This window comes from Papio anubis, chromosome 7 (assembly GCF_008728515.1).
Source record: "Papio anubis isolate 15944 chromosome 7, Panubis1.0, whole genome shotgun sequence".
In the NCBI taxonomy this organism is placed as follows: domain Eukaryota; kingdom Metazoa; phylum Chordata; class Mammalia; order Primates; family Cercopithecidae; genus Papio; species Papio anubis.
The window spans coordinates 109,399,234-109,471,322 of record NC_044982.1 but is presented as its reverse complement, the minus strand read 5'-3'; positions in this window follow the sequence as shown (position 1 = coordinate 109,471,322).

Below are 72,089 nucleotides of genomic sequence, written 5' to 3'. Positions count from 1 at the left end.
TCAACATCAAATGCAAAAAGCAAATTTGCAATATGAATGACCCAAAAAGCTTAATGTCAGAAACTAGGAGAATCCTAAGAAGTGAAGAGTAGCTTAAAGTAAGTCTCTTACGTAGATTCCATGGCAAAGGCTCATTTTCTGAGGAGACCAACTGGAAGAAACCTGCTGATCTAGTCACACGTGGCTTTAAAAGCTCTTTCACGAGGGACTGAAGGCTGAATGGCCTACCAACTGGGCAATACCATCTTTGGTTGGAGCTTATTTTTGGTCTGTGCAATTTCTTCTTAGGTGGTTTAATCAAAACAGCAAAAGTGGAAGGCTACCCTTCTCCCATGGGGCCTAGTGACTATTTTCTGAAACTTATTTTGGTGTACCTGTTTTGAGTTTAGTGGAACAAGGGGAAACATATTCAGACTTCACAGCTCATAGCAGGATGACCTATTTTCAGCTACAAAGTAAGGAAGAATGCCTCTCACCCTACACACATGTACATACCCATTTGCAGAAGTTACCCAAACAACCCCTGTCAAGTCAGTGGCAAGAGTAAGAACTGGTTTAGAACAAGACCACTAAAAGACCAGAGAGTAAATACTTTAAGCCTTGTGGGTCACTCAGTCCCTGCCACACCTACTCAGTTCCCCCACTGTAGCAAAAATGCAGTCATAGATAACACATAAATAAATGAGTGTTGCCATGTTCTAATGCAATCTTATTTATAGACAGTAAAATTTGAATTTTGGTGTCACTTTCAGGTACACCAATCAGACATAGATTTGGCCTTTTCACATAGTCCCATATTTCTTGGACACTTTGTTTGTTTCTTTTTACTCTTTTTTCTCTCAACTTCTCTTCTTGCTTCATTTCATTCATTTGATCTTCAATCACTGATACCCTTTCTTCCACTTGATCAAATCAGCTACTGAAGCTTGTGCATGCATCACGTAGTTCTCGTGCCATGGTTTTCAGCTACATCAGGTCATTTAAGGTCTTCTCTACACTGTTTACTCTAGTTAGCCATCCGTCTAATCTTTTTTCAAGGTTTTTAGCTTCTTTGCGATGGGTTTGAACATCCTCCTTTAGCTCGGAGAAGTTTGTTACTACCGATCGTCTGAAGCCTACCTCTGTCAACTCGTTAAAGTCATTCTTTGTCCAGCTTTGTTCTGTTGCTGGTGATCAAGTGGAAGAAAGGGTATCATCATAACCACCCTGGCAAGTCCTTAGAGACCTACAAAGAAACTGAGACTCCCACACAATAATAATGGGAGACTTTAAAACCCCACTGTCAACATTAGACAGATCAATGAGACAGAAAGTTAACAAGGATATCCAGGAATTGAACTCAGCTCTTCACCAAGCAGACCTAATAGACATCTACAGAACTCTGCACCCCAAATCAACAGAATATACATTCTTCTCAGCACCACATTGCACTTATTCCAAAATTGACCACAGAGTTGGAAGTAAAGCACTCCTCAGCAAATGTAAAAAAACAGAAATTATAACAAACTGTCTCTCAGACCACAATGCAATCACATTAGAACTCAAGATTAAGAAACTCACTCAAAACCACTCAACTACATGGAAACTGAACAACCCGCTCCTGAATGACTACTGGGTGCATAACGAAATGAAGGCAGAAATAAAGATGTTCTTTGAAACCAATGAGAACAAAGACACAACATACCAGAATCTCTGGGACACATTTAAAGCAGTGTGTAGAGGGAAATTTATAGCACTAAATGCCCACAAGAGAAAGTAGGAAAGATCTAAAATTGACACCCTAACATCACAATTAAAAGAACTAGAGAAGCAAGAGCAAACACATTCAAAAGCTAGCAGAAGGCAAGAAATAACTAAGATCAGAGCAGAACTGAAAGAGATAGAGGCACAAAAACCCTTCAAAAAATCAGTGAATCCAGGAGCTGGTTTTTTGAAAAGATCAACAAAATTGATAGACCACTAGCAAGACTAATAAAGAAGAAAAGAGAGAAGAATCAAATAGATGCAACAAAAAATGATAAAGGGGATATCACCACTGATCCCACAGAAATACAAACTACCATCAGAGAATACTATAAACACCTCCACACAAATAAACTAGAAAATCTGGAAGAAATGGATAAATTCCTGGACACATACACCCTCCCAAGACTAAACCAGGAAGAAGTTGAATCCCTGAATAGACCAGTAACAGGCTCTGAAATTGAGGCAATAATTAATAGCCTACTAACCAAAAAAAGTCCAGGACCAGACAGATTCACAGCCAAATTCTACCAGAGGTACAAAGAGGAGCTGGTACCATTCCTTCCAAAACTATTCCAATCAATAGAAAAAGAGGGAATCCTCCCTAATTCATTTTATGAGGCCAGCATCATCTTGATACCAAAGCCTGGCAGAGACACAACAAAAAAAGAGAATTTTAGACCAATATCCCTGATGAACATCGATGCAGACATCCTCAATAAAATACTGGCAAACCGAATCCAGCAGCACATCAAAAAGCTTACCCACCATGATCAAGTGGGCTTCATCCCTGGGATGCAAAGCTGGTTCAACATATGCAATCAATAAACGTAATCCAGCATATAAACAGAACCAAAGACAAAAACCACATGATTATCTCAACAGATGCAGAAAAGGCCTTTGACAAAATTCAACAGCCCTTCATGCTAAAAACTCTCAATAAATTCGGTATTGATGGGAGGTATCTCAAAATAATAAGAGCTGTTCCATACTGAATGGGCAAAAACTGGAAGCATTCCCTTTGAAAATTGGCGCAAAACAAGGATGCCCTCTCTCACCACTCCTATTCAAAATAGTGTTAGAAGTTCTGGCCAGGGCAATCAGGCAGGAGAAAGAAATAAAGGGTATTCAATTAGGAAAAGAGGAAGTCAAATTGTCCCTGTTTGCAGATGACATGATTGTATATTTAGAAAACCCCATCGTCTCAGCCCCAAATCTTCTTAAGCTGATAAGCAACTTCAGCAAGTCTCAGGATACAAAATCAAAATGCAAAAATCACAAGCATTCCTACACACCAATAACAGACAGAGAGCCAAATCATGAGTGAACTCCCATTCACAATTGCTTCAAAGAGAATAAAATACCTAGGAATCCAACTTACAAGGGATGTGAAGACCTCTTCAAGGAGAACTACAAACCACTGCTCAATGAAATAAAAGAGGACACAAACAAATGGAAGAGCATTCCATGCTCATGGATAGGAAGAATCAATATCATGAAAATGGCCATACTGCCCAAGGTAATTTACAGATTCAATGCCATCCCCATCAAGCTACCAATGACTTTCTTCACAGAATTGGAAAAAACTACTTTAAAGTTCATATGGAACCAAAAAAGAGACCGCATTGCCAAGACAATCCTAAGCCAAAAGAACAAAGCTGGAGGCAACACGCTACTGGACTTCAAACTGTGCTACAAGGCTACAGTAACCAAAACAGCACGTTACTGGTACCAAAACAGAGATATAGTCTAATGGAACAGAACAGAACCTTCAGAAATAATACCACACATCTGCAACCATCTGATCTTTGACAAACCTGACAAAAACAAGAAATAGGGAAAGGATTCCCTATTTAATAAATGGTGCTGGGAAAACTGGCTAGCCGTATGTAGAAAGCTGAAACTGGATCCCTTCCTTACACCTTATACAAAAATTAATTCAAGATGGATTAAGGACTTAAATATTAGACCTAAAACCATAAAAACCCTAGAAGAAAACCTAGGCAATACCATTCAGAACCTAGGCATGGGCAACAACTTCATGACTATAACACCAAAAGCAATGGAAACAAAAGCCAAAATTGACAAATGGAATCTAATTAAACTAAAGAGCTTCTGCACAGCAAAAGAAACTACCATCAGAGTGAACAGGCAACCTACAGAATGGGAGAAAATTTTTACAATCTACCTATCTGACAAAGGGCTAATATCCAGAATCAATAAAGAACTTAAAAAAATTTACAAGAAAAAATCAAACAACCCCATCAAAAAAGTGGGCAAAGGATATGAACAGACACTTCTCAAAAGAAGACATTTATGCAGCCAATAGACACGTGAAAAAATGCTCATCATCACTGGCCGTCAAAGAAATGCAAATCAAAACCACAATGAGATACCATCTAACACCAGTTAGAATAGCAATCATTAAAAAGTCAGGAAACAACAGGTGCTGGAGAGGATGTGGAGAAATAGGAACATTTTTACACTGTTGGTGGGACTGTAAACTCGTTCAATCATTGTGGAAGACAGTGTGGCGATTCCTCAAGGATCTGAACTAGAAATACCATCTGACCCAGCCATCCCATTACTGGGTATATACCCAAAGGATTATAAATCATGCTGCTATAAAGACACATGAACACGTATGTTTATTGAGGCACTATTCACAATAGCAAAGACTTGGAACCAACCCAAATGTCTATCAATGATAGACTGGATTAAGAAAATGTGGCACATATACACCATGGAATACTATGCAGCCCTAAAAAAGAATGAGCTCATGTCCTTTGTAGGGACATGGATGAAGCTGGAAACTATCATTCTGAGCAAACTATCGCAAGGACAGAAAACCAAACACCGCGTGTTCTCACTCATAGGTGGGAATTGAACAATGAGAACACTTGGACACAGGGCGGGAAACATCACACACCGGGGCCTGTCGTGGGGAGGGAGGAGCGGGGAGGGATAGCATTAGGAGATATACCTAATGTAAATGACGAGCTAATGGGTGCATCACACCAACATGGCACATGTATACGTATGTAACAAACCTGCACATTGTGCACATGTACCCTAGAACCAAAGTATGATAATAACAATAATAAAGAAATGTTGAAATAATGGACACAAACTATTTAACCCAAGAAGCAAGAAAAAGAACAAATAAAAGAAGCAGGAAGTAAATATCAAAGATAAGTGCAATTAGGGAACTAGAAAATAATAGAGATAATTAATTATTCAATCAAGCTACTGAATTGAAAGACTTCTGGTGAGACTATAGACAGAGGGAAAGAGAAAGGATGAAGTAAACAGAGCAAGAAGAAGAAGGGAGAAATAATTACACACACAAGTATTTAATATAAGATGAGTTAAATAAATTTGAAAACCAAGATGAAATTAAAAATTTCTGAAAAATTACAAAAATACCAAAACGGACACAAGAAGAAATAGAATGCTAGTAGACCAATAAATACAAATGGATTTTAAATGCAATTAAAGACTTCATCTGCTGGCAACATGTGGCTTAAACATAGAGTCCTCCCAATCCTTTCACAAAAACAAAAAAGAAAAACCATACACAATGCCTTAAATAAAACTAGCCAATAAAATATTCCCAGGAACCTCAGAACATGGACTGCAAACAACAGCAGCAAGATTCTCACAGCTGTATGGATGCAACCAGAGGGCATACAATTGGACTCCTGGACGCTAAGAGCGAAGAAGTCTGGAAATCACCTGCAAGCACTCACCCCCTCAAAGGAAGGGATCCCTCAGACCAGAGGACCCAACTGTCGAATATGACAACAACAGTCAAAACGGAAGGGGGTTTTTCAAGTTCTAATTTGTAGGTAAGTTACCCAAGATTATGATAGAAGGTTTGAAGGGATGGGACCAGTCAGAAATCTCAGGGAAAGCATAGAGCCCTGTACTAAGGAGAAACTGCTAGGAATAGAACACAAATTGGTCAGGACGGAAATGCTTGGAGTAAAAGGAGGAAAAGGGTCAGATATTACCAGGGAAGACAGATCTCAGTTTGATATTAGGAAACCCATCAATATAATTCATCACAGGGCTAATAAGAAAAATCATATCTCCATAGATACTGAAAAGAAAAATCAAAACAGTCATATAAAATTGAGGAATATTTCCCAAGCATGAGAGAATACACACAATATAGCTCCAACCTGGCATCTTATTTAATGGGAAATCACTAGCAAATATTCTTAGTCAGGTTTATTAATCTATATATTAAATAGGTTAAAAAAATACTATTTTGTTTTCACTAAGCTCTTAGCTTTTCCTTCAATTATGAATAAACCACAGCGGTAGTAGAATTACCTATGGCTTTGCCACTAATAAAAGCCATAGACATTTTCATAACACATTATAGTTGTTTCAGGTACTTCCAAATATTATTTAGGCCTCTCATTGCTTTGAAGTTTCTAGTATTTATTAGACCTGCCACAATATCTTGTTATTTAATGCAATAATAATACTTCAATAACTATTTCAGTACTTGATTTATTTCTTTTATAATCCTATATGTTTTATTTAAAATCTCAATTTATAAAAGGGGTCCATGAACTTCACCAGATTCTCAGAAGGGTCCAGGGCACATACATAAAAAAAGGTTAAAACTCCTGCATTCATTACTTTCTCAATAAAATCAGGATAAACAAGGATGTCCGCTATCTCTACTGGTGAAAAGGATTCTCAGGCCAGAAGCCTAGCAAGTCCATAGTAATAATTGAGCACATTTTTACCCTGCCACACCTGATTATCCTCCACTTTACACACACAAACACATACATACACACAGACACACAGACACACACACACACACACACACTGAATTGTGGTTTCTTCCCAGGTGAGAGGCAAGAGAAAGAAAATGAAGAACTGGAAAGAAAAAAATTAATCTATAGCACACTGCAATCCTTCTGTCCCAACATTTTGCAAACCTCTAAGCCTCTCAACTAAAAGTACAGCTTCAACATTGCTGAGTTCCTACACTAATCCAGGCCAGGCCTAGCAAGAGGCAGCAGGTTGGCTCTAGGAGCAGGTGGGCCTTGGAGGAAGGGTCCTGCCATGGTCCAGTGCTCAGTGTGTCTTGAGGCCTAGCTGTGGGCCCACCAAAAAGACACCCATAGTCACCTCTCACTTTGTGGTTCCTCCCACCTATTCGTGATCCTCGACTTCCTGAACACACTCTGGTTCCACTGCAGATATCACAGCCCTGCCAGAACCCCGACTCATTTATCCAGAGTCCTGATTCCTTATCTTCCTTTTAACAAACTCTTTCCCTCAAGGAATGGGAAGAGAAGGGGCTGAGTTACCTGCCCCGTGCTTGCAGCAGCTCACTGGAACTGAAGGGGGCCATGATGTTGTGTTCAACTTGACAACAAAGACCACTCTTGCTTAATCAAGTGTTACAAACCCACACTATTCAGGAGATCAAGCAGCTATACACACATATTAGAGAGTTATTAGGACAGAAGCTGAGCTGGAACAAGCATCTTCAAAGAATATATAAAAGACCTTCAAAGAATATATAAAAATATATACACACCATAAAGTAAGCCAAACAAAGCAAGTCTACACATGTATTTGGCCCCAAGGGCCACCAGTTTGCAACCTCCAACAGTTCCTCTGCAAATTACTCAGTCTTGTGGGGAGAAGATGTACCCTAAATTAAGCCTATATACATGACATTTCTTTGTACTCCACAATCTGGACTATTTGTTCCACCCAACTCCTGGGGAAACATGTAGGCTGCCCACTGCCATCTGAGATTTTCTGTTTCTTATCCTCACCAGTTCAGTTACTGACCAGCCAGCATGCCTAGTGTCTGAGTAATGACCCAGGTCAACATACCCTCCTGTGAATCCTCAGAGCCTCTCTTCCTAAATGCATGCACAAAATTACTGCTATAATGAAATGGAATATTTGGTCAAAGAAAGTGGCATGGAGAATCTAAATATAGTTACTAGTCAGGTGCAATTTTGAACAGAGAATATATGAACTGAAATTTTTCTAATCCTTGGAGTAAAATATATGATTGTGGGCTTCATTCATGAACTAATTCTTTTACATAATACATGCTTATTTTAAAATATCCTTGTCATTTGACAGACTACAGAAAGGTAGGTCAACTAGAAAATTAGCATTAGCTCTGCCTACAAATTGCAGGTTTTAATAGCTCTAGTCACAGTCACAGAAATAACCAAAGAGAATCAAATTAAGGAACTGGAGCAATCCAAAAGGCTCAAAGGAAAGGAAGAAATGGTAATTTCTAACATTTATGCAGCGGTCTGCAGTTTATAAAGGGCTTTCATGTTTATTACCAACCGCAATCTCCATAAGCCATGTATAGGGGTGTTATTATCCCTGCTCCATAGATGAAGAAACTAAAGTCCAGAGTGCCAGAGACAGGATTTGAAGCCAAATGTGCTGGCTCCAACTCCACATTCCTCTACTACATAAATAAGCAAACTTTGTCTGTAAAAGATCATATTTTACAGATAGTAAATATTTTAGGTTTTACTGTGCATAGGTTCTTGGTTAGAACTATTCAACTGTGCCATTGTAGGACAAAAGCAGCCACAGACAAGATGTAAAGAAAAAGGCATAGCTGTGTTTCAATAAAACTTTATTTACAAAAACAGACAGAGGGACAGATTTGGCCCACACACTATAGATTGTTGGCCCCTGCTCCGTCACCTTCTACTGCCACTCTGCCACCGTTGCCTTATGAACTACCTCACAATTGAACTGGCATAGAAGAACGAAGGATGCTGAAAGAACAGAAGGTAAAGAGGTTAAGGGAAGTGCCATGATAAGAGAAGAGAGTCCCGAGAAAGGACATTATTGAAAAAGGGAATTTGGTCAAAGAGCCCTGGGTCTTTGGATGATAGGGAAGAGGTAAGACAAACTCCTCCCTATCTTCCTCATGAATTAAAGGGCACTATCAGCCACAAAAATTCTTGTGTTTCCTAAAAAACAAATGAGAAGAAATTTCAAGAGTATGAATCTGATAAGCAGTTGAGTAACAGGAATTTCATGATAAAATAAAACTAGAAACAAAATCCTAGACTACTTGGCCCATATCATTCCCCATTCACATCCATAGAAGACCTGTAGGCTCAGCCATGTCCTAGGTTGCAGGACCCAGCCTGCTCTAAGATTAAAGGAGCCCTAGGTGTGCTCTCCAATTACTGAGCACCATGCCCCCTTGCTCCAGATCTGCCTAGGGGCCCCCGTTCAGGCAGCTGAGCTTCTGCCTTGTCCCTTGGTCAACATGCTCATCTGGTGCACCACATGGAAGCTGGATCCCTCTCTTGGTTCTATAGATGCCTCCTACTCCATTCTGTGTATAACTTTCATTGGCCACGGTGTTACCAGTCTCCCCACCTTGGTGATTGTGTTGAATGAAGGTCAGGCTGTGCCCTCTTCCAGGCTCACATGTCCGAATGCAGTAAACTCTTCCATACCTGGACATGTCATACACATTCACAATCCCTCCTCCTTGTGGTCATGCCTTCCTCCTTCCCATAGGAAGACAAGCCACATATAGAATAAGCTCCATCTTTCATGTAATACGGGCTACCTGCTTCTACTCAAGGACCCAAGAACCATTTATTACAGACATCATTAACCTTATATAAGCAGATCTCCCTTTGCCAAACCTAGATTCCTTAATGGTCAGTGGCAGGCCCAAAAATAAAGGGTGCCCCCATCATCTCCCATAAGAGAGAAACCTGAGGGTCAAACCACAAGGAAGTGGGGGCTGGGATAATAAGGAGGAGCCACCACACCCAAGAGACAAAGAAGCAGTCCTAAGAAGGTGCAAACCCTCAATCACATATAGATTGGGGGACTGGGAGGTCTTGGGTGTGAGAGTCTGTGGGTGACAAAAAGATTGCTTTCAGTCTCCATGAAAAGTTCAGCCAGAGTTTAAGCCCTAAGCTCAGGGTGTGGGATGAGGAGGAGGCAGCCCTCAGCTACCTGCAATCCAGCTCTCCTCTTACTGCCATGATGGGGAGAGCAGCAGTCTTCCTGGCTTGCCATTAGGAACCTGGAGAACATTCAGGCTGGTGTGGGAAACAGTGCACAGGCACTCAGTCAATTCTGCCTATCCTGATGAGTGGGACCAAGTACAGATCTCAGATTCAGTGACAGCCATAGAACAGATCATTACAATGGAGTGTGATCAAGGAGGGCAGAAAGGAGAGGCCTAACCCAGGTAGGGTCAGGGACTTTCCCTGGGGATGGTGGCCAGGTTGTGAGCCAGTGGAGAGCAGGACTCCTGGATGACTTGCTTCTTTATGCCAGAGTCACAGACTGGCAGTACCTGACCCAGAGACCTTTGTTTTTTTCCCTGCTAACATTTTGAAGCCTGGAAATTCCACACAAAAAGCTGAACTTTTTATTTCTCTCTAAATAAAAAGTGCTACAACTCTAAGCCACATTTTTTTATATGTTACCAATCAGATAGATCCAAATGGCTAATGGACTCTTTCAAAAGGGTGTGTATTCCCCAGTGTGCCCCAGTCCCCATTCTTCCCTACAGTCTTTGCAACCCTGAAGCTAAGGGTCACATAAAATTTAGGATCTTATGCCCTGCCCACCCATTAATTTTACTGGCTGTCCCCACAAAGTGTATTTATTTCTGACTTCTGCATTAACCCTTTCATTTCTTGTCTCCTCCTTCCCCCTTCCATCAAGGTACCTGATCTATTATATACACTCAATGAGTGAATTTAATTGAAAATGACCACATGCCCTATTCTGCTATGGAGGCAGAGCAGCAGAAACATGGAGGAAAAAGCACAGGCCTAAAAACCAGGAGAACTTCCTTCTTCTAATTTACTTTGTGCCAATACATGTCTAAAACTAAATCTCCCTTTTGTCTAAAAGCAGTGGTTGGATTTGATGAACTATGAGGTCCCTTCCAGTTAGAAAATGTGCCCTTTTCACATTCCCCAATCAGCAGTATTGAAAGATTTGCCAACAATCACTATACTAAGTTCAAATTCCAAGTTCTGTAACCTCATGGCCCAGTCACAGTCCGCTTTCTATACCTGCTTCCCATTGGTGCCACTTAGTCATCCATTTTTCTCTCCGGTTAAATTAGCCTCCTTTGCTTTCTGCAGAAACCTCGTGTTGTCCCTCATGCAGCATCCCTGTTCTGCATACAACAGAAATCACTCTTAGTTACCTGCACAACAGGTATTTCTCCCTTTCCTGGACTTCAAACCAAGAATCCGAATTTTGTTTGCAGTGGCAGTGTCCCAGCCCTGTGAATGGTGATTTGGTCCAATCCCATCATTTCACTCCTATCCTATTTTGCCCAACACATGACTTCCCAGCATGCTTATAGGTTGGACTTGCCATGTCTCCCAGCTCTAGACAATGATACTTAAAGGGAATCTGCTAAAAGTACCTGGGGAAGCTTTGGTTTTTCTGATTAACTGGGCAGATGCAGCTGACACTATTCCTTTGTGTGTCTTCCCACCTTGAACATAGCCATGATGCCTGGAGCTATAGGAGCCATCTGGTACCCATAAGCAGACAAGCCACCATCCTAAAGACAGCAGGGTAACCAGACAGCAAGAACAGAAAGGGAGATCAAGTCCTAGTAGATCACTGAGTCGCTCGCTGCACTATCCTTCAACAACCTCTCTTTGAACTCCTTATGATATGGAAGAATTAAAAATCTTTATTGCCTAAGGTACTATTAGCAAATTTGCTGGGTTTTTCCCCTAAGAGAACTCCACCTTCCTCCTAACTTTTCTCTGGCTTTCCAAGTCTTTCTTGTTGTGTAAAAGAGAATTCATATATTACACCCAGAGTAACATCTGGCCCATAGTAGACTCTCTATAAGCCATTTCTATTGGTGCTTCTGCAGCTTAATATCCTTAAGATTCAAATCAAAGCTCTCTTCCACCTCCACAATTCCAGCCATATAATCCAGACCAATGACTTAGTAATGGACCATATAAAGTTGCCTAAAATGCATATTGAAATATCACTTTTTTTCTGGATGTCTTCTCTCCCTCACTGTAGTACAAAATCATGAGAAGGGGAAATATAGTTATTTCCCTACAATATTATATTTCATCAAATCTAAGATGCCATTAAATTTTAAGTGCACCATTATTTTTTGAACTACGAAGGAAAAAAATTGTCAACTAAATGATGACATGTTGAAGAATAAAAGATCATCAATTTCAGGTTAAATTGTTAAAATATGGGAGGTGGGAAACATGCCTTTTAGAATTGAGAGACTGTATATAGAAACAGACAGTGGCCAGATCATTTACCAAAGCAACTCTGATCTACAACTTGCAGCTACCAGACTGGGAAGCCAGACTTCAACCTCTGTAACAAGCAGCTCCAAATCATCAGGACTCATCAACAGTTGGCAGCTTCCCGATTTTTGTCCCCCATTTGCAACTTAGGGCCAATCAGGGAAGGCCAAATGTGCTCCCCTAACCCATAACATAAGATGCCCCATTCTGGTTAGCCTGCTTATAACTTCCCCACTTCCAACAGCCTCCAATCAGGGCACACCTGCAGTCTTTCTTTTGTCCTCTATAAAGTTTTCCACTTTGAGTCTCTGCCAAATGCAAGTGATACTGGTTGACTCCTTTGCTTGCTCAAAACAAATAGCCTTCACTTGTTCTCATTTGGGTCATCTTTGTTTATTTTTGCAGAACCGATGATTTCACATGGTAGTCTTTCACACAGTAATATTCAGCAGTTACCTTCTGGGTAGTAGAAATCGTATAGGATATCAGGTTGGGGGATATTTAATGGGAGGGGCTTTGTAAGGAAATCACTGATTGCAATAGCCTAGCAGCAAGACTCCTTGGACATGCACTGAGGGGATAGCGTGGAGAGATAAAGGAAGGATGGATTTGGGCACAGTCTAAAGAAAGAAATGGCAAATGTGAGGTGGAATCAATGCTGATGGAAAAGTCAATCAGGCTGAGGATGGAAAAGAACTCCCAGGGAGCCCAAGGTGTCAATCCTGTTTAGGTCAGGGATTCTGAGGAGACCAAACTATAACCATGAGAAGTCAGAACAAGAAGCAGGTTCTGGAGAGAAAGCCTGAGGCACAGATACTAAAAGAACGTCCTCCTCACCATGATGGGAGAGCTCAAGGTGAACAGAAGGACATAGTCAGTGACACTCTGTGTCAATGTGTCACCTTTAAAGGGACAAAGGAGAGATACAGAGGGCCACTGACTGATACAGATGAATGCAACCCTCCCTGGAAGGCTTCATCCACTTCTGGGCTGCATTTTGTTAACTATATCCCACAGGTATCACTAATGAGATATAACTGAATTAAGTTTAATTCAGAGGAGTTTGGAATATACCACCCCAAATATACCATTCTAGAGTATTGACTATTTTGATTTAAAAGTACTTAGAAAACAGCAAGTACAAAAAGAACACTCTAACCCTCCTTCTTCTTTAAAGCAAAAGATGAAATACCGATGTGAAAGATGTCCTCCCTATACCAGAAGGAAATTGTAAGGAGAGTTGAGGCTGAGGGATGTCTGTACAAACAAACCTTGTTGTCTTAGTCCTTTTGTGATGCTATAGAGGAGCACCTGAGGCTGGGTAATTTATAAAGAAAAGAGATTTATTTGGCTCACAGTTCTGCAAGCTGCATAAGAAGCATGGCATCAGTATCTGCTTCTGGTAAGGGCCTCAGGCTGCTTCCTCTCATGGAGGAAGGGTAAGGGGAACTGGTGTGTGCAGATCACATGGCGAGAGAGAAAGCAAGAGAGAGAGGAGGAGATGCCAGGCTCTTTTCAACAACCAGCTGTCATGGGAACTAACAGAGTAAGAACTTACTCATTAGCATGAAGACAGCACCAAGAAATTCATAAGGGATCGGCCACTATGACCCAAACACCTCCCATTAGGCTCTACTCCCAACATCAGAAATCAAATTTCAATGTGAAATGTACAGGGGTCAAACAAACCAAATTATAGCACTTGCAAAACTAACCCTTATCTTCCCGGTCACTTGTCCACTCAGTTAACTACCCTAGGTAGCCCCTTTGCCTCCCCACATTTTCACAACTTACTGATTTTTGTCTAATTCAGTATACAAGTGTTCAATTCTAAGTGCATCTTTGGGTCTTCATTTCCCTATGAAGCCTCCCTTGCTACATAAAACTTGCATTAAATAAATTTTTGTGTTTTTCTCTTGCTCGTTTGTCTTATGTCAATTTAATTCTCAGACCCAGCCAAAAAAATATAAGAGGGTATAGGTAAAATGTTGCTTCCCCTACGATACCAATCATATAATCACCTCATCCTATAGGCTGGGACCATGGAATAAAAAGTAGTCATTTGCCAGGCCTCTTTTCTTCCCAAACATCCCATCATCCCTCCCTTTGGCATTATTGATGTGTTGGAAATAATTGGGTGTGCCCCTGGGTGAGAAGCTCTTGACAAGTATGCAAAAGACTGGAGAATTTATTCATTCAGTCTTTCCCATTGAATTCACCCCTCAAAAATCCTCAGGGGGCCAAGCATAATTAAACAACATTAATTAAAACACTAAAGAACAGAAAAGGGCAACTGCAGGAGGGACAATGGAGCAGCATCAGAGAGACGGAAAATAACAAAAATAGCAGCAATCACTATGCATTAAAGCCCAGGAAGCTGACAGCTCAGCTGGAGTGTCTTTAGAGGAAAACTTCACGGACACCACCCTGAAGGGAAATGAGGAAACATGGCGGCAGGAAGGAAGAGTCCCAGTGGGTGCACAAAGGGTCTCCTTTCAGTCTCCACAGACATCTTAGAGGTTCATGGCCTTTGTAGACCATAATTGAACATTTTCGTATGATTGCCTTCAGAAATTTCCATTAATACGGAACAATACCACTGCTCTTGTGATTAATGTGCTGCTGCATGGTCTCAGTGTTTTGGTTTTTAATTAAAAAGAAAGAATTCTAGCATCTTGCTAAATTACAGAAGGATTCTTTTACACTTATTTCTCTAGCTCAACTTCCACTAGATTTAAAAATTAAGCACTTAAAGCCACCATTAGTGGTAATGTGGTTCCAGTTTAAGTGGCTGAGATACACTGGGGATGGATGACCCCCAAGATGGGAGTGTGGGGCCCTGTCAGATCACCAGAGTGATGACCAAGGTAACCTGACTCTGAGTTACTCTCCCCAGAGGTAACAAGTTGTTGTCAACTTGTTATAGTATATATCCTTCCAAAGATAATCTATGCACAGATATGCAAATATATGCACAAATATATTATTTTATATAAATAGGAATATATTATACACACCATCTGTACAACTTGGTTGCTTTTTTTCACTTAAAAATGTGTCTTGGAGACCTTTCCAGACCAATCACATTTTATCTCATAGATTCACTATAGTTTGTTTAGCCGATCCTCTAGTTAAGTTCCCACTCATTGTTATAATCAGTGCTGAAGTGAGCAACCTTGTATACCCTTGTACATGGGCCAGTTTCATATGTGCAAATATATTTATAGGTTAAATTCTCATAAATAGAATTGCTAGGTCAAAGAGCATGGAAAATGGAGATAAAAATAGCATCTATTTTCTTGAGTTGTTTTGGAGATTACATGAATGTTTGCATCTAAAATCACACCAAAAACCTCAATAAAATAGCTGCTGCTTTTGAAGGCACTGTGTCGGGCCTTGGAGGGAGAGGAACTGGGGGAGGGCAGAAATTCATAAACATAGGTCAACCCACAGTCCCTCCTTCAAACACTTAAAGTCCAGTAAGGGTAATTCTTGATCACAGGGCAAATTAGCAAATGCTATCTTGAGTATATACACAAAGTTCTAACAAACACAAGGAATAAATCAATAAATCTCAAGTGGAAAAGTTTTCACAAAAATATGGAGCTTATGAGTTTGGTTTGAGCATGGAAAGGATCTAAATAAGCAGTGAGAGGGCAAAGGCAACACATTAAATGAAGGAAATCAAGTGAGCAAAGACCAGAGGCAGCCAGGACTGACCATCTAAAGCATGTGGGGTCCTTGGAAATCAAGTTAGTCAGGAAAACCAATATCCATCAAATAAACCTCAAGCATGTGCTTCATTGATAAGCATTTTGACATTTTGCTAAAAACAGATAAGGACTGATAAGATGAGACTTAAGCATGGTAAATTTTGGTGCAGAACCTTGGTTGATTTCTCATCTTGGAAGGATGCTTTGAAGACTTAGGGACTCCAGGAGCTGAGAAGTTCTTAAAGTTTCAACATGGAACACACACTCCCCCACGCCATGTTCCCTAAAAAATTACAGCAGAGCTGAATCACCACAATCATTGGTTCTAGAATCAAAAGGAATAGTGATTACCAGCTGGCCTTTTAGAAGTCATCAATATTTCATCTAAATGTTGCAACCACCACATCTGTTTTTACTGATAACTGTTTCTTCCTGGGGAATAAAGACTGACAACTCACATTTCACAATTTGGCTTAAAAAACCTTATGGGTACCTACTGGCTTAGCTGGATCTCAATGGTGTCACTAGGAAAGTTTGCCAAGGAAACCCACACACCGTAAGTTTCTTTGAAATGTTCAGAAAGATTGCCATACCTGCCCTGATGTTCTGTGGATGTTTCCTAAAGCATCTCTCCTCATTGGGGCTGTGGGGTGGCACCTGGTACAAGACCACATTGTCCAGCTAGGCCATGCTCCCAGGCCTGGCATTGCTTCTGCAAGTTAGAAATCATAAGTCACCAAACAGTGAAACTTCATGAACGAGAATATGTGCAGACTTTATAAACCAGAAACTCATTCTCAATATGGTAATTTGGTTCATTTTATAAAATTCTTAGGTCAGTCCCAATGTCCTGCTATTCAAGCTGTAAATCTAAGAGCCATCTTTTGATTCCTTCCTCTCCAATCTCCTCCCAGTTCCTGCCGTATCAAATCAATTATCAAACCCAATCATTTCTACTTTACAATCTTGTATCTGTACGCCACCTATGTCTTTCTCTCTGGTCCTCATTCTCTTTTCCTTCCATCATCACAACAGCCTCTGAACAAGTTTGCCTTGCATCTGGTCTCACCCTGGCCTTATCTCTCCTCCATGTGGTCACCAGAGTCATCTTTCAAAAACACAGATCAGAAACACAGCTCTTATATCTGTGTTTGGATCTTACAACTGTGTGCTCTTACTTCTCTCTTTGGAGTGTGCTCCTGGCCTCCGGAATCAAACCTAAAGTCTTTGGTTTGGCATTCAGGACCTCTCCTAGCTTGGCCCCTCTATCTTTCCAGCTTCCTCTCCTTCTGCTTTCTCCCATTCCCCACATTGTCCAGCCACATGGAGATGACGTGGCATTCCTGGGATAGAGCATTAGCTTGTATAACTCATTCCTTCATCCACACAGTTACTTCTGGGATTCTCTTCCTTTCCCTCTGCTCTTCCCACTTTTCAATACCCAGCTCCTGCTGAAGCTTCCCAAGCAACCACCAAGCAGAGACAGTCACTTTCCTTTCCTTTCCATTCACACACACACCTGTGTCTTTCAGATGATCTCTCTCCAAGGAGACTATGTTTGAGAGAAAGCCAAACCTGGTCCATCTCTGGGAGCAAAATTCTAAAAGGCAGATTTAAAATGTCTTTGGAAATACATGAGGTATGAATTCACAGAGTTCTAGGATACTTTTTCCTACTTCTTAAAGTTATAATACTATGCACCGAATAGCCAAACTACCTCAGTTTGCTTTGCTGTGAAAAATCAGTCTGAATGAACAAAAAGTAATTTCTGATTCTCCTACATCCTGTGAAATTAAGGCATAACTCAAGATTTCTCTGAAGACTTACATCAGCTTGTGTTAAATACAAACCTTGCTTTTTTATATTTTAATTTTGCTATGTTCTATCATTAAAACCTTATTTGAGAGGTTTTTAAAAAAGAACAATGGAAGTATATTTTATATGAAAGACATACACTAGCTATAACATTCAAGTGATACCTAAGAGTAGAAAAAGGAAAATAAACAAACAAATATCTCCTCCAAATCCAACCCCCTCCCTATAAATCATCATTCCTCTTGGGGGACTATCACTGCAGACATTGCTTTTTGCATTTATACAGCAACTGGGACTATGTTTCTCAAGTTATTTAAATAAAAGATTTTTAATATTAATTGTATTTAACAGAAGAAAGAAGAATTGCCAAGAAACTGAAGAAATTGCTAAACTTCAGATAAATGTTTCTTCATCACAGAGATACTCATTTCTAAAAGTTCTGTCAAAACCAAGAAAACTTTAATTAAAAATGAAAGAGGTGGAAGTCATATTTTTTTAAATTCATATTTGAATTTTGGACAAACGCTGGAATTCATTCATTCACTATCTACCACATGCATGACTCTGCAAAGGCACTGGCAATTTAATAGTGCAATCAATAAATATGAAAATTTCAGATGGGTATGTGTGCTAGGAAGAGAAATAAAGCAGAGTAAAGTGTTAGAAGGGCCAATTAAGATCGGGTAGGCATAGAGAGCTTCTCTGGGGATAAGACAAGGAACCTGAATGAGAAGGAGAACTAAGACATGAATACATGTGGGGAAAGAGCATTCCAGAGAGAACTGCAAACACAGATGCCCTAAGTCTGGTGTCAGTCCATTTTTGTGTTGTTATAAAGGAATACTTGAGGCAGTGTTATTTACAAAGAAAAGAAGTTTATTTGGTTCAGGGTTCCGCAACCTGTACAAGAAGTATGACGCCAGCATCCGCTTCTGGTGAGGGCCTCAGGAAGTTTCCACTCATGGCAGAAAGTGAAGGGGAACTGGTGTGTGCAGATCACATGATGAGAGTAGAAGCAAGAGAGACAGAGGAGGTGCCAGGCTCTTTTCAACAATCAGTTCTGGAGGAACTAACAGAGTGAGAACTCACTTATTACCATGGGGGCTGCAACAAGCCATTCATGAGGGATCCACCCCCATGACCCAAACACCTCCCACCAGGCCCCACCTCCAAGATTGAGGATCAGGTTTCAACATGAGATTTTAGGAGGACAAATATCTAAACCACATCAGCTGGACCAGCTCAGCGTGTCACAGCAACAGCAAAAAAGTCAATGTGCTGAGACCTGAGTGAGCAAGGGATAGGAGATGAGAGGAGGCTGGAGGCCAGGATATGCAGAGCTCGATAAGCCTGGGTAAGACATTTAAGGTTTATTCTGTTTGTAATGAGAAGCCATTCGAAGCTCTTGAGCAAGGAAATGACATGATGTGGTTTACATTTTGAAAAGATGGCTTGAACTGAGCCATAGAAAATAGCTCTGGTGGACTAGGGCAAGAGTAGAAGCAGGGAGATAAATGGACAGGTTATTGCTATCTTTCCAAAGGCAGAGCCAAGAAGACCTGCTAGTGAGGGGAATATGGGACATACATTCGCTTCCTAGGGCTTCTGTACCCAAGTAAAACAAGCTGAGTGGCTTAAGACAATGGAAATGTATTGTCTCACAGTTCTGGAGGTTAGACGTCTGAAATCAAGGTGTTGGCAAGATCATGCTCCCTCTGAAACCTGCAGGGCAATAGTTCCTTGCCTCTTCCTAGCTTCTAGTGGTTTGCTGTCAGTCTTTGTCATTCCTTAGTGGGCAGCTGCTGTAAATTCAATCTTTGCTTTCATTGTCACACAGGGCATTTCCTGTACATCTTTGTCTTCACATAGCCATCTTCTTACAAGGACACCCATCATATTGGGCCAGGGGCCCACGCTATTCCAGTATGGCCTCATCTTGACTAATTACACCATTTCCAAATAAGGTCATATTGTGAGGTACTGGTTTCTAGGATTTCGATGTATCTTGTTTTTGTTTTGTTTTGGTGTTTGTTGTGGGGGGTTGGGGGCAATATTCAATCCATAACAGGGTGTGAAAGAAAGAGGAAAGTTGAGAAAGATGCCTTGGCTTTGGGCCTAAGCAATGGCATGAATGGTAGTGCCCTATATGGGAATGGGGAAGAATGAATGGGAGAGCAGTGATCAGATTTGTGGGAAGAAGTAAATAAAGAATTGCTTTGAACATGCTATGTTTGAGATACCTATGAGACAGTTGAGCTAGGAGAATAGAGAAGCCAGTTGTATTTCCAAATTTGGAGGCAGAATCAGGAAATGGGCTGGGTAAATTTGGAAATCATTAGTGTATTAGGGCTTTTGATGCCATGAAGCTAGATGAGATTGCCTAGGAAGCAAATGCAGGCAGAAGAAAATGATCTAAGAGTTGCACCTTGGGACATCCCAACATTTAGAGGTAGTGAATAAAAGGATTGAACTGAGAATAAGAAGACAGTGACAGAACTGGCAGTGGGGTAGGAGGAAAGGTAGAAGAGTACAGAGTCTCAGAAACCAAAAAAGAAAGTATTTCAAGAAAGACAGAGTAACTTAACACTTTAAATAAGCTGAAGGATCTACCAAGGTGAGCATTTGGAATTGACCACTAGACTTAACAGGGAAGTCATTGGTGACCTTGACAAAAGTTTCAGTTGAGTGGTGGTAATTAGATCTGCTTCAAGAACGTGGGACATGAAGAAGGTAAGTATAGAAAACACTTTAAAGATGGTTTTGCCTTTAGAGAAGATAAATAAGGCTATAATTGGAGGGATATGTGGATTCCAGGGATAGTTATTTTTTATATAGGAGATATTGGGGTATGTTTAATTGGTGACAGGAATGATTCAGCTAAAGGGAAAATTGTTCTTGAAGGAGAGAAATGATCATTAACAAAGCAAAGTATGAGTAGGACAAAGGGATTGGAATCCAAGGCACAAGAACAAAACTTGGCCTTGGGCAGAAGCAGGGAGAGTTTATCCTTTATGAGAGAAGGGAAGACAAAGGATGTAAGTACTGTAGATATAGGTAGGTATGCAGCCCTAGTTATGGAAAATAAGGAGGTTATATTCTGATTACTTCTGTTTTCTTATTTTTTTAAAAAAAAAAAAGCTAGATCGTTAGCTTAGACTGAAAAGGGGATGAGGGTGAGGTGGGAGGTTGGGAAGAAGGTTGAAGTGGTTATTCAGGAGAATGGACAAAGGAACTGACCAGAAAAATGGATAAGCCTTGCTGAGTTGCATGGTCCTAAATTAGAGCAAGACCATTGAGTATGGTTATGGTTTTTTCTAGTCACATTTAACTGCATAGTTACAGATGAAAAAGTAAACAGAGTACTGCCTTTAGCCAAATTAGGCAAGTATGACAGAGGGAGAGAGGGGTGAGAGAGTGAAGTAGTTAAGCAAATGAGTGGTTATAATGATAAACCATGGAATTCATAGATAAAAATGAAAGTAAAGAAATGTAGTAGACTTAATTGATGACTGGGAGGTCCTTACAGGTCAAATAATTGGTAGAATTTAAACTAGAAGCGTGGAAGAAAGATCATAGAATGGGAAACTTGAGTCAAGATTTTGGAGTTGGTGCCATTACTAATAATTGATGGCTGAACTGTGACGGAGGAAAAGAACAGAGAATAAAGGAAATCAAGAAACTGAGAGGTCAGGCTTTTGGATAGGCAGTCTACATGGATGTTGAAGTCACCAAGCATGATGATTATAGAGATAGGCAGTAAACCAATTGCTAACATCCAATGAATAAATGATCAAAAGAGAATGGCCACAAAGATTGGGCATAAGTGCTACAAAAAGGGTAAATAGGTAGTGTAACTGATAACATTTGCTAAGGGAGTTGGAAGGCTTTAGGGAAAAAGAAAAAGCGACGGTCAGGCAGCAGCAATGAAAACTCAAGGACACCTACCCCTTTGCTAGGTCCTATAAGATCGGGGTATCAGGTTAATGGGGGATTTCTTCTCTCCTTCCCAGCACTGTTCTTCTAACTTTCTCCCCTGCTCACTCATCTTCCCAGATGACCTGTTCACAGCTGAGCACAGGAGGAAAGGGAATTTAGGGAAAAATCTTACTTTGCTGATACTTTTGTGACATCTGGAGGCTCTTTTAGGGGTTTCTTGCAGTTTGGGAAACTCCAATGGAAATTTTTACGATGTGGATGATGCCTTTCCTCTGGCCTGGCTATATATGATTCCAACTCCTGAAACCTGGCATCCAGAGACAGGCCTTGTATACATTCCTGTTAGAGCCCCCACTGCCTTCCCAATGGCCCTCCTGGACACAGTCCCTTGGGCAAAGTCTACATTCCATGCTGGTTTTCCCAATGCCCACACCTGCTGCATGGGAAACATTCCTGAAAGCTTGCCCCTGCCAGTGGTGGAAGTGGCACCTATCCCCAAAGCAATTAGCTTCCTCTTTGTTCTGCTTCCTGGGGTCGAAAGCCTGCTGCAACCTCCTGCCTTTAGATTTCATAGTCCTGAGTCTACTACCAGTCCACTGTGTCCCTTCAACCCTCAGAACACATATCAAGTTCTAAAGGTGAAGACCTTCACACCAAGCCTGAAGTGATCTGAAAGCATCATCCCTCTCAGCAACTCTCCACAGCCCAGGGAAGGAAAAACTGCCACAGCACTACTGCCTCACTCTCCAGAGATATTTTTTTTCTTTCTCTTTCAATGTTCGCTCTTTCAAATACTCCAGGAAAGTGAGAGACTAAGGGATCAAAATATAATCCCTTAATATTCTTATACTTCTCTTTTTTTTTTTTTTTTTTTAATTTTTTTGCAGAGACAAGTGAACATTTATTTTTTGGTCCTTTCTTCCTATGTGTATTTCAAGTCTTTTTCAAAAGAAGGCCCCAGGAATCTCCAGATTCAATTATGTCCCTGGGCTTAGTCGACCACTGCAGGAGTCTTAGGGAGCCTTGTACAAATGCTAGAGTTACTCATTTACCAACATTAAACCCTAGGATAGAAGATACACAAAAGCAGGACTCCTTCCTCCATGGAATGTGCTGATTTCAGACGAGATGGCAGCCAATGTAGAAAATGCTGGAATTTTTCCTTGGAACTGGATTGTGATGAGAGGTGCTTGCCATGAACATAAACTACTATCTTTTCTTTGACGCTTCCTTTCCAGTTTTTGAAGATAAAGTAGGAAATAATTTTCTCTAAAGATACTCAGTAAAAATTCCAAACAAAAAAAGAGAAACACATGCTTCCACTTCACTGATAGAAATTTACTGCAGTTTGGCACCTGGGTCTAGTTAAGCAGGCAGATGAACTGATTGATGCGTTCACCCCGATAGCCAGGTATGCCCACTCCTTGAGGAAGCCCACTCTATTGTTCGTACCATGATGGGTCACTGAGAGATGGAAAAGGCGCAAGAACCATGAAATCTCCTGGAAATGCTTCCCTGGGAAGACAATTTCATGAATGAGATCTTCCAAGCAAATGACACCAAACTTCCCCAGGTGCTCCTCAAATCACTGTTTTGTCTGTCAGAGGGAGGGTCTTATTCTTGACCTTGGCTTGTCCGCGTTTCAAAATGAGTTCCAGGACAGACATCAGATTTGGAAATCCCCAGGTCACATAAGATTCCACTATACGCAGCATTTTTAGGTTCTGGGGAGTGACTTTTACAAAGACACCAGTAAAAATTTTCTTCAGGCAGTCTTGTGATGGTTCTCTGCACCAGTAAGCTCACACCATGAATCCTTTCAATGCGTACAACAAAGCCAAGGAATGTTTATCTGGCAATTCCAAGGCATGAGGTTTCACTTCTAGTCATCTGAGATGCACCTTGTCATGTTTCTGCTGCCAGAAATCATGTAGGAATGATTCCAGTGTCTTAAACCTGAACCCTTTTCCTTTCCTCTGCTCCTTCTTTGCCAAAAGTGGCTGCTTTGTCTGGGTGGCTTTGAGGGTTTGATAAGCCTTCCCCCTTTTCAGGAGATTTTCTGGAACCAAAGAGATTTTTCTTTGTTCTTGCTCCGCCATCTCTCTAGTGTTGCAGCTACTGCTTTTGGAGTCAGGGTCTCACTGTCGCCCAGGCTGGAGTGCAGTGGTGCAATCTCAGCTCATTGCAACTTCCGCCTCCTGGGTTCAAGAGATTCTCCTGTCTCAGCTTCCCGAGTAGCTGGGACTACAGGTACGTGCCACCTTGCCCAGCTAATTTTTGTATTTTTAGTAGAGATGGGGGTTCACCATATTGGTCAGGCTGGTCTTGAATTCCTGACCTCAGGTGTTCCACCTGCCTTAGCCTCCCAAAGTGCTGGGACTATAGGCGTGAGCCGCCACGTCCAGCCTCTTATATTCTTAATATAAGAATATTTGTAGCCATTCCCTCCAAGAGTTCTGCAAATGGAGTCCAGCAGCAAACTTTGAAACATGGGGAAAGGTGGCATCTAGTGTTTTATCCTTAGCCTTAGGAACCTCTCCAGGTACCCAGACAGGAAGAGTTCGGTATTAACATGCTGCTACATTAGTAATTAATATTCTCACCCTTTTTCACTCCTAACAAAATTTAGATTTTGTTAATAATTTTTACTTCCCCATGTTTATAAATCTTGGATTTGGTTCTATAAGTATAACTCCCACAATAAAAGGACTACCAGTGTGTTGGTTTTTTTTTTTTTTTTTAAACTTTTTCATTCCTCAGGAGGGAGGGGTGTTTAATTTCTTGGTTGGCTGGATTTCATTGTCAGTTAGGTTGTTTTACTCACATATGCTTTACTCACATTATGTCTAAAAAAGACCTTCACTCAGATACTCAAAAGATATCTTAACTACATACACTACTCACATGTCACATTTTCTTCTGCTCAATACCTTATAGATATTGCTCCATTGGCTTCAACTCTAAATGATCCTCTAGTCCTTATATAGTGGACTCTTCTTTTGTGAATTAGAGAAATCAATGACAGCCTTGATTTTACAGCTGAACAGTAGGTATTCATGTTCTTGTTTTCTCCCAAGTAAAGCTCATACGTGCTATAATTCTCATTGGAGTATTTCCCTCATATGGTCTTCATATGCAAGAGATGATTAAATTGGTAGAAAAATATCAGGTCAAACCCTCTTTTCCCTTGAACTTTAGACATTGTGTTCTGGCATTGAATATTGCTATGAAAAAGTATTAGGTCAATGAGATTTTGTTTATTTGTAGGTATCTTGATTTTTCTGCCTAGGTACTTGAAGAGATCTTTCTTCTTTTTAAAAAGGTTTATAAGACATATATGCACTGAAAATCATATGAAAAAAAGTTCAACATCACTGATCATTAGAGAAATGCAAATCGAAACCACAATGAGATTCCACCTTACACCAGTCAGAATGGCTATTACTAAAAAGTCAAAAAATAACAGATGCTGGCGAGGGTAGGAGGAAAAAGGAATGCTCACACACTGCTGGTGGGAGTGTAAATTAGTTCAGCCATTGTGAAGGACAGTGTAGTGATTCTTCAAAGACCTAAAGACAGAAATACCATTCTACCCAGCAATCCCATTGCTGAGTATATACACAAAGGAATATAAATTGTTCTATTATAAAGACACACAGATGCCAATGTTCATTGCAACACTATTCACAATTGCAAAGACACAGAATCAGCCTAAATGCCTATCAATGATAGACTGGATAAACAAAATGTGGTACCTATACACCATGGAATACTATGCAGCCATAAAAAGAATGAGATCATGCCCTTTGCAGAGACATGGATGGAGCTGGAGGCTATTATCCTTAGCAAACTAACACAGGAGCAGAAAACCAAATGCTGAATGTTCTCACTGACAAGTGGGAGCTAAATGATGAGAACACATGGACACACACAGGGGAACAACACACACTGGGGCCTATTGAAGGGTGGAGGGTGGGAGGAGGGAGAGGATCAGGAAAAATAACTAATGGGTACTAGGGTTAATATCTGGATGATGAAATAATCTATACAACAAACCTCTGTGACACAAGTTTACCTATGTAACAAACCTGCACATGTACTCCTGAACTTCAAAGTAAAAAAATAAATTATTTAACAACATGTGTTCAGTAAATTCTAATGTTCTGCATCAGCACGCTATATCATTTTGTCAATATTTCCTGAAACATGGTGGGTTCTTTCAACATGCATATTAGATTTTTACTTATTTCAAGGAAAAATTTATTCTATCACAACTTTGGCTATTTTTTTGGTGTCACTTGTTTCTATGTCATTTATTCTATAGTTTCTTGCACATAATTTATTTTGTTGGATGATGTTGGATCATCTTTATTAATCACTTATATCCATTAGTCCTTCTTGAACTGCTTTTCTCTCTTGATTATTCTCAGCACTCAATTGAGCCTTTCTTCTGTGTTAGCAATTCAATTTTCAGCTATGGCCATTCTAATCCTTGAAAATTCTAATTTAGTTATAAATTATGTAATGCATTGGGTGTTTTTGTTTCTCTGCATTCCTCTTTTTCTTCTTATTCTGTTTTTCTTTTTAAATCTGTTGTCAAGCACTTGTTTAATAAAATTCATAGTTTTATTAAGCTCTTTAGAGTAAAATACTGTCAGGTGATCTTTCCTGTAAGTTGTCCTCTTTTGCAGACTGTTTATCTGTCTTTAGTGTGCTAGATTGATCTTACCTTTTCCTGTACTATTTTAATAAAACCATTATTTTTCCTGTTAACAGTTACAGAATTGTTCTCTGTGTGCCAGACTCTGTTCTCTGCAATTTCCGTATGTTAATCCTCTAATTCTTATAACATAACCCTATTAGGCAGATACAACTATTTGCTCCATTTTAAAGACGATGAAACTGTGCGTTTGAATAATTACTATGATGTTTCTTTTCATTTTGCTCAGGCTTATGTGGGCACTTTCATCCACACCTTTTCCTTGCTATAGTTTAGTACAGATGAGTTCTCTTTGGCACCATGTTCACCTTAATATTATACCTGTTTATCTTCCCTTTCCAACTATAGTCTGGGGACTTGGAGTAATATGACCTATTATTTCTATAACCACAGAATTTGGAAAGAGGGGGAGAAAGACAGAACTCCCCATTCAAATGTTATATAAAATATCCTGGGTTTGTTACCCTTAACTAAAAATGCTTTATTAGATCTCTAAGTTCAACAAAGAGCCTTGAAAAAATCAATATTCCTATATTTTTTCTCTGCATTAGATGCCATCCTAGGATGCTGCAATGACTGAAACTGAAGCTTTTTCTCTTGAGGATTTTCCTTTATGTTTCCTCCAAGTAGCTCACTCATCTCCCTAGTGTATTTCTTCTGAAATTTGGGATTTAAGGGGAAATTCTCAAGATGTGTTAACAAGTCCATCTTCTTTCCCCAGTGTAGCTTCGAGGTGGGGTAGAGGCTATGTTAAGACCCACATGGAATCTTTCCAGTAAGGTTGATTTCCTTCTTAGGACCCCATTTTTAAACTTAGGACATGAAATGGTATCCCTTCCTGGTTTCCTTTTTTATTATTTTATTATTTTTTATTTATGTGTTCAGGTAACAGGAAGTTTCTATGACCTGGATTCATCCTTCTATCTTCACCGAAAGCTTGACTGGTACTTTATGACATTAAATAAATATATCTTGTAACCAATGTTTGCTTTTCCGCAGAATAGAATATTTCCATTTTATCATAAAAGCCTTGTACATGTATGGTATCAAAGTACTGAGATTCAACTACAAGGCAAGTCTTATGTTTTGTTTCATTTTTTATATGTCTATTCTATGAACTAAGTATCACTTGAAAAAACACAGTCTTCAAAAGCTGTTAACAGTTTTCAGACTAGGGGACTTCCAGAATTTTCCTCCTTTTTGTATGGTTACATTGGTAAAGATACTTTAATCATAGATAGTTTCTGGACATAGTCTTCCTACAATCTAAGAATAGAAGTTGATCCTTTAAAATCAGACTTAGAAAAATAAATAAAAATTTACAAAAATAAAATTACATACAGGAACTTAAACTTTTACATTTTTGTGTAAAATGAATACACAAAAATTCTCAAAAGAAAAATGTTCCCATTACATATGTTTTAAGTGATTCTCCCCTTGGAAGCCATCTCTGAGGAGATATTTTTAAAATGTTTTAAAATATAGCCTCTACAGTGTTTTTCCCAATTGCTAAGTTGAGACCTGATTCATACTTCTGATTTTGCTCTTTGGGATGGGAGAAGGGCGAATAGAAACGATGATTAATTGCAAACAAACCACTTCCGTGAAGCCACAGCAGGGGGAGGGCAAAATCAGATGCCTTCTGATTCACTTTGAGGAGGAGATTTGCTTGTCTTCCTTCTTTGGTTTGTGTCTTTGGCTTGTGTCTGTCATTTGGCCCCCAACCGGGATGTGTTTTCACATTCATTTTGTGTTTAGAAAAGATATATCTAATCAAAAGGTTTAAGCTGCTCTTGACACTAATAAAGTGGATGAAGATAAAAAAGGAAAACGTAGTGTCTTTGTCTGTTTCATGCTGCAATAACAGCACAGGGCTCACTGTATTACCAGGGTTAGGGCTCAGTGTGTGACCAGGACTGGGGTTCAGTATGGACCAAGGTCAGGGCTCAGTGTGTGACCAGGATTGGGGTTCAGTATGGACCAGGGTCAGGGCTCAATGTGTGACAAGGGTTGGGGCTCAGCTTGTGATTACGACCAGAGTTCCATCTGGAGCTGCTGTCATAAGCTAATGTTTTAAGGGCCTTGGCTTCCCCTTACAGCAAGATCACAAGGGCTCAGGGACTGCCTGCTGAGAGCAAGGTAAGGTAATCCTTAAGAGAATGGGCTGCGGAGTAAAGCTGGTTCAAATGCTGACTCACTATTTGCCAGCTCTCACCCTGGGCAATGTCCTGAGCCTCTAAAGGTTGCATTGCTCACCTGTAAATGAAAATAAGAGGATGCACCTGTGTTAGTTCATTTGCGCTTCCATAGCAGGATACCTGAGACTGAGTAACTCATAAAGAACAGAAATTTGTTCTCTCTGAATTCTGGAAGCTAGGAAGTTCAAAATGAAGGTGCTGGCATCTGGTATGGGCTTTCTTACTGCATCCTCACATGGCAGAAAGCAGAAGGGCAAGAGAGCGCTAACTCCCTTCCTCAAGGGCATCTAGTAATCTCATTTATGAGGGAGAAACACTCATGGGCTAATCACCCCCTAAAGGCCTCATCGTTTAATTCTGTCACATTAGTAACACCTGAATGTGAGAGGGAAGGTAGTCAAATTAGGTATGTCGACTTATCCATTCCTAAGGCTTCAATGCCAGGGACTTGTTGCATCTTTAAGCTACATCTCTCTCCTGAGCTCCAATGCCTATTCAACTTCTCCATGCAGAGGGGTCTCAAACTCAGCATGTCACAAACCAACCTCAGCTTTGGCCACACTCACACTCATCAAACTGCCCTGGACCTCTCCTTTTCTCAGTGGATGGTGTCACTTAGGCCAACCAGAAACTTAGGAATCAATCTTGACCCTTCCATCCTCTTCCTCCAGTCCAGTCAGGAAGCAGGTTATGTAACGTAATTATACTTTTTTTTTTTTTTTTTGAGATGGAGTTTCACTCTTGTTGCCCAGGCTGGAGTGCAATGGCACCATCTCAGCTCACCACAACCTCCACCTACTGGGTTCAAGCAATTCTCCAGCCTCAGCCTCCCGAGTAGCTGGGATTACAGGCATGCACCACCACACCTGGCTGATTTTTTTTTTTTTTTTTTGGTATTTTTAGTAGAGACAGGGTTTCTCCATATTGGTCAGGCTAGTCTTGAACTCCTGATCTCAGGTGATCTGCCTGCCTCGGCCTCTCAAAGTGCTGGGATTACAGGCGTGAGCCACTGAGCCTGGCCATGTAATTCTACTTCTAAAACATCTCCCAGGGGCATCCCTTTCTATCACTGTTGCTACTGCCATGCTTTAGGCCTCTTTATCTCTTGTCTAAGAGATCAGAATATTCCAGTTAGTCCTCTGGTAGATGGTGTTTACCAAGGTAGCTGTGCCAATGTCTCCATCCCCCAGGTCTTATGCAATATGACCTTGCCTCCCCTGCATCAAGAGTTGGAGTCTATTTCCCTTCTTCTTGAGTCTGAGCTAGCCCTGTGACCTATTTCAACCCATGAAGGCAGCATGGTTGTAATGTGGAAGTAACTTCCAAGGCTGGCCATAAGACGCCTGCCTTCGCACTTGGAATGCTCCCTCCTGGAAGCCAGGCCCTGTATAATAAGTTCAACTGCCCCCAAACCATCATTCCATGAAGAATCCTAAGTAACTCCCTTCCCACTAGAGAGAGAGAGAGGCCATGCGGAGGAGCACCGGGGTGCCAGGCTGAAGGATGGGGCTTTCTCAGACCTTCCAGTCCAGCCCAACCACCAGCTAAGCCACAGCCAAACCATGCAGAGCAGAACTTCCCAGTCCTACCCTGCCTGGATCCCTGACCCACAGCAAGTGAGGAGCAAATAAAATGTTATTGTATAAAGCCACTACGTTTTGGGGTAATTTATTATACAGCAATTGATAACTAAGACAGTTCCTCTGCCTCTAGTCTTGCTACTCTAGACCCTTGCCATCTTGCCACCAGCACTGTGTTCCTGAACTCTGCTGGGACCATGCCACTCTTTCCTATAGAATTCATGCCAAACTTCTTAACCCTTTACTAAATATCTTCTTAGTCAGCCCCCTTCTCTCCTCCCCAACTTCAGTTTTTGTCATTCCTTTTTTCACACCTGCCTTTCCCAGTTCCCTCAATGCCCCTGACATTCATCACCCCATGAGTTGTACCATGTGATCCTATATCCCTGGAATAGCCTTCCTTCATCCAAACTATACCTGGTATAAACCCAATGCCTCTGAAGTCTTAGAGGACCAATAGCCTTCACCTATGAAACACCTCTGCTAGTACCACTTGTCTACTGTCCCCTTTCTAGACCTGATCATATGCTGGAATCACTAGGATACACTGTTAACAATACACATTTCTCAACTTCTTCTCAACCTACTGTATCATGGCCTGTGGATGAGGCCTACAAATATGAATTTTTGAGGCACCTCAAGAGTTACAGACACAGCACAGTAGAAACTGGTGTTAGGGTTGACTCCCTTCCTCAAGGGCATCTAGTAACCTCATTTATGAGGGAGAAACACTCATAATTATTTGCCGAGTTGCCTCTTTTCACCACTAGGCTGCCGTTCCCATAGGGCAGTAACCGCCCACTTATCTCTGTGTCCGTGGGTTTAGCCTCCTCCCCTATTGAGTATAGGAACGAAGGAGTGGCTTTCAGGAGGTCTGAAATGCAAGTCAGAAAGGCCAGGAGATCAATGTCCTTCTTGAAGGAAGAAAGAAACCAAAGAAGTCAGGAACTGGACCTCAGTTCTTGTGCCCATCACCTACAACTCATCACGGTACTTCCCACACTTGTCCCTTTAGTAAGCCCCCAGAGTACAGAGACTGCATCTCTATCCCAGAGCCTGGTCTAGTGCTGGGAATATAATAACCGCCATAAAAATTGGTGGAATGAAAGTTTCTTGTAAGCCAAGAGGAAACAGACCAGTTCTGATGGAGGCTTCTCCTATGGTTGGTTTCAGGCCATGTCGCTCAGGCTTGGTCTTGGTAACACTGATCTTAGCTGTTCATAGACATTCCCTTCCACACTTCGTCCAGTTCTGAAAGGGCTAGATACCAGTTAAGTGTCTGCCCTGCATAAAAGATCTGTCTACAGCTACCTATGAATTCTTGTTTAATTTTCACTCACAAAATGCTTCTGGACATCTCTGTGTCTGAGGGTGCCGCATCATTATATCAAATCCCATGATTATATCCAGAAAGGTTAATGTTTATTTATGTGGCTGGGTTCCACCCTAAGGAGGCAACCTCTAGCTAAGTGTTCAAGAGAACAGTTGCTGATTTATTAAGACAAATAGAAGCATTAATGACACAAAATCAGTTGAAAGGGAAATCAAGTGATGGAGGTTTTCCTGACCAAGACATACTCTCTTTTGCACTAAATATTCAAAAGGCAGTTAAGTTGGCATCAATTCACTGTAACTATTTATTTCTTGAAGTCAGATTTTGTATATTCTTACCCATCTTTACAGATTTTCTGTTAAAAAAATGTTTTTCTCAGAGATGTGTTTCTGGAGAACAATGAGAATGATAGAGCTTAAAATTATGCAGAATCATTTTCATATTTTAACAAAGAGATCCAGAGTTTAAATTGGAGTCAGCCCTAGAGGGAGCTACGTCAATAAACAAATAGTCCTTGATGTCTTTAAGGGTCCTGAAAATGTTTCATGCACTAGCTGGCAAGCAAACATGACCAGCCCTTTTGCTTTAATTTAAAGCCATTTATCCACTGGCGGGTTTGATATTTGGGCTGAGAGTGAACCGAAAGCCTGCCAGCCAGTGATGCTCATTAATTCAGAGCTTTCCGGCAGAACCTCATTCCTGCTTTTTTGTAGTATGGGCTCCCAAGATTTCCTGCCAAGTGGGACATGGCCTTGTACCCGCACCTGCAGGCTTCTCAAAGAAGCTTGTTTTTCCCAGTGAGGTGTCACACCTCGATCAGCCCAACTGTAGCACAATAGACTTTAAGCATGTAAAGTTTTCACTTTTCTTGAATCAGAGGTTCGGCTCTCAGATTTAGTACTTGAATCGAATAGCTGTGCAAGAAAGAAGCTGATGTGAACATCATGCACTTAGTTTCTATCTCACTGCATTTATTTAAAGAACGTGTTTGAGAACCTGTCATACACCAGGCACAGTTCTAAATGGTGAGGATACAGAAAGTAAGGAAAACAGACCATGTGCCTGCCTTCATAAAGCTTACATCATTTGTGGAGAAAGACAGACCATAAATAAGTATACAAAGAAATAAGATAACTTCAGATGGTGAACTGTGCTATGAAGAAGAAAAAACAGAGTAATGAGATAAAGAGAAGGAAGTGTCTCTGAAGATGTGATATTTGAGCAGTGACCTGAGTGTTGAAGAGAAGCCAGCTGTGCAGGAATCTAGGGGAAAAGCACTCCATGCAGAGGGAATGGAAAACGCAAAGGTTCTGTGGCTAGAACAAATTTGGAAGATCTGAGTGTTTGTGAAATAGAAACTAATAATAAATTATTATTATCTAAATATATTATGTAAGTATAATATTTATATTATTTAAATGATATCTATTATATAATATACTGTTATAATGTGTTATTGTAATGTAAACATGTATTACATATATGTAATGTGTGAGCAGCATCATGCAGTGGGGAAGGCGGGGGAGTGTTCCCCCTGGAGTGAGTAAAATGATAAGGTTAAGTAACCATACATTGACAAGCTTTTATACAATGTCTTTATCTCTCCACTCAATTCAGAATCTCCAGTACATGTGCATTACTTGGAATGCCAGGTATAAGGCAACAGCTGTTTATTCATTTCATATTTATTCAGTACTTACTTTGTGCCACATGGAAGGCTAGAATAGGGATCAACAAACTTTTTCTGTAAAGACTATGAGAGTGAATATTTTAGGCATTGTAGGCCACATAGGCTGTCTCTCACATACTGTTTTGTTCTTACCATGCTCTAAAAATGTAGAAACCACTCTTAGCGTTAGGGCTGTACACAAACAGGCTGCAGGTTAGGTTTCACCTGTGGGCTATAATTTGCCAACTCCTGGACTTAAGATGAACAAGACATGTCCCTACCTTTAAAATGCTCTAAATCTAGTAGGCAAGAAGATAAGAAATTATAATACAAAGTGATAGAGATGACTTCACAGCAGAATGAGAGGAAGGGAACTTCCTGCATTGTTACAAGGAAGGGCACTTAACCCTATATTGGAAAACCAAAACATGCTTCCTACAGGAAGTGCCATCTAAGGTAATGAGTAGGAGATGACCAGGTCAAGAGGGGAAAGTGAATATTCCAGGTTGAAAGCCAGCATTGGCAAAAGCCTGGAAACAAAAAAGATCACAGGACAAATTCTGGGAACTGCAGATCTCTTCACTGTCTTTAAAACCAAGGGCTAGAAACTCAAATTTCTATAAAGGCCAGATGGGTACAAATCACAGAGTACATAAAGCAGGCTATGGAAGGAGCCACAGCTCAGCAAGAACACTGCTAATCTTGGTGCCAGTGACGGGGACACAGTAGGAGGTGATGGAGACGGTGCCCTATGGGGCAGCTGGTGCTTAGCTTCTGCCGACTGGGGATGTGGCCCAATGTTAGCAAATCTGATTTTTCAGAAGACAGAAGAAGATGTTGATATCTTTGATAGTTTTGAAGTTTAAGTATCTTTGAAATATTCCATATTGGCACTTGCCTGTAGTCCCAAATAGTTGGGAGAATTAAGTGGGAGGATCACTTGAGCCCAGGAGTCTGAGGCTGCAGTGAGCTGTAATCATGCCACTGCACTCCAGTCTGGGTGACAGAATGAGACCCTGCTTCAAAAAATTTATATATACATATATAAAATATATACTTTTTTCCAAAGATTGGTGATGCATTTGTATTCATTTTAACCACTGTGAAGGTAAATATTTTGTAGGTCTTAAAAAACATATCTGCATGCCAACTTTGGCCCCCTGGCCTTTGGTTTGCAGGCTCTGGGCTTCATCAAAAAGGGCCAGAGATGAGACTAAAGAGTCAGTCAGTATCATGTATACCGGCAGGAGAGGGGAGGGGAGGGGAGGGGGAAGAAGAAGAAGGAAGAAGAAAGAAGAAAAAGAGGCAGAGGCGGCGGAAGAGGAAGAAGGAGGAGGAAGACCAGAGGAGGAGGAGAAAAGAAAAAGGGAAAACTGGCCACATCTCAGAGCTCAGGTATAACTTGATGCTATGGTGCATATTTTATTTTATTTTATTTTTTTTTTTTTTGAGACAGAGTCTCGCTCTGTCCCCCAGGCTGGAGTGCAGTGGCGCAATCTCGACTCACTGCAAGCTCCGCCTCCCGGGTTCATGCCATTCTCCTGCCTCAGCCTCCCCAGTAGCTGGGACTATAGGCGCCAACCAACATGCCCAGCTAATTTTTTTTGTTTTGTTTTGTATTTTGTAGTAGAGATGGGGTTTCACCGTGTTAGCCAGGATGGTCTCAATCTCCTGACCTCGTGATCTGCCTGCCTTGGCCTCCCAAAGTGCTGGGATTACAGGCGTGAGCCACCGTGCCCGGTCGCATTGTGTGTTTTTTAAGGGAGAGGTCATGTGGATCAGCTAAGCTGTGAAAGTTGAACTTGTTTTTTTCACGAAATGAGTCTGTTTATTTATTCCTTCATTAGCAAATATTTACTGCACACCAACCATGCACCAGCTCCCTTCTAGGCATTTAGTGTACTTCAGTGAACAAAGCAGACAACGATCCTTGCCCTCAAAGAATTACTGTTCCAGGGAGTGAGAGGTGGAAGAGGAAAACAAAAACATCAAAAGTAAATACACAAATCAATGTTTTAGGAGATCATAGGTTCCATAGGGGAAATAAGGGAGGGCATGAGAGATAGAGAGGAGGTGGAGAGAAACATGTAGTTACAACTTTGAGTAGACGAGTCAGGGCAGACCTGGAGAACAGAATTGCAGATGAGGGAGTAGGCCATGCAGATATCTGAATCAGAATTACAGCAGAGGGAACAGCCAGAAGGCCCTGAGGGCAGAGTGTGCCTGGTGTGTTAGAGGACCTACTAGGAGACCCTGTAGCTAGAGGATAAATGGGAGAAAGCCATAATAGCAGCAGTAACAGTGGAAGATAGAAAAGATAGTATTGGCTAACTCCTGCAGCTGTTTGCATATCCGTGGGAAGAAGAAAACCTCCATCACCCACAAAAGCCTCTCTATAAAGATGCTGTCTCCAGCAACTGTTCCAAGGAGGCTATCAGCTTCCAGGCAGGCCCCAGGGCACTCTAGCCTGAGCCCGACACCTTGGAATCCTAGATTCCTAGACCAGTCAGTGGTCCTCAGACTAGGGAGGGTACATCTCTAGGGGTTGGTGGAGACTTTTTAAGGGATACCTGGACATGGATGAGCTTAAAGGAATCATCATCCAAGCATTCAGCCTCTGTGTAATCTGTACTAAAGCTGATCTGCCAAAGAATGACACCCTTCCTCACCAACCCTTTGTCCACTTGACAAAAGAAAGGTAAAAGCACGCCCATCCTATTCTCACTACGAGGCATTGTCGAGAGTATAAAAGCCTCCAGAGAGCCCAGCAGGGGAAAGTCCCTCAGTGAGTCACTGCAGCATCAGATCCTTGGGGCTCTCGGCTTTCCTGCTTACTTATTTTCCTGTTGGGGTGCAGGAGTGTTAGGTATGCAGCCTCCATGGGATGTTTTGAATTAGGTAAGAGTACAGAGCAGTAGGGAGTAATAACAATTTTTGTTTAAAGACTTTGCCTCTCTTGTCCCCAGGCTATTGTCATTGCTCTTAAGGGAGAATCTCGTTAGAGCAAAGTAGACAATGCAGGCAGACAGAGGGAATTTTACAACCCGCCTCTTCCACATATTTAAACAAAGGCAATCACCTGACAAGGTGGATGCTTTGCAGCTACACCTCCACCTGCCAGCCACCATGCTTTCCATGAACTCCACCATGTTACTTGGTACAGATAAAGGAATAAGCTTTTGTAGAGAGGAGAATATTCACAAGGCCTGAGCCAGTAAGGGAAGAGGAGCCAGGCTCCCAGGCTCATGTGGGTGGTGGCCTGGGGATTCACTGGTCAGGCAGACCATGTCTACCCTCCAGGGGAGGAGTTGTGTCTGGAACTGGATCATTTTATAGAGCAGCCGTAAGAAAGCAGCCTTGCCCATGGGGGACACGTTGTTTGGGGCTTGGCATTTGGCTCTGATGTGCCAGTTGTTTACCGGGGTTGTCTGGCCTGCAAGCTGGCCGGCATCTGGGGCCTTGTAAAGTCCCGCCCTGCCTATCAGGGAAGGAAGCCACCAATCCCTATACCTCCCTACGGACTAAATAGCAGGGACAGGGAATCCCCTCCTTTTCTTTGCTCATTTCCAATTTCTCCTTCCCAATAAAGCTCCTAAACCCATACCATGGGACACTGTGGAATTTGTCTAGAGCCCTGTACATTGGAAGTGGTGACCCCTAAGGGACTCAACAGTCCCTTGCAGATGAACACTGCAGAGAGAAACCCTGCATGCTGAGGTTATGGCCTTTCAGAAAGAGCAGAAAAGATGAAGTAGGTTACTCCAGGGTGGGACATGTGCCCCGTGGAGTAAAAGATGTCACTGGGATAGCAATCAGGCTTGGCTGGACCACTTCGAATGGAGCATGACATTGGAATAATAAATGATCAAGTGGCTTTTGTGTCTAAAAGTCAACACAGCCCTGGAGGAAAAGTCATCCAGCACTAGGGGATGGTGGCTGGGGGCTGCGTGGTCTGTCCAAAGGCACCAATATCCTCCCACCCCACTATGTGTCATAGGTCTCTAGGAATCCCCTCCAAGATTGCTAGCAGGGTTGCAGCAGCCTGACACCTTAGAAATCACCAAGGAGTTTGGGGAGGCCTGGTATAGATAGGGATGTAACAACACTTTAAAAAATTAGGGTTCCCTGTCCCTCAGTTAAACCATCACCGCAGGAGGAATGGCTGGATGCAGATATGAGTTTGCATCCAAAGAGTCAAGTAAATCTGCAAGCAGGCAGGCAATAGGGAGGGGTGACCCAGGGCTGCTCTAGAGCATGTGGCTGGACTGATCCCAGGAGGAGTGGGGGACACTCGTGCCTTCTGGAGATAGGTGTCTGGGAGCAAAGAGTTCTCCAAGATGCCAAGTCCTCTGGGAGACAGCCTGCCAAGTAGGATGAATCCCTTTCTAGAATGGAGGGGTGGGAGGAAGAATTAGTTCTGAGCTTTGGGCCAAGTTCATGGGGAGTTGACCAGTCACTGAGTCCCAAATGGGACTCAGAAAGTTCAGATTGAAGTGAACAGAGTTAGATGGGATAGGAAAATTAAAGCAATTGTTGAGGAAAGAAAATATTCAGAAAATACTCAAGGAGCAGGAGGAAATCATGTAGTGAATTGGGTGAGGAGTTTCTGGAGGGGAAGACCCACCTCTCCCTAGAGGTCAGGGTCCATCCTCCACAACCCCCTTGCTCAGAGCTGCTCACAGATATTGTTGACAGCATCTGGCGCCACCCCCATCAGGTACCGAAAGTCCCTCTCCCCTGCTCTGAGTCCACTCAGACATGGGGCACTGGGGCTTCCCCATCACCTTCATCCAAGGGAGGCATTACACCAAAAATCAGAGGAAACCCAGATATTCAAACGTTCAGCATTTTTCACCTCCTATTAGCCAAAGGGAAAACTATAGCATAACTTCCAGACTGATTCATTTTTAGCAATTGGATATTGTTCTCTTTCACTTACCATATAAGGAAACTTTGATCATGCTGTTTCATAAAATTGATGAAGTTATTTCTCATCTTTATATTTGACTTTTGTTTAATTATTCTCCAGAGCAGAAAAACAATGTTTGATACATGCACGTATCCATATTTAGCAGACCTAGTTTACAAAAGTCCTTTGACATACATATAACAGTGGCCTATACAAATTCAGAGCAGAGGCACTGCATATAGATTTATGATCTTGTTCTTATTAACATTGTGAAATGGATAAATCACATTAGTGCTGCATCATTTTAATCTTGACTTGACTGATTTTATTATCTATCCTACAAGATGTGGTCCATAATTTTTTGCCAGTAGTATTTACAATAGTCCTTGAAATGCTTATTAACGTGTTTGGTTGAATTGAAAAAACAATGTCAGATTTTTATCTTAAGAGAAAATAAGAATTATTTGTCTGATTGGTTTTACAGGGAGGATTGACTTTGCCAAGTAGATTATATGGAAGTTATTTTTCACATATTTAATAAACCAAATCTATAGTTCCATGATTTTGATGAGAATACATTCAAAGCACGTGATAACAGAAAAGCACTATATAAAAGTAGAAGGAAATTAATAACATATTGATCTTTTCCAACAATTAAAAAAATACGTCTGGTTAAACAAGGTACCTCTAAGAAAAAGAATAGCTGGGATTATTAACAGTTAATTGACAGTATTGTAAAAGCCTTTTTTGTATACCTCCCAGGAACTGAAATAGGGAATCAGGCTCTAATGAATGAACAACAGATCCTTTTCCACGTCAGGCAGTTCCCAACTCTTTGCTCTTAACAAAATTAAAAATAATCTTGATTATAAATTAGTGTATAATTTTTGACAACTCAAAAGGTAGTCAAACAATCAAGTGATGGTGATATAGCAAATTTCCATTTCTGTGTACTTTTTATGTGAACATATTTTCTCAGTGCTTACATCTATAAAAAAAAGAGTAGTGATAATACAGATGTTGGACTCTGCTTCATTGCATAAATGTCATATTCATACAGAAATATATGAAATAATTAAGAAAATGCCTCATCATCTCATTAACAAATGTATTTCCAATGAAAATTACTTATGTTTAATACAGTCAGATGTCAACGCCAAGGATATGTTCTGAGAAAGGCATTGTTGGTTGATTTTGTTGTACGAACATCACAGAGTGTAGTTACACAAACCTAGATGTATAGCCTACTTCACACCTAGGCTATATGGTAGAGCCTATTTCTTCTAGGCTACCAACCTCTACTGCATGTTAGTGTACTGAATACTGCATGCGATTGTAACATACTGGTAAATTTTTGTATATCTAAACATTGAAAAGGTACAGTAAAATTACAGTATAAAAGGTTTTTAAACAGTACATTTCTCTAGAGCACTTCCCATGAATGGAGTTTGCAGGACTAGGAGTTGCTCTGGGTCAATCAATGAGTCGTTAGTGAATGTGAAGGTCTAGGACATTTCTGTACACTGCTGCAGAATTTATAAACATTGTGCATTTAGGCTTTATTTTAAAATATGTGTTTTCTTCAATAATAAATTAACCTAAGCACACTGTAACATTTTTACTTTATGAACGTTTTCATTTTTTCAACTTTTTGACTCTTTTGTAATAACACTTAGTGTAAAACACACATTGTACAGCTGTACAAAACATTTTCTTCTTTTTTTTTTTTTTTAGACAGAGTCTCCCTCTGTCACCCAGGCTGGAGAGTACAGTGTCGTGATCTCACCTCACTGCAACCTCCACCTCCTGGTTTCAAGCGATTCTCTTGCCTCAGCCTCCCAGGTAGCTGGGATTACAGGTGTATGCCACCACGCCCAGCTGATTTTTGCATTTTTAGTAGAGATGGGGTTTTGCCAAGTTGTCCAGGCTGGTCTCGAACTGCTGACCTCAGGTGATCCACCCACCTTGGCCTCCCAAAGTGCTGAGATTACAGGCGGGAGTCACCGACCCGGCCAAAACATTTTCTTTCTTCACATTCTTATTCTATAAGCTTTTTTTAAGTTTTAAAAATATTTTTAAGTTTTTTTACTTTTAAACGTTTTTTGTTAGAAACTAACACACAAACACATGTTAGTTTACCTAGTCTACACCAGGCCAGGATCATCAATATCACTGTCTCCCACCTCTGTATTTTATCCCACTGGAAGGTCTTCAGGGGCAATAACATGCATGGATTCTGGAATCCCTCCTGAAGGACATGCCTAAGGCTGTTTTACATTTAACTTTTTAAAAAATTCTACTTATTACTCTTTCTACTTAAGAGTGCACTCCAAAATAGCAATAAAAAGTATAGTATAACACATACATAAGCCAGTAACACAGTTGTTTATTATCATTATCAAGTATTATGTACTGTACATAACTGTATGTGCTTTACTTTTTTTTTTTTTTTTTGGAGACAGAGTCTTGCTCTGTTGCCCAGGCTGGAGTGCAGTGGCACAATCTCAGTTCACTGCAACCTCCGCCTCCTGGGCTCAAGCAATTCTCCTGCTTCACTCTCCCTAGTAACTGGGACTACAGGTGCATGCTGCCACACCCAACTAATTTTTTGTATATTTAGTAGAGACGGGATTTCACCATGTTGCCCGGGCTGGTCTCAAACTCCTGAGCTCAGGCAATCTGCCCGCCTTGGCCTCCCAAAGTGCTAGGATTACAGGTGTGAGCCAGCGTGCCTGGCCTGTGCTTTAGTTTTATACATCTGGCAGTGCAGTGGATTTGTCAAAACCAGCATCATCACAAACATGTGAGTAATGCATTGTGCTACAACATTGAGATGGCTATTTCACTAGGTGATAGGAACTTTTTGACTCCATTATAATTCTATGAGACCACAGTTGTATAAGCAGTCCGTCAATGCCTAAAATGTCATTATACAATGCATGATTCTAAAAATTCAATATACATTTTTATTTTTGATCAACTATGTACCAATAATAATTATAATTACAACCTATTATAGAAGACCTTTTTTTAACCCTTAAAGCCTTATGGTCACAGAAAAGACAACAAATTTTAAAATTTGAATTTATAAGGCATAATCTTATTATGATAAGTATGATAGAGTGATCAATAAAAAGTTTTCGAGCATAATACATATGTGCATTAATATAAAATCCTGTGGGAAAAGTAGAATATAAAATCATGGATAAAGGGAAAATTTAAAATGTTGAATAAAAAGAGTTTGTTTGTAGATTTCTTAAGTGGATGAAGGGGGTCTCATATGAGTATGGCATTTAAATTCCATTGGATACTTTTTATAATTTTAAATTCTCTCTTTAAAACTACCAATTTTTATGACATATTGGAAATCATATCCTTTGCAACTATTTGAATAGAAGTTGTAAAATTTTAGATATCAACTTTAAAATGTGCCTTGAATCATAGTTTTTCAAAAAGTTGTTAAGAGGTACATGAGCAAAAAATGTTTGAAGAACACTGTCCTACTTAGAACATTGGAACTCGAAAGACCTTAAGAATCAAGTAATCCAGCCCCAGCACATTACCCCCAGCACCATTTTACAGATGAGAAAACTGAGCCCAGGGAGAAACAGAGTGATCTCTTGCTCCCTTAACTCCAAGGCACGTAGCTGGTCACATCCAGTGTCGGCTGAAAATTCCAGGCTTTGACCTCCCCTCCAGTGCTCATTCCTACACTATGCTGAAGAGCGACAAATACTCTTACAAGTGATCAGTACCTATGGCAAATGCCACCCTTGCCACACTTGACTGCCCCCACTCTCTTTTCCATTCCCTCAGCATTTCATGCAGCTCCCTATCCAACCATCACAGAGGGGCAATAGCTTTCGCCTCTTGCTGACATTATCAAAATCACTGAGGCTACTATGACAGAAAGGACAGCCAGGAGCCTGGAAAGACAATAGGAACAGACAGAGGGAGGAAGATAGGCGTCTGTGAGAGCAGCACCAAATGAGGATACAATCTAGACGAGACAGAGAGGAGGACGTTGACTACACCTGCTCCATGCCCAGCCTCACGCAGAGCTGATTGCAGCTTAGCCAAGTGTGGGGCTGGAGGCAGCTAGAGTTTCCTTAGTCATTCAGTCTCTGTCACACTCGGTATCAGTTCTCTGGGTTCAGGAACAGGCATGGAAGCATTTACTGGGGCATGACACTTGGTACCACAAAGACGGTAGGGCAGAAGAAAATGTCCAAGCCTGAATAACTAGAGATCAATGCCTTTAAACTTGCAAAGGGGTATAAATTACATGCATTGATAGCCAAGTCATGATGTTTCAGTCATTATTAAACTACATTTTAGAATCTCAGGTATAAAACTAAGTTGATTGGTCACCATAAAAAGTATGTCGCCCTTGGGCACTAATAGTGTGCTACAATTATACCCTGAATTTTAAGACTTAAGTCTTAAATTGTAAAGGAGATTAATACACTTGGTATTTTTAAGTCAAAAACAACATAAATATAAAATAAAACTTTTTCATAAACTATTTAATAAGTCAAACCAAGCAAGATATTTTAGAATAATATGTTGCTGCTATTTTATTTAAAACATTTATATTCATCAAAGATAAATTCAAAGACTGAAACAAAAAAGTGACAGCACCCAAATAACTTTCACTGACATTTTAAAAATAAAAGTAATAAAAATAAGAGAAGGAAAAGACAAAGTACAGACTGGGAGAAAAGACTTGCAAATCACACATCTGACAAAAGACTTCTATCTAGAATACATAAACAATCCTCAAAAAGCAACACTAAGAAATATAGAGTAAGTCTGGAGTTCAGTTAATCATAATGAACTAATGTTGATTTCTTAAGTTTTAACAGATATGCCAAGGCAATGAAATACATTACCAATAGTAGAAACTGGGTGAGAGTTACATGGCAACTCTCTGGACTATTTCTGCAACTTCTCTATAAATGTAAAATTGTTCCAAAATAAAATTTATTTAAACACTCAACAAAAATAAAATAAACAACCAAATTTTTAAAATAGACAAAACACTTGAATGGACACTTCACCAAAGAAGAGTTATGGATGACAAGCACATCAAACAATGTTCAGGATATCAGTGAAAATGGAGTAAAGACCTCTGAAAATTATTTCCTCCCTAAAAGCCACAAGACCACAGGCAAAATTTGTCTACATCAAAATTTTAGGACTTGGCTTATTAACTAGAGGCTTGCAACAATCTGAAGAGTATTTATTTTATTTTTTTAAAAAAAGAGAGATGGAGCTCAGTAAAAACAGTGAACTTTATGGTATTTAACTTGCCTTCTATTGAACTACCACTCCACTATCCCAGTTCCATAGTTCCCTTGGAAATCATCAGCCTGAAACCACAGCTTTGTGGATCAAACAGCACACTTTTAAACAAAGCATGGGTCAAATAAGTCTCAAAATAAATTTTAAAATGTGTTTCACTAAATGAGGATGAAAATAGAACTTACCGAAATGTGTGTGATGCAGTGAAAGCAGTGCTTGGGATAACATTCATAGCATTGAATGCATATACTGGAAAGGAAGAAAAGTCTAAAATCAGTAATCTGAGCTTCCACTTTAAAACTAGAGAAAGAAGAGCAATATGAGCCTGAAGCAAGCAGAAGAAAGTAAATGATAGAAATTAGAGCAGGAATCAATGAAATTAGAAACCATGATCAATGATCATGCAGAAAATGCCAATAGAAAAATTAATAAAACCAAGTCTGGTTCTTCAAAAGATCAGTAAAATTGACAAACCTCTAGCTAGGCTAACCAACATAAAATGAGAGGACACATAAATTATTACTATCAAAAATGAAAGAGAACTCGTTGCTTCTTATCCCAGGGATATTAAAAGGATAATAAAGGAATATTATGAGCAACCCTATACCCACATATTTAATAGCAAAGAGGAAATGCAACAATTCCTTGAAACACACAAACAGACAAACACATAAAAAGAAATATATGATCTTAATGGGCTTATATCGATTTTTAAAATACAATAAATAATTAATCTTCCAAGCTAGAAAGCACCAGGCCAATATGGTTTCACTGCTGAGTCTTACTAAATATTCAGGGAAGAAATAGTACTATTTCTCTACAATCACTTCGGAAGCAGAGGGAACACTTTCTAACTCTTTTTACGAGGCCAGTGTTACCCTAATAGCAAAACCAGACAAAAACATTACCTGAAGAAATAATGCAACTGGTTATCTCTCATGAACACAGATACAAAAACCCTCAGCGAAATATGAGCAAATTGAAACAACAATGTATAAAAGTAGTTATATGCCATGACCAAGGAGATTTATTTGAAGTATGCAAGGGTAGTTCAACATTCAAAAATTTATTACTGTAACCCATCACATCAATGGATGAGGAGAAGAAAAATCTAAGGAAGAAAAAAATCACACGATCAAATCAATACATGCAGGAAAAAATAATTGACAAAATCCAACACCCTTTTATGATTTAAAACTCTCGGCAAACTTGGAATGAAGGGGAACTTTCTCAACTTCATTAAAATATCTACAGAAAACATTATATTCAATGATGAGAAAATAGATGTTTTTCCCCTAAGTGCAGGAATAGAACAAGCAGTCCTCCCTTACTCCTATTCAAGATCATACTGGAAGTCCTAGCTAATAAAATAAGGCAAGAAAAGACAAGAAAGTATATGAACATTGGAAAAGAAAAAACAGAACTGTATATCACTTATGACATGATCATGTAGAAAATGCCAAAGAATTGACAAAAAAAAAAAAAAAACCCTCCTAAAACTAATAAGCAATAATAACAAGGTTACAGGCTACAAGGTAAGCAAAAAAGCATCCATCACTTTCAGTAAAAACAATTTTTATCAGTAAAAAACAATTGGGATTTGAAATTAAAAACACAATACTATTTATATTAACATCAAAAAAGGCACGCATACACAAAATCTTAGATATAAAAGGCATCCGCAAAACAACCCACAGTTAACATCATATATACTTAATGGTAATAGACTGGATGTTTTCCCTCCTAAGATCAGGAAAAAGGTAAGGATGTCCACCCTATATCACTTCTATTCAACATTGTACTAGGGGTTCCACCCAGAAAAAATAAGCAAGAAAAAGAAATAAAAGGCATCCAGACTGCAAAAGAATAAGTAAAACTATTGTTATTTGCATATGACAAATTATATATTAAAAATCCTAGATAATTCATGCAAAAAAACTAACAAATGAGTTCAGTGAAGTTGTAAGATACAAGATCAATATACAAAAGTTAATTGTTTTTTCATATACTTGCAATGAACAATGCAAATGAAGTGATTTTGCAATGAAAAATGCAAAAATTAAGTTTGTGAAAAACTTACATCCTAAAACCATAATACATTATTGAAAAACATTAAAGAAAACATAAAGAAATGAAGAGGCATTCAATATAACACTATCAAATCGATCTCCAGAGTCAAGGCAATTCCTATCAGAATCCCAGCTGACTTTATAATAGAAATTGGCAAGCTCATTCTAAATGTCTTATGGAATTGTGAATAACCTGGAATATACAGAACAATTTTGAGAAAGAAGAACACTGTAGGAGGACTGACAATTTCCAATTTTAAAACTTACTACAAAGCAATAATAATCAAGAGAATGTGGCACACAGATAGACATATAGCTCAATAAAGTAGAATTTAGAGTCCAGAAATAAATATCTTAAATAAATATCTTCATCTATAGTCAACGCATATTTGACAAGGGTTCTAGGAGTGTTCATTGGGGAAAAAATGGTCTTTCTTTCTTGTCATGGTAAGTCGGACCTGAGCTAAAACTCCATTCATTATTTAGCTTCCAAAAGCCCCTACTTTAACTGGAGGACCACAATGACATTTTGGGTCCCCTGAAATCAGCGTCAGCTCAGAGCTAGTGTCCAGTAGTTCCCGAAATGTCTGATCACTTCCCTTTCCCCCATGCACAGTTACCGTGGTAAAAGGCTGGAAGTCTCCTTGGGGAAGGATGGGAGGAAGATTAACTGCATAAATTGTTGGTAATGTAGTGGGGTCCTTCCTCAAGGGGAGCCGGCCTCCCCTTCATTCAAGCGGTTCTGGGTCTGTAAACTGGCTCAAGTCTGGAAATTGATTGAGGGTCTGTGATTCTCTGTTTTTGTCTTTGTTTGTTTGTTTGTTTGTTTGTCTGTTTTGAGATGGAGTCTCGCTCTGTCACCCAGGCTGGAGTGCAGTGGCATGATCTCGGCTCACTGTAAGCTCCGCCTCCTGGATTGACACCATTCTCCTGCCTCAGCCTCCTGAGTAGCTGGGACCATGGCTGTCCGTGACCACGCCCAGCTAAATTTTTTGTATTTTTAGTAGAGACCGGGTTTCACCATGTTACCCAGAATGGTCTTGATCTCCTGACCTCGTGATCCACCCACCTCGGCCTCCCAAAGTGCTGGGATTACAGGTGTGAACCACTGCACCCAGCCGATTCTCTATTTTTATAAGTCAAATTCATCTTGTCCATTCGACCTAGAAGTTTTCTCCTTATATACATTAAGTAGGAATGCAATAGGCTTCCTATCAGTTTCACTTCTAGGAACACCATAATTAATTAGCCAATGCCAGAGCTCTACACGAATCAGATTATCCTGATAGTTGCTTTGTCTCTACTGTCCATTATGGTAGCTATGCCCACCTTGCCTTTGATGGTTGAGTGCCACCACTTGGCCCTTGCCACCTCAGTATCCAATTATTTCCATTGTATTTAAATGTTGTAGTTGAGTGACTGTGGTTCCCACTGTTAGATCTGACATACAGAGAAAAGAAATTACAGGGCTCTTCAAAGATGCAGGTGCTTCCCTCACAAATCTTTTTTGCAAGGCACTGGTAAAGGGTATATTTTCTGGACCCTCTCAGATGGGATGAGTAGGTCTAAAGTGACAAATCCATTCCACCATCCCAATCTCACTAAGTCCTTGGATCCCTTCCTCTACATTAAACCAAGGGACACCAGGCATTTCCAGCTCACTCACAGCAGGCCATCTTTTAATCCATATTTCAGCTAACCAAGCAAATAAACTATTATAACTTTTTTTAACTCCCTGAGCTGCAATATTAAATGCAGAGTCCCTACTTAGTGGGCCCAAATCAATAAATTCAGCCTGATCCAACTCTATGTTCCTTCCACCATTATCTCATCCCCTTAATATCCATTCCCATGCCTGTTCTCCAGATTTCTGTTTATAGAAATTAGAGAATTCAAGCAGTTATTTTTGAGTATAGCGCACCTCCTCGTGGGTCAGATTCTCTACCTCACCTCTAGGGGCCTACCAGGACTTTGGTCTAGTTATAGGTCTAGAAGCAAACAGGGGTGTTGGGAGTGGCTTCTGAGGAGAATAAACATTATTTCGCCTGGCAACTGCCTCAGGGGAGGCCATCACTGTTGCCTCAGGTAGTGCAGGGTTTATCTCCTGAGACAGAGATGGAAAGGCTGATGGCAGCATGGGTCAGGCAGGGGATGTTGCCACTACTGGGAATGGGAAAGCCATTCCTTCTGGCAAAAGAAGGTTCATCAGAGTTCACAAACTCAGTGTCCCCAGTCTCACCAGGGTCCTCCCACACATCCCCATTCCAAGTTGCAGGGTCTCATTCTTTTCCAGTCATTGCCCTCACTTTAACAGTAGACACCTGGCAAAGCTGTGCATGCATCTTTCATTGCAGGTCAGCCTCTCACGTGATAAGAGCTTGTGTCTGTTTCTCCACAATTTCATCTCTTTATCCACAAGAGATAAGACTCTCTCTCAGGGAAATCTCAGCAGATTTGGGGCTCAGTATCTGCTTCTGAAGCTGGAAGACAGAATCCCTGCGTTCATCATTTCCTTTCATCACTTTGTCTACTGAATTTTGGAGCAACCAACCAGTTTCATTATGTTCCTTGGTTCTCCACATATGGTCAAAGGTATTATGTACAGAGTCACTAAACTCCTTGCCTCTCACAAGCAGTGAATCAGAAGTGTGAAATACATTTATTTTGCATAACTCTCTAAACAGTTCACTCAAAGGACTATCAGTGTTCTCCATAGTATTAGAAGTACAGTCCTTGAGGAATCGCCACACTGTCTTCCTCAGGGATCTAGAACTAGAAATACCATTTGACCCAGCCATCCCATTACTGAGTATATACCCAAAGGATTATAAATCATGCTGCTATAAAGACACATGCACATGTATGTTTATTGTGGCACTATTCACAATAGCAAAGACGTGGAACCAACCCAAATGTCCACGAATGACAGACTGGATTAAGAAAATGTGGTACATATACACCATGGAATACTATGCAGCCATAAAAAAGGATGAGTTCATATCCTTTGTAGGGACATGGATGCAGCTGGAAACCATCATTCTCAGCAAACTATTGCAAGAACAGAAAACCAAACACCGCATGTTCTCACTCATAGGTGGGAATTGAACAATGAGAACACTTGGACACAGGAAGGGGAACATCACACACCGGGGCCTGTTATGGGGTGGGGGGAGGGGGGAGGGACAGCCTTAGGAGATATACCTAGTGTAAATGACGAGTTAATGGGTTCAGCACACCAACATGGCACATGTATACATATGTAACAAACCTGCACGTTATGCACATGTACCCTAGAACATAAAGTATTTTAAAAAAAAAGTAGCGCCCTTAGCATTTTGGGGTCTAATCATATTAAGCAGCCAACTCCCAAAACCCCAAAACCAATGAAAGAACTCCATCCTTAATATTCTGTTCCTCTGGAACCACTCCTGGTACCAAAATCTATATTAGGGTTCTCTTAGAGGGACAGAACTAATAAGATATGTATGCTTATTAAGTATTAACTTACACGATCACAAATTCCCAAAATAGGCTGTCTGCTAGCTGAGGAGCAAGGAGAGCCAGTCTGAGTCCCAAAAACTGAAGAACTTAGAGTCCAACGTTCAAGGGCCGGAAGCATCCAGCATGGGAGAAAGATGTAGACTGGGAGGCTAAGCCTGTCTCTCCTTTTCACATTTTTCCGCTTGATTTATATTCGCTTGCAGCTGACTAGATTGTGCCCACCAGATTAAGGTTGGTTCTGCCTTCCCCAGCCCACTGACTCAAATGTTAATCTCTTTTGGCAACACCCACACAGACACACCCAGGATCAATACTTTGCATCCTTCAATCCAATCAAGTTGACACTCAGTATTAATTAACCATCACATACTGTCATGTTCTTCAGTAGTTTTTATTTATTTATTTATTAAGTGCTTTAAACATATTCATTTTATAATTTCTTTCAGATAGCTTATTACATTTCCATTTGTTAGATGTTTATTCTACTATTAGTTTTATCTGCTGATACTCTCTTGTGAGATAATTCACTTTCTTATGCAGGCCTGTGATATTTTAATTGTGAGCTTAACTCCTATGGGACTACTGTGAAAAGATTTCTTATTTTCATGTTTGCTTCTGCCAGGGCCCCAGGAGTTTCAATATCTCCACATCAGTTTGTATAATTTCTCCCCTTATGTTTTCTGCACCATATGTGTTATACATATATTTAGATTCAATACTCACACAAGCTATTGGCTTGGATTTCACCTTCTTATGAGTGAATTGTCCTCTACCCCCTGCCCAGCCTTGAGCATAATATTTCACCTTTCATACGTCCCTGTCATAGTACAGTGCCTGAAACTGAACAGACTACTTCCAACAGAGTTAGCCAATGAAGAAAAAGACTAAATAATCACCTCCCATACTGATACTATACTCCCATTAGTTAAGCCTAATATACAACCTAATAAAAAGCAGGTGGTTTCTCATTGCAATTATTCTGAAGAGTAATCATTTTTTAATAAAAATTACGCAGCAAATCTTGTAATTTTGGAAACTAGAAGGGACCAAAAGTTATCAGATAATTTCTGCTGTTTATAGCTAAAGAATTAAGCAATTTGCTAAAAGACACACAACTATTGCAATTGGAAAGAATAGTTTAGTCAGGTTCCTACCTCACAATTCTGGGTTGCTTCCATTTAATGAGTTTCCCCTCTAAATTTTGTCTCTTCCATGGAGATATAAAGAGAAATGCTGAAAACACACACACATGCGCACACACACACGCGCGCGCACACACAAAGACGTCTCAGTGTTCTCCTTTAACTAGCCTAGAAATATACGAGAAAACTCCTCTTCTTGTTTAAAGCATGCACAAATATGGAAAGAAGATTTAAGAAAAGCACTGATGGTCTCATTGAGAAAAAAGTATTGATTCTTGATTCAAAACAAAACTCAATATTCCATTTAAGTTAATGCTTGGATTTTGTGTCAGCTGCCTAGACTTGATTTTTCCATTCATCATAAAGATTATTTGGACCATATGTTTCGGACTACCCATTTCTGTTTCTTTCATTCTTCCCTCCAGATGCTGTGCCCATGATATATTTCTAAGACTAGATATGGTATGTCAGAAAGGGAGCAGGCAGTATCCCTGCCACAGTGGGTGTTTGTGTTTTCATGCTATGAATCTTATCCTATGTGGACAACAGAGGATGTTAAAAACACTTTCCTTCCCTCCCTCCTTTCTCCCTTCTTCCCTTCCTCCTTTTTCCCTTGCTTTGGTCCTTCCTTCCTTCCTTTTTCTCCTTCTCTTCCTTCCTTTCTTCATCCTTCCTTTTGTTCTTAACACAGTGTGTAACTTCATTCTCTTTACAAAAGACTGAAGCAATACAAAATTACTGTTTCTAGTGTAAAATGTGATATTCCCTTCCAAACACTCTTACTGTCCTCCACAAATAGCAACCATTCGCAGTTTGGTGGGTTTCCTGCTCTATAGTCTTCTTTTCAATTCATTTTCATGCATGCATATGTAAATACAAATACATTTTTATAAAATGGAATCAGACTCTAAACATTGTCCTGAAATCTGTTTTCTTAATAGTATGTCTGAAATTGCACTGAACAATTTCACATTAGCCTACCTCTTTTTCAAGTGCTACATTGTTACAATAGCTAATACTTTTGTGGAGGTAACTATGTTAAGGATCTATTCTAAGTGATTTACATTATTAAATAAACTCTCCAATAACCCTAGAAGGTTAATAAAACTATTATGTTTATTTTATTGAGGACGAAATTAAGGAAATTTCATAATATTGTTAATTTTCTCAAAAACACAGCAAATTACTGGTGGAGATGAGATCCAATCCCAGATAGTCTGACATCAGAATGCATGCTTTTAACTACTAGGCTTCAATACTCCTTTGTGATGTAAATGTTCAATAACGTATCTAAATAGTTCCCTATTAAAGAAACTTTAGATTGCTTCTCATTTTTCACCATTATGAACAATGCTGTAATTAGCATCCTCATACATGGAATCAAGCCTATCAATCTTTTCGTTCACAGCTTCTGAGTTTGTGTCTTATGTGGGAAGGCCTCTCGAGTCCTAGGTTATAAATAATCCTTCTTCATTTTGTTTCTGTAACTTTTATGATTTGACTTTATTCACTTCACACTCGAGTCCCTCTGGAATTTATTTTGATATATGGCATTAGTTCGATGTCTAATTTGATTGTCTTACATATGGATAGCCAATTGTCCCAACATCATTTTTGATGTCTATCTTTTTTTTTTTTTTTTGGTTGAGAAAATATTTCCGTAGAAAATCTTTTAAGATTTTAAAACAGCTTATGTTGGCACATTAAAATCTACCCATACTTAATCAACTGTAAAGAAATATAAATACAAAATGGCTCATTAAACATACAGGAAAAATCTAGTTTATAGGATGGGGAAAACAAGGAGAGAAACCAGGGATTTCTTTCCCCATGACAAATGCATTGAATAAATAATTCATGATGGAAACATTTTGGACTCAGTTCAGATCCTGACTCTGCCCCTCAGTAATAGCTGGTCTTAAATAAATTCTCTAACTTCTGTCTCTCTTTCCTCACCTGTAAAGGTGATGGTAGTAATACCCACCTTAGAAAGCTGCTGTGATGATTGCAGCACCTGGTGCTCAGTAGGTGCATCATTATAAAAGGTCTAATTTTCCATTTGCTGCTAAAGAACTAAAGTGGCCCCAAAAGACTGCCTTATTCTTATACCCAAACCTCCATAGATGGTACAATGACTATTATTATTTGAGAATATTTACTTTCATGGGACATTGTACAATGTTACCAGTTGGTCCCTGGCTTCCAGGGAAAGATTTTCAGAAGTAGCTGTAATGGTAATTTTTTTATTTCTTGAAAGCATGAAGAGAACCCAGTCTCTTTTGTTTATTTTTATGGGCTCAAAAACACTCGGAAAAAATAGAGAGAAATTGTTGAAAGGCAAATTATGTCTCTCTTTTTGTCCTACATTCCTCCTCCACAGTTGTTTATTTTAGGTCTTATCCTTTTTCAGTCTTTCTATTCCACTGCTACCATTAACAATGAACCTCACCTCACCTCCAACACTGGAGAAAATAAAACTTGGCTTTCCTCAGCTCCCTGCTACCAACGAGGGCCTGCAGCTACACTCGATCCATTCTCCTTCCCACCTGTCCCTCCCACACTTGCCTGTACTCTGTACCCCTCTACTGACTGCATCCCTGTATCCACAATCTACTCCCTCTCTATCTCTTTAGCCTCTTCCTCTCTGTGTTGGCTTCCTTTGTTTGAAAAACAACCCAAAGCATGCCTCATGTTCACCCCCACCACCAAATCCTCCCTGCACTCCACATGTCCCTCCAGCTTTTGCCCTCTTTCCTTCCCTTTACAGCCAACTTCTTAATAAAGGAGATGCACCCTTGCTATATTCACTTCCTCTCCTCCCTGGAAATCTCAGCCTACTGTGATCTGGCTACTGCTCCCTCTCCAAATCTGCTTCACAAGATTAACAAGAACCTCCCTGTGCTGAAACCGATGGGAACTCCTCAGTCCTTATCTGGCTTGATCTCTTGGAAGTCTAGACACTTCTGATTGCTTCTTCCTTCTTGAAATACCCTCTTTTCTTGGATTTCATTACAATATAACTTTTTATTTTTCCTCTAACCACTCTGTGTACTTCTTCCTAGTCTTCTTCCTGAGCCTGTCTTCTACCCATACCTTACATATCTTTAGTGTTCTGGGCTAGGTTCTCTTCCCTTTTTCTTTACATACATTCCTTGAGTGCTCCAGTTAACATTCATATGCTGTTGACTTTCAAACCACAAATTCATTGTTAGCCAACAGACCCATATGCCCAACTTCCAAATAGTTCCATTGGACCACTCACCTTAAGCCCCTTAAACACAATGTAACCCAATTAAACTTCATTGTCATCTTAACCTCTGCCTTCATCACCTTTGAAAATGACCCAATACCCAAGTCATCTTTCTCTCCACTTTTTCCCTCATGCTAAGTGATGTCTATGTGATGAATGTCCTTGAATCAGTCCACTTCTCTCCAACTCCACAGGCACCACTGGCTAAACAACCATCACATCTCAACTGGATTTCTGTAGCCACCTTCTAATTGGTCTCCTCACCACCATACTTTCCTCTTTCCTGTCTAGTCTGATGCTGCAATCAGGAAAATCTTTAAAATCTTAAATCTGATCTTTTTATGTCTTTGCAGACACCCACCAATGTTTCATTGTTCCTGTTATAATCAACTTTGGAGTTTTTAATATGGCTTGTGACCTTGCATGATCTTGCTTCAGCATTTCTCTGCAGCATTACCTCCTTCCACTCCCATTCCATTCTCCTCAAACACACACGCACGTGCGGGGGCGCGCGCACACACACACACACACACATGTTCTATACTGAACATGTTTAATTTCTCCAAATGCTCTTTTGACCTGTACACTTGCTGTTCTCTCTGCCTGGAATGTTCTCTATCCAGCCCCACCAGAAACCCTAACCACCTTCTACCCAACTCATACTTCAGATTTCAGTGTATAACTCACCTCCCCTGGAGAGCCATTCCTAGATCCTCTTTTATGAGCCCCTGTAGCAACCTAGGCCATCCTTTATCAGGACTTACTCTACCATAGTAAGTTACAAGTACTGGTTATCTGTATGTCCCCTTAACCAGTTTGTGAGCATGGGGACTGGGGCTTTTTGTTACTATTTTCCATCACTTAGCACAATGCTGGATCAGAGTAGACACTCACAAATTATTTTTGAATGAGTGGATGAGACCTGTTTTTATGACACTCACTACTGTATCAGAAAATAATATTACAACCATGGTATCTGTATTAGTCAGGGTTCCCTAGAGGAACAAAATAGGATGGATGGATGGATTGATGGGGGGAGAGAGAGAGAGAGAATAGATAGATAGTTTACTAAATTTTCATTTACATGATCACAGGGTCCCGCAATAGGCTGTCTGCAAGCTTGAGGAGCAAGGAGAGCCAGTCCGAGTCCCAAAACTGAAGAAACTGGAGTCCAATATTCAAGGGCAGGAAGCGTCCAGCAGGGGAGAAAGACGTAGGCTGGGAGGCTGGGCCAGTCTCCCCTTTTCACGTTTTTCTGCCTGCTTTATATCGGCTGGCAGCTGATTAGATTTTGCCCACCAGATTAAGGGTGGATCTGCCTTCCCCAGCCCACTGACCAAATGTTAATCCCTTTGGCAACACCCTCACAGACACACCCAGGATCAATACTCTGCATCCTTCAATCCAGTCAAGTTGACACTCAGTATTAACCATCATAGTATCCCAACTAGACAGTTTTGTCAAGGTTAAGAGAAACATATAATTAATATGGTTTCATTTTTTAAAAAATCACTATGAGCATTTACTAAAATAAATTATATGTAAAAACTATAATAGATGAGATGCCATTTATAGCAAAATTTGTCTTTTAAAAGAACATCACTGAGCACTTGGAGGTGTATTTCACCTCCCACTACTTCATAAATGAACATTTCCAACCTGACTCCATCCACGACTCTTGCTACTGCTCGTTGTCCTCACTCACAGAGCCCAGGAGTCTGTCCAAGTTTTTAGGAGACCTGGGCCATCTTGCTGCAACCACTGGGCCAGAGGCATCAGGGGTGAATAAAAAAATGGCTTCTTCAGGATTCAATCCATCTGTTTTTTAGTTTTTATTTTTTTAGCTGCAACACACAGCATCACGTTTCTTTATATCCCAGTTGTTTTCGTTGACATATTAACCAGCAAAATCATACTTTTCTAATGTGATCTACCTGAACTGAGGCCAACGCTTAAATAAAGAGCATCGGCATGACCACCTCTTTTTATACCCAACAAGGGAAATCCACCATTCACCACAGTACCTCTCGGTGCTTTTCTCCTAGCTAGGAGCAGTCAGAAAAGTTACTTTAAAATCAGTGGGTGATTACTAATTTATCTTTCCACTACCTCATCAAAATCTCTGAATATTCAGTTTGCCTCTTCAACTTGTCTGTATTAAGCACTGAAAGTAGGAACATTGTGCAAAGAGCATAAGAACATGGAATTATAATCGTATAACCTGAGTTTGAACTTTAAAATTTACTTAACCTCTCTGAGATTCAGTTTACTTATCTGAAAAAAAAAATAAATATATCAACTTCATGAAGTTGATAAAGAGGATTATCACATATATGAAGCACCCAGCACTCAATAAATATTGATACCATACTTCTTCCCCCCATATACTGGGGATTTAGTAAGGTCAAGCCCAAAGAAAGGCACCCAAACTCAAGTGCAAATAAATAGGAGACACCTCCTGATTTTAAAGGCTCGAAGCCATACTTAAAATCTTTATAAAAGACCATGAGAAAATCCCTTTTCATGAAAATCAGATAGTTGAGCAGAGGAACCAGAGTGAGCTGACAGTCTGTGTGTCCATAACATCAAATAGAAGGGCCTCAGATGAGCTGAGAATTTCAAGTGGACATAAGCCAACAGTTAAAGTTCAGAAGACAGAGTCATGACAGTCCCATTTCAATCTACAGGACCCAAACCAGCTCATGTTCACCCACAAAAAGGGTAACCAATTCACCCTAGTTCACTGGAACTCTCCTGGTTTTAGTACTAAAAATCCCATGTCCCAGAAAACTCCTCAGTCCTGGGAAAACTAGGATGATTGGTGACCCCACACAAGACAGTGAAGCACCTGGCTGGTGAACATCCATGGGCAGTTTCTGTTTGATGAGAAACCAATGGTGAGGGTATGGAGAAACACAGAACCTTTGAACACTGCTGGTGGGAACGTAAATTAGTGCAATCATTAGGGAAAACTGTATGAAGGTTCTCCAAAAAATTAAAAATAACACTACCATGTAATCCAGCAATCCCATTTCTGGGCATATATCCAAAGGACACAGTATATCAAAGAGATGTCTGCAGTCCTCTGTTTATTGAAGCACTATCACAATAGCCAAGATAGAATCAACCTAAGTGTTCACCAACAGAGGAATGCATAAAGAAAATGTGGTATATATACACGATGAAATACTTTTCAGCCTTTAGGAAGAAGAAAATCCTGTCTTTTGCAATAACATGGATGAACCTGAAGGACCTTATGTTAAGTGAAATAAACCAGACACAGAAAGACAGATACTACATAATCTCACCCATATGTGGAATCTAAAACTGTTGATCTCATAGAGGCAGAGATTAGAATGGTGGTTACCACAGGCTAGGGGTTGGGGAGATATGGAGAAAGAGGAGAAGATGGTCAAAGGGTACAAAGTTTCAGTTAGACAGGGGGAATAAATTCAAGAGCTCCATTGACAATATGCTGACTCGACTCTGTTAATCACAAGGTATTGCATTCTTGAAAATCACCAAGGGAGTAAATTTAAGTGTTCTGACCACAAATAAATGACAAGCATGTGAAGTAAGGTATATGTTAATAGCTTGATTTAGCCATTCCACAATGTACACTTATTTCAAACATCATATAGCACACAATAAATATATATAATTTTTAATCTGTCAACTTTTTAAATTAATCAAAATTTTTTAAAAAGAAGAAAACAATGACTACTGGGTTTTCAGAGCTTTTTGATCATTCCCTCTAATACCTAGAAAAGCTAATACCCCTCTAACTGAGTCTTATAATTCAATGGTTTACATCCCTGGCTGTACATTGGAATCCCCTAGGGAACTACCTCCAGCGATTCTGACTTCATTGTTCGTAGGTGGGACCTGGGTAGTTATTTTTAAAACATCTCTAGGTGATTTTAATGTGGAGCCAGGGTTGAGAACCACTGTGCACATTCTTCTCAATAGTATTGTCTCCATATTCACCCTTCAGAAACTTTTAAATGGCTTTTGAATATTAAAAGGAAGATTTAAGAATATGAAACACCCTCTTTTCACATGTGTAAGCAAAAATAGAATGCTTAGGAATGGAAAATGCTAACATTCATAATAAAACTGCCCAACAAGTGAATTAAGAATGAATATACAAAAATGAGCTTTTGAGGAAAGCAGTCATAAACAAAGATCCTAGAAGTTATATATTTAAATTATGTCCTTTAAAAGTTGTTATTTCATGAAGATAAGCTGTAAACCTATTTTAATGATGCTGTCATTATAAAAAAATAAATTTATTAGAGAGAAATTGCCCCTTGTGCCTGAGATAGATTCATTAAAATGTCTCAAGTGGTCAAAAAGTTTTATCTTTGGTTGAGGATTTAACCTCCAGAATCAATAACATACCACTTTAAAGCATGTCAGGTGAATTGGTAGTTAACCAAGTGGGTGCTCTCATTGTGGGGTTAGGCCCAGTGTCTCCAAGGGGGTCCTGCTAAATACCATAGTCCTTCAGGAAGTGGCATTCTGCCTGGCATGAGGCACAAACTAGTGCTTGAATTTAAATCAAGTATTCATATTATAGCAGATTACCATACATGGTCTTGAAGGTCATTACCAAAGAAGAGATGAGGAATGGTTGGAGCAATGATGGCCCCATTGGAGTAAGGGCACACCTTCCCAGATGGGCAGTGTTTGTACAATATGTTTGTTACAAAGGTCATTTCAGTTTTTTCTAAAGTTGTTTGAATCAAAAGGGAGTTAGTTATGGCAAAGTTATGATGGTTCTACAAGAAGATGATGGTGATGTCTTTGGAGTCTTCATGGGGAGGCATCCATTACAGTGAACTGCCAAAATGTAGGTCTGACTTATGGCTATGTGGGCTCAAAACCACAATTGCCAGCATGCTGAGAATGGGTCTGAGTCTCAAGGCTGGACTCCCATTAGCCAAGATTACAAGAATGATATACAACACTGGAATGCCAAGTAGTTATATTACAAAGAGAAGTATAACCATGGTAGGGCCCAGAGGGCTCTGGTAGTTATGACCAGCACATTTTCTCCCAGACAGCAAACCTACTTGGGAAATTGAATCACCATCAGAAGACAGTTTGCTAAGCAGGAACTCAAGATCAGGTGGATGAGTTAAGGCCTCAGTGGCATTCAGTTGGGATAGCCTAAAGGCTTCTCACCATAGAGAGAGCCCTTCAGTGGGAATGCAACAAAGTCCAAAAGCCAGGATTCCCCCTTCTCCCCTGTTTTGGGGTGGAAATGGCCTCTCTGCCTGTCTTATGATTTGTATTTCCATGACTGACCAACCTCTTTTCTAACTGACATATTCTTTCTTTATCTACATTAATACATTCAATAATATTATATATAGTCTTTCAAGCATTAAATCCAGTCTTTCTTTTTCAAATGATTTTGCACTATTTTGTTCTGGTCCATTATGAATTAACCTTAAAGTTTAAGTTTTACTTTCCTGTTTTTCAAGTTTATGAAGTTCTGTAGATGTACCTAGCCCATTATGTTCTGACAACACTTCAGTCTTCCACATAATAAAAAATTCAGAAGGAGTTTATTGATTCATTTATTCAACAAATATTAATTGTGCCAGGTACTTTTCTTAATGCTCTCAATTCAGTGGTAAACAAAACAGATACAGTCCCAAACTTCATGTGGTTTACATTCTAGCTGAAAGACAGAAAACAAATGAGGGAATAGTTACATAAACCAATTTCATATAGTAATAAAGAGAAAAGAAAAGAAGTAAAATTAGGAAAACTCCTATTAAAATGTTCATTTGCAAATAAGAGAAGATCATCACCTCTGGGAGACTTTAAAGTATATCTTGTGTGGTCCCAAAATGACTCAAAATATCATTGTCAAAATAGAAAAATGAAAGGGAAGGTCACCCTCAAAAGAATACAGAGCAATATGAGATCAGGGTCTTTGGAAATTCATGTACTCGTGATGATGAGAAAAGGACCTGTGTGGTTCTGCAGTCCCAAAAATCTATGCCAGTGAATTTTCTCCCTGCCAGTGCTGCTTGTATTTCTGACAGTTTCCTCAGGATCTATGACCTTAAATGACGCATGGAGAAGCAGGAAAATGGAATTACTTCTTTCTGCCATACCTGCATTTAATGTCTAGCAGCAATGTCCCAGATTTTTACTTTGGGTTTTGCAAAAGTAATATCTCACCATAAGGGGTGAACAAGAATGAAGATAAAAACTACCTGAGTGCCTGAAAATAGACTCACCATATTTGGCCTAAAACATTGGAAAGTAGCAGCCAGAAGTAATTATAATCATTATAGCATGTATCATTTATTGAATATCCACTATGTCTTACATACTGAAGAGGTATTTTGCATATTTTACCCAAATAAATTCTAAGATTCAGTATGACCTGATCTCCAGGCAAAGTCACATTCAAAGAAATAAAATCCAGTAGTCAAAAGAAATTTAAAAATAGTTCTTTACTTTCATTTTGAAATAAGCCTCTTTAAAATTTTCTTTTTTTCTCCTCTTTCTTCTCATACACCTTTTGCAGATCTAGGACCTCTCACCCATGCTTCGCCCTCTGTTTCTACCCAGAATGCACTAAAAACCTACCACCACCACTGGGACAGACTTTGAACTCCTTTCTCTTACCCCCATCTTCCTTTTTTTCTCTGGTTCTCTCTAATCATTCTCCTAATTCTAAATCACAAACATCCATAGAGTCAGATGAGCAAATCCAGCAGTCGTCTTAGAAGACGGGGAATGGGTGAAATTGGAAAGACAGACAATACTATCTTTACTGGGTTAGGATGAGAGAAAGTAGCAGGAAGGAGAAAGGTTGAGAACATCCACATGTTAACACACATGAGAGATGACTATAGTAATGGCCCAAATAAACCCGTTCCCAGTTTCCAGCCTCATTGCAATAGGACATGCCTGTCTTTGCATCTGGGCTGGACTTGTGATTTCTTTGGATCACAGATTGTGGCAGAAATAATGTTGTGCAAATTCTGAACCTTGCCCCAAAGAAACCTTGCAGCTTCTGTTTTTGCTCTTGGGAACCTGGGACCATCGTGCTGTGAAGATATATAATCTAGTCTGTTGGAGGATGAGAGACCATGTGGAGGAGAACCAAGGCATCCCAACCATCAGCCAGCACCTGTGACCAGACATGTGGGTGGGGTCATCTTGGACTCTCCAGCCCCTGTCGAGCCATCAGAAGATGCAGTCACATGAAGCATGACAGGCAAGACCTAAGAAAAAACTGACCAGATTTCCAAACCCCAAAATTGAAATTATTGTTTTGGGTGGTTTATAATGAAGCAAATATCTTTCACATATAAATCATCAGATCATATAATTCTTACAACACAAAGTAGGTTATCCTTACTTTATAAATGAGAAACTAAAGTTCTGGAAAATTAAGTATTTTGTTCAAGGCCATAGAACTTGCAAGTGGTAAAACCAGCACTGGTGTCCTGGTCTGATTTAAAAATCTCATTTTTACTTGGTCCTTTGGCTCCATCTCTGTGAAATCCATGAGAAATCCATGAGTAACATCTATGGAGAATCATCTTTTCTGTTCACTTCACAGGAAATGTTCATTCAAAACTGTATCTTTCCCTACATCTCCCACTTCCCAGTGTCTTTTTAAATTTACTATTCTTTATTATTACTTTATGTTTTTTTTCTTTTTTATTGATACATAATCATTGTACATATTTATGGGGTACATGTGATTATTTTGATACATGCAGACAACGTGTAATGATCAAATCAGGGTAATTAGGATTTCTATCACTCAAACATTGATTATTTCTTTATCTTGGGAATATTTCAAATCTTCTCTTCTAGCTATTTTAAAATAAACAATAAATTATTGTTAACTGCAGTCACTTTACTGTGCTATCAAATACTAGAATTTATTTCTTCTATTCAACTGTATATTTGTACCTATTAACCAACATCTCTTCATCTCCCTGCTTCACAGCCTCTGATAACTATCATTCTACTCTCTGCCTCCATGAGATCAACTTTTTTAGCTCCCACATATGAGCAAGAACATGTGGTATTTGTCTTTCTGTGCCTGGCTTGTTTCACTTAACATAAGGATCCCCAGTTCCATCCATGTTCCTGCAAGTGACAGAATTTCATTCCTTTTAATGAACGAATAATATTCCATTGTGAATATATACCACGTTTTCTTTATCCGTTCATACATTGATAGACACTTGATTTTATATCTTGCCTGTTGTGAATAGTGCTGCAATAAATATGGGGGTGCCAAGTATTCCTTCAATATACTAACTTCCTTTCCTTTTGATAAATACCCAGTAGTGGGACTGCTGGATCATATGGTAGTTCTATTTGTAGTTTTCTGAGAAACCCCCTTACTGGTATTCACAGTGCCTGTACTAGTTTATATTCCCGCCAACGCTGTATAAGAGTTTCCTTTTTTCTGCATCCTCACCACCATTTGTTATTTTTTAATCTTTGGATAGTAGCCATTGTAACTGAGGTGAGATGATATCTCATTGTGGTTTCAATTTGCATTTCCCTGGTGATTAGTGATGTCGAGCATTTTTTCATATACTTGTTGGCCATTTGTATATCTTCTTTTGAGAAATGTGTATTCGATCCTTTGCCCACTTTTTAATGAAATTATTTGTTGGATTTGTGTTTATTTATTCACTTTTTGCTGTTGAGTTGTTTGAATTCCTTATGTAGTCTAGATATTAATCCTGTGTTGAATGAAAAGTTTGCAAATATTTTTTCCATCTTACAGGTTGTCTCTTCACTTTTTTGTTTTCTTTGTTGTGCAGAAAGTTTATAGCTTGATTTAATCACAATTGTCTATTTTTGCTTTGGCTGCCTATACTTTTGCAGTCCTACAGAAAAAAATCTCTACCCAGACCAATGTCCTGGAGTATTTACCCAATATTTTCTTTAGTATTTTTATTGTTTCAGATCTTAGATTTAAGCTTTCAATCCATTTTGATTTGATTTTTGGTGTGGTCTAGTTTTATTCTTCTGCAGGTGGGTATAAAGTTTTCCCAGCACCATTTATGGAAGAGCATGTCCTTTCCCTAGTGTAAGTTTTAGATGCTTTTTGTCAAATGTCAGTTTTCTGTAAATACATGGATTTATTTCTGAGTTCTCTATTCTGTTCTATTGGTCTATGCATCTTTTTATACCAATATCATACTGTTTTGGTTACTATAGCTTTGTAGTATATTTTGAAGTCAAATAACGTGATGCTCCTAACTTTGTTCTTTTGCTCAGTATTGCTTTGGCTATTCAAGGTCTTTCGTGGTTCCTGACAAATCTCAGGACCGTTTTGTTTGTTTGTTTGTTTTCTGTTTCTTTGAAGAATATCATTGTCATTTTGATAGAGATTGCATTGAATTTGTATATCGCTTTGGGGAATATGGTCATTTGAGCAATGTTAATTCTTCTGATCCATAAGCATCTAGTCTTTCCATTTGTTTGCATCCTCTTCCATTTCTTTCATCAGTGTTCTGTAGTTTTCCTTGTAAAGGTCTTTCACCTCCTTGCTTATATTTATTTCTAGGTATTTTATTTTTTCAGCTGTTATTAATTGGACTTCTTTCTTGATTTCTTTTTCAGCTGGTTCATTATTAGTATACAGAAATGCTATTGATTTTTGAATGTTGATTTTGTATACTGTAATTTTGCTGAATTTGTTTATCATTTCTAAGAGTTTTGGTGGAGTCTTTAGGTTTGCTATACTTAAGATTGTGTCATCTGCAAAGAGAGACAATTTGACTTTCCCTTTTCTAATTTGGATGCCTTTTATTTCTTTCTCTTGTCTGATTGCTCTGGTTAGGACTTCCAGTACTATGTTGAGTAAGAGTAGTAAAAGTGGGCATTCTCATCTTAAAAGAAAGACAGGCTCTTAGACAAAGCTCTTAGCAAAAAAGGCTTTCAGCTTTGCCTCATTCAGTATGATTCTAGCTGTGAATTTTTCATACATGGTTTTTATAATGTTGAGGCATGCTCCTTCTATGCCTAATTTGTTGAGATTTTTTGTAATTACAAAAAGATGTTGAATTTTATCATATGATTTCTCTGCATCTATTGAGATGATTGGATGGTTTTTGTCCCTCATTCTGTTGATGTGATGTATCACACTTATGGATTGGCATATGTGGAACCATCCTTGCATCCCTGGGATGAATTCCACTTGATCATAGTGTAATTATCTTTTTGATGGGTGTTGGATTCAGTTTGCTAGTATTTTGTTGAGGATTTTTGCATCTATGTTCATCAGGGATATTGGCTTGTAGTTTTCTTTGTTGTTATTGTTGTTGTTTTTGTCTGGTTTTAGTATCAAAGTAGTACTGGCTTTGTAGAATGAGTGAGGAAGAATTCCCTCCTCTTCAATTTTTTGGAATAGTTTGAGAAGAATGGATATTACTTCTTTGTAAGTTTGATAGAATTCAGCAGTAAAGCCATCTAGTCATGAGCTTTTCTTTATTGGGAGACTTTTATTACTAATTCAATCTTGTTACTGGTTCTTGGTCTGTTCAGGTTTTCCATTTCTTCCTGGCTCACTCTTGGGAGGTTGTATATGTCTAGGAATATATTTATTTCCTCTAAGTTTTTCAATTTGTTACCATATAGTTGCTCATAATAGTCTCTAAAGATCCTTTGAGTTTCTGTGCTATCAGTTGTAATGTCGCCTCTTTCATTTCTGACTTTATTTATTTGAACGTTCTCTCTTTTTTTCTTGGTTAGTCTAGCTAGTGGTTTACATTTTTTTTCCCAAAAAGTCAACTTTTCATTTCATTGATTCTTTTTATTGCTTTTTATCTCTATTTCATTTAGTTCTTCTCTGATCTTTATTATTTCTTTCCTTCTACCAGTTTTGGGTTTGATATATATTTTTAGGTGATTTATTTGATATCCTTCTACTATTTTGATGTAGGCATTATTGCTATAAACTTCCCTCTTGGCACTGTGTTTTCTGTATCCCATAGGTTTTGGTATGTTGTGTTTACATTTTTGCTTCAACAAATATTTTTATTTTTTTCTTAATTTCTTTATTGACCCAGTGGTCATTCAGGAGCCTGTTGTTTAATTTCCATGTATTTGTGCAGCTTCCAAAGTTTCTCTTGTTAGTGATTTCCAGTTTTATTCCATGTGGTCTAAGAAGATACTTGATATAATTTTGATGTTTTAAAGTTTGTTGAAATTTGTTTTGTGGCCTAACATGTAGTCAATCCTAGAGAATGTCTCATGTGCTGATGAGAAGAATGTGTATTCTGCAGCTGTTGGATAAAATGTTCTGTAATTGTCTGTTAGGTCCTTTTGGTCTAAAGTTCAATTTCAATCCATTTTTTGTTGATTTTCTGTCTAGATAATCTGTCCAATGCTGAGAGTGGAGTGTTGAAGTCCCACTATTATTGTACTGGAGTTTATATCTCCCTTTAGATTTAATTTGGGTTACTCCATTACTGGGTTCATATGTATTTAGAATTGTTGTTATTTCTTCTTGCTGAATTGATCCTTTTACCATTATATATTACTTCCTTTCTTCCTTCTCCTTAAAGGACTTACATTTCCAAGGAGCTGGTTCCCTGACCAAGAGTTGGACCTAGGCTGTGATGATGAAGGCATGGAATCTTAACTATTAGACTACAAGATGGAGTGCCTTTATTACAAATCCCACAGGAGATCCAAAGTGGGCAGTTTGAGCATACAAAGGATTTTAACTTTTTTTTTTTTTTTTCTTTTTCGAGACGGAGTCTCACTCTGTCACCCAGGCTGGAGTGTAGTGGCACGGTCTCGGATCACTGCAACCTCCGCCTCCAGGGTTCAAGCGATTCTCCTGCCTCAGCCTCCCAAGTAGCTGGGACTACAGGCATGTGCCACCATGCCCGGCTAATATTTTTGTATTTTTAGCAAAGACCAAGTTTCATCATGTTGGCCAGGCTGGTCTGGATCTCCTGATCTCAGGTGATCTGCCCGCCTCGGCCTCCCAAAGTGCTGGGATTACAGGTGTGAGTCACCGCGCCCAGCCTTAACTTTGTTTTAAATCTGATTTCTACTTTTAAAAAAGAATCTTGCCAGTAGGGTCTCTCAGGCCATATTCTTTGTGTATCTTTGTATAGGTAGAAATGAGATAGCTGTTTAAAATGACAGTTTGCTAAAACATTTTCTTTTAAATATAGCCCACTTACTCATTCCATAGTGAACTAGTTCACATACTTTTTTTCCTGTTAATCCAGTTTTGGGAAGGGAAAAAGACTATTTACCACCCTCTTTTAACCTGGTCACCATAGGCAGAGAGCTGGGACAACTGGCTTGGTTAAAAAAAAAAAAAAAAAAATCTTACTTTTCTTTGCTGACTTTTCATCAGATATCCCAAGATGCCATCCCAAGGCTCCAGAACAAACCGAGTGATTTGTTATCCTGTTCACAGTGCCAAAACTGTAGGAAAGATTACATTTCCCCCCTGAAGTTTTGCTAATTTGAATCTATAAAACAAACTGATAAGAGATTAACAGAAAAAAAAAGCATGCAAATTTTATTATGTGCACATATATGCACGGGAATAACACATGGCATGTTATACATGGTAAGGACACTGTTCGACTTAGATCTTGAAGACATTTTAATGGCTATCCTGATTTCTTCATTTTTGTTCATATATTTACTTTCGTATTTTAACTATAATAATCACTATCAATTGTTGAATGTTTATAAGTCAGACTATCTGCTAGGAACTTTACATGCATTTTCTTATTTAACTCTCACATCAACCCTATTGTGCTGCAATTATCATCCTCATTTTACTGATGAGGAAACTGAGGCTCAGAGAGTAATATAACTAGTAAATGATGTAACTGGGATGCAAACCCAGACCTATGTGAGGATAAAGCCTGTGCATTTAACCAGTAGATTACATTCAGTGATAGTCTGGTAAGCAAATTTACAACTGGCTCTCTGAGAAAAAAAAAAAAAAAAAGCCATAATTTATAGTCTGCCTTTTCTGATTGCCATGGTGTAAATACTTCCACCATGGTCAGTGTCAAGCTAACTAGGTGACTTCACTGATAGCAGTGTTAAGAAAAGATGCACGCATTTGACCTTTCTGATTCAGTAGACCCGGCTCTGGCATACCACTGGTTAGACTGCCCCTTACTCTGAGCTGGACCTTGTGCTAATCCCTGACAATACAGAGGTAAATGTTCCCACAGTAGAGGGGCTCACAGGCTCATACTCCAGAGAAGCATGAGGCTTCAATCTCCTGGTGGTCTATTGCATTGTTGTAAAAAATCTTGCAGCCTGGCCTGTCAACCTGCCCTAGTAAAGAGCCATACTCCCATGCCCTGTGCTACTGGCACATTCTCAGACTCCTTGCCACTCTCCTGAGAATCCTCTCATAAGAATCCACAAGCCATGCATAACCATGCATGGGCTCTGCCTAGAAGCTCTGGTTCAAAGAGGCCAGTAAGGAGGCAAGGGTAATTCATGGATGTTCCAGGATATATACCCTCCACTGCAGAAAAGAGGTCTGGGGACACTATCTCATGCTTTAATAGACAATACAGAGTGCATTACAGAAAAATCTAGGGAGAACCCCCCACCCTCAAATCAGTTCCTTGGATGTGACAGTGATCCCCAAACTTTTTGGCATCAGGGGCTGGTTTCGTGGAAGACAATTTTTCCATGGACCTGGAGGTGAGGATGGGGATGGTTTTGGGATGAAACCATTCCACTTCAGATCATCAGGCATTAGTTAGATTCTCATAAGGAATACACAGCCTAGATCCTTCTCATGCACAGTTCACAATAGGGTTCCCACTCCTTTGAGAATCTACTGCCCAAGCTGATCTGACAGCAGGCAGAGCTCAGGTGAAAATGCTTGCTTGCTTTCTGCCCACCTCCTGCTGGGTGGCCCAGTTCCTAACAGGCCACAGACTGCTATAGGTCCTTGACCCAGGGATTGGAGATCCCTGGCCTGTAACCCAGGAGGTCCAAAAGCCTGACTGACAGCACAGCTAGACATTGTCCATCTTGGAGGAAGAGTCCTGGTAAAGAGCTTCAGCACAATCCAGAAAACTGAATTCATATTCAGATGTTCCAGGGACGTTTCTGCTTTCTTGTGATGCCCTATTTATTGGCCACTGTTACGGTAGACCATGTTCCAGGAAGCATCATACACATCACCTCATCCAGAGCTAGGAGGAGTCCCAAAAGGCCTCTACTCTAACTTCCTTCTCTAAATAAGCCTCTCTCTCCTGACGGCCCGTGGAGGGTGACCTGGACAGAGTGCTGGCATCATGGCTCTAGTGTTGCAAAGGAGCTCAAATTAAGGAATAGATTTCTACCTGGGTCAGCACAGGGCAGGATCCCCCAGGGAGGGCAGGCCAAATCAGGAAGGAGAACAAGTATGGCCCAAAGACCAAGAGCATGGGTTCCAGCATCAGGTTCGCTGGGTGTGATTCCCAGCCCTATCCAGCACAAGTCATGGCACCTTGGATAATCTACATAATCTTCCTGTGCCTCACCTTCCTCACCTATGTTTCCTCATCTAGGTAATCTTCCCATGCCAGTTTTCTCATCTAAATATAATAATGTGTCCTTGTAGAGTTATAAGAAATGCATATGTTAATGTAGATAAAACTCTTAGCACAGTGCCCAGCACATTAAAATGTTCAATAAAGAGCAGCTTTGGCTTAGCTTAGCATAATTACCTACTACCTCTAGGAAATGCCAAAGTTCAGATACCAAGAAGATGAAATATAAATGCTGAATCTGGATGACAAGGGGAGAATGGATGTCAGGATAGTGAAATCTCCAACAGGGGATTTTCAGCAAAAAACCCGATCTCAGTTTTGTATTTTAAATAAAAACCTCAGCAAGCTATAAGAGTAGATTAGATGAGAGAAAAGGAGACCCACTGCATCCAATTGAGTGACAGGGAAGGCTTGAAGTAGAAATAGAGATGAAAGAAGAGTTTTGAGAGTGGAGTAAGGGATGGATTGGCCTGGTGATGATGACAGGCAAGTTAGGGAAAAGGAGGAATTTCCGTTTCTGGTGTGGGCAGCCAGCTAGACAGTGAGGCTGTGGGAGGCACAGGAAGGTTGAGGGTGGGTCTGATGAGGAAAGCTCAGGACATGGTAGGAGGAGATACATGGTAGGTGGTTGGGGAGGTGAGTCTGGAGTGCTGGTGGCAGAATCAGGAGTCATCGGGCTCCCAACTTTTTTGGCACCAGGGACTGGATTCATGGAAAACACGCCCCCGTGCTACCTGGCACATCCAGGGGCACATCCCTCTGACAACCAGTCATCATGCTTCCTCCTTGAGGAGCCGAAGCTTTCACCAGTCGATCTCAATCACAATAGAGCACCGAGTTCTGAAAAACTGGCAAAAGGTAGAAGAGTTTTTTCGGAGTAAATGAGGAGGTGACAAACAGCAGCTGCTGGAAAGATAACAGCTTTCCGTGGCACGGAATGGAATCTCATAGAAATTAAAAGTAGGCAAGTATTTCAGAACCACAGCAGGGCCTCTTGAGATAGCAGTAAATATGATAGACAGTCAAAAAAATTAGAAAAACAAGACTCCATTTTAGGATGAACTTTTTTTCCTGTAAAATAAATTAGTTTCCATTATTGTGTATATGAGAAGATTTTTTAAATGACCAAAAAATGGGAAGACAGAGAGAACTATGAAACACAGTCTCATACAAAACACTAAAATTATTAACATTTTAGGTTTTTCTTCCAGTCTATTTTTACTGTGTATATATATGCATATATATACATACACACACATAAATATATACACACATACATATATAAACTTTGTATTTTATTTATTCACTTAACATTATAACAAAAGAATTTTTTTTTTACTATTATTATTATGCTTTAAGTTCTAGGGTACATGTGCATAACGTGCAGGTTTGTTACATATGTATACTTGTGCCATGTTGGTGTGCTGCACCCATCAACTCGTCATTTACATCAGGTATAACTCCCAATGCAATCCCTCCCCCCTCCCCCCTCCCCATGATAGGCCCCGGTGTGTGATGTTCCCCTTCCTGAGTCCAAGTGATCTCATTGTTCAGTTCCCACCTATGAGTGAGAACATGCGGTGTTTGGTTTTCTGTTCCTGTGATAGTTTGCTAAGAATGATGGTTTCCAGCTGCATCCATGTCCCTACAAAGGACACAAACTCATCCTTTTTGATGGCTGCATAGTATTCCATGGTGTATATGTGCCACATTTTCTTAATCCAATCTGTCACTGATGGACATTTGGGTTGATTCCAAGTCTTTGCTATTGTGAATAGTGCTGCAATAAACATGCGTGTGCATGTGTCTTTATAGCAGCATGATTTATAATCCTTTGGGTATATACCCAGTAATGGGATGGCTGGGTCAGATGGTACATCTAGATCTAGATCCTTGAGGAATCGCCATGCTGTTTTCCATAATGGTTGAACTAGTTTACAATCCCACCAACAGTGTAAAAGTGTTCCTATTTCTCCACATCCTCTCCAGCACCTGTTGTTTCCTGACTTTTTAATGATCGCCATTCTAACTGGTGTGAGATGGTATCTCATTGTGGTTTTGATTTGCATTTCTCTGATGGCCAGTGATGATGAGCATTTTTTCATGTGTCTGTTGGCTGTATGAATGTCTTCTTTTGAGAAATGTCTGTTCATATCCTTTGCCCACTTTTTGATGGGGTTGTTTGTTTTTTTCTTGTAAATTTGTTTGAGTTCTTTGTAGGTTCTGGATATTAGCCCTTTGTCAGATGAGTAGATTGCAAAAATTTTCTCCCATTCTGTAGGTTGCCTGTTCACTCTGATGGTAGTTTCTTTTGCTGTGCAGAAGCTCTTTAGTTTAATGAGATCCCATTTGTCAATTTTGGCTTTTGCTGCCGTTGCTTTTGGTGTTTTAGACATGAAGTCTTTGCCCATGCCTATGTCCTGAATGGTACTACCTAGGTTTTCCTCTAGGATTTTTATGGTATTAGGTCTAACATTTAAGTCTCTAATCCATCTTGAATTAATTTTCGTATAAGGAGTAAGGAAAGGATCCAGTTTCAGCTTTCTACTTATGGCTAGCCAATTTTCCCAGCACCATTTATTAAATAGGGAATCCTTTCCCCATTTCTTGTTTTTCTGAGGTTTGTCAAAGATCAGATGGCTGTACATGTGTGGTATTATTTCTGAGGACTCTGTTCTGTTCCATTGGTCTATATCTCTGTTTTGGTACCAGTACCATGCTGTTTTGGTTACTGTAGCCTTGCTGTGTAGTTTGAAGTCAGGTAGCATGATGCCTCCAGCTTTGTTCTTTTGACTTAGGATTGTCTTGGCAATGCGGGCTCTTTTTTGGTTCCATATGAACTTTAAAGCAGTTTTTTCCAATTCTGTGAAGAAACTCATTGGTAGCTTGATGGGGATGGCATTGAATCTGTAAATAACCTTGGGCAGTATGGTCATTTTCACGATATTGATTCTTCCTATCCATGAGCATGGTATATTCTTCCATTTGTTTGTGTCCTCTTTTATTTCATTGAGCAGTGGTTTGTAGTTCTCCTTGAAGAGGTCCTTTACATCCCTTGTAAGTTGGATTCCTAGGTATTTTATTCTCTTTGAAGCAATTGTGAATGGAAGTTCATTCCTGATTTGGCTCTCTGTTTGTCTGTTACTGGTGTATAAGAATGCTTGTGATTTTTGCACATTAATTTTGTATCCTGAGACTTTGCTGAACTTGCTTATCAGCTTAAGGAGATTTTGGGCTGAGACAATGGGGTTTTCTAAATATACAATCATGTCATCTGCAAAGAGGGATAATTTGACTTCTTCTTTTCCTAACGGAATACCCTTGATTTCTTTCTCTTGCCTGATTGCCCTAGCCAGAACTTCCAACATTATGTTGAATAGGAGTGGTGAGAGAGGGCATCCCTGTCTTGTGCCAGTTTTCAAAGGGAATTTTTCCAGTTTTTGCCCATTCAGTATGATATTGGCTGTGGGTTTGTCATAAATAGCTCTTATTATTTTGAGGTACGTTCCATCAATACCGAATTTATTGAGCGTTTTAGCATGAAGGGCTGTTGAATTTTGTCAAAAGCCTTTTCTGCATCTATTGAGATAATCATGTGGTTCTTGTCTTTGGTTCTGTTTATATGCTGGATTACGTTTATTGATTTGCGAATGTTGAACCAGCCTAACAAAAGACTTTTTTGCAAGAATATATAAGATCATCCTTTCAACATAAAAACTAGCCTTAAAACGGACCATTTAACTCAGGCATGATAGCACGTGCCTGTAATCCGAGCTACTCAGGAGACTGATAGAGAAGGAAAACTTGAGCCTAGGGGCTCAAGTCCAGCCTGGACAACAAAGTACGACATTGTCTCTTTTTTAAAAAAGTTGGAGGCATTTCATATAGAACAATTTATCAAATTGTAAGAGAGGCATTAAAAAAACAATGGGAAAGCAGAGGTTTATCAATAAGTGGTACTGGAAAATTAGTTAGCAACTTCAAAACAAAAACCAGACATTCAGTTAAGGGTCTTTGTCTTACCCCTTGCACTCCAGATAGGTTAAAATTTTTTTTAAAAAAAATCAAACACAAAACCTAGAGAAAATATAATCATTTACTAAACTTCTAGAAAGGACTGTTTTAAGTTAAGACTTGATAGAACTAATCAAATATAAACCACAGAGGACTGACATCCCTCCTTTGAGAACTGAATCAAATCGATCAGGAAATCACTAAAACCCCTAATGATAAAATGACAAAAGACACAAACAGATCAAAAGAGAAATACAACTAGTCAACAAACAGAAAACTGTGTGACTCCAGTAATAAAGAAATAAAAACTAAAAATAATGTTATTCTTTTTTTAAAA